Genomic DNA, 67,036 nt, shown 5'->3' with positions numbered 1-67,036 from the left:
TCTGTTTTAAGGCTGTCTCTCCAGTTTTCATAAACTGTCTGGGCCCGTGACGATTGTCTCCTGTGTTGCTGTCACTCAAAGACTGGCCGAGGGTCCTAATTTCTCTTTAACCTCACCAACAATGGCAATTGCTCATTACCATTCTGAGAGCGGTGAGGTGTATCTCTCTGATGATTAATGAAGGAGCTGTGGTGACATTGTGGTTACCTGTTGGACGGCTAACTGCAAAGTCACCAGTTCAAAACTACCAGCTGCTCCATGAGGGAAAGATGAGACTTTCCAAGAGTCACAGTCGCAGAAGCCGACAGAAGTCGTTACACTCTGTCCTATGTATCCATTGACTCGATGGCAGTGAGCTTAGAGTCTGGGGGCTAATGATGCTAAGCATCGTTTCTTGAACTTGTTGGCCATTTGAATAGTCTCTTTGGTGAGGTGTCTTTTAAGTCCGTTGACACTTTTTGATTGGGTTGTTTGTCTTTTTAATGCTAAGTTGTCCAAATATTTTCTATATTTTGAATATTAGAGCCTCATTAGATATACCACTCTGAATATTTTTGCCAATCTGTAGGTTGTCTTTTCATTTTTAAAAATAAAAATAATAATTTATAAATTTTCAAGGGGGAGGGGGGTGGGGGGAGTGGGAAAGGAGGGGGGAAATGAGGAGCTGATACCAAGAGCTCAAGTAGAAAGCAGGTGTTTTGAGAATGATGATGGCAACATATGTACACATGTGATGGACACAAATGATGTATGTATGGATTGTGAAAAGAGTTATATGAGCCCCTAATAAGATGATTTTAAAAATAAAATAAAGTCCTTTGGTGGAGGGAAAAGAGTATTGATATTTTTCCCCCTCTGAGGTCCCAATGATCTGTTTTGTCTTCAGCAGCTTGTGCTTTTGTTCTGTCTGCTAATCCATTATTCAAAGCTAGGTCCCAGGGGTCCACCCAATGATTTTCTGCTAAGAGTGTTATGGTTCTAGCTCTCACGTACATTTAGCATTTGTAACTGCGCCTCGTGCCATTCCAATGTGTGAGTAGAAGTGGGAAGGGTTTGGCTAGAAGGACTCTTGAGTGGTGCCAAGGTCGGGTGTTCTTTGACTGATGTTGGTGGTTGGCATCTGCCTCTTCCAGAGTTCCCGCAGAAGGAAGGTCTGGGGCGCTTTGGAAACCACACGGAGCAAAGCTCCACTCTGACAGCTCTGGGGTCACCAGGAGTGAGTAGACTGCAGGGCAACTGTACACCCTTAAGGTCTCTGTAGACTCTTCCTGTTTCCCAGCGTCCCCTCCCAACTTAGAACAATATCTGGGGCGAGGCCTCGGGATGTGGGGCCTGGCGTCTGGGCTGGTATCTGAGCCAATCCCCCATTTGAATAAAAGGCAAAAGTGAGAAAGGAACCTTTGTCACGGTGGAAGGGAAGGGAGGGGTTTCCAAAGAAATTCTTTGGCTTGTGGGCTGCGGGGAGTAAGGGTGTAAGTGTCATGTGCTAATTCAGTGGTTCTCAGCCTTCCTCATGCTGCGACCCTTTCATACAGTTCCTCATGTGGTGGTGACCCCCCAACCATAACATTATCTTCGTTGCTACTTCATCACTGTCCTTTTACTACTGTTATGAATCGGGCGAGCCCTGTGAAAGGTGTCCGCAGGAGGCAATGCAAGTACAGTTGCTCCCAGGCTCCTGCCCCCTGCTCCAGCCAGAGCAAGGCTGAGACAGAGGCGCCAAGAGGTGCAGCACGCATGCTGGCCTCTGCTGTCCCCTGGTGGACACCCGGATCTGTGCAGTACAGGCTCAGGGAGGCTGCGATTTTGGAAGTACATTTCTGGGACTTTTCCTCTGTGGCTGCTCTGGGTGGGCTCAACCCTCCAGCCTCTTGGCTAGCAGCTGCCACCACCAGCTTGCACCATCCCCGTCCTCCTGTGGTTCCAGTGTTAGGTTTTCACACGGAAGCCTGCTTTTGTGATCCAAGTGGGTTTTTTTAAAAAAACATTTTATTAGGGGCTCATACAACTCTTACCACAATCCATACATACATCAATTGTGTAAAGCACATTTGCATATTCATTGCGCTCATCATTTTCTTTTTTTCCCCTCAATCATTTTATTGCGGGCTCATACAACTCTTATCACAATCTATATATACATCCATGTATTGAGCACATTTGTACATTTGTTGCCCTCATCATTCTCAAAACATTTGCTTTCTACTTGAGCCCTTGATATCAGCTCCTCATTAAAAAATCATTTTATTAGGGGCTCATACAACTATCACAATTCATACATACATCAATTGTGTAAAGCACATTTGTACATTCACTGCCCTCATCATTTTCAAAGCATTTGTTCTCCACTTAGGCCCTTTGCATCAGGTCCTCTTTTATCCCCCTCCCTCCCTGCTCCCCCCCTTCCTTCATGAGCCCTTGATAGTTCATAAATTATTATTTTGTCATATCTTTCCCTGTCTGACGTCTCCCTTCAACCCCTTTTCTTTTGTCCGTCCCCCAGGGAGGAGGTCACATGTAGATCCTTGTAATCGGTTCCCTCTTTCCAACCCACTCTTCCTCTACCCTCCCAGTATCGCCACTCACAACCCTGGTCCTGAAGGTATCATCTGCCCTGGGTTCCCTGTGCCTCCAGCTCCTATCTGCACCAGTGTACATCCTCTGCTCTATTCAGACTTGCAAGGTAGAATTCTGATCATGATGCGGGGGGCGGGGGGGAAGCATTTAAGAACTAGAAGAAAGCTGTATTCTTCATTGGTGCTACATCACACCCTGACTGACTTATCTCCTCCCCTAGACCCCTCTGCAAGGGGATCTCCAGTGGCCGACAAATGGGCTTTGGGTCTCCACTCTGCACGTCCCCCTTCATTCACTATGGTAAGATTTTTTGGTTCTGATGATGCCTTATACCTGATCCCTTCGACACCTCGTGATCGCACAGGCTAGTGTGCTTCTTCCATGTGGGCTTTGTTGCTTCTGAGCTAGATGGCTGCTTGTCTACCTTCAAACCTTTAAGACCCTAGACGCTATACCTTTTGATAGCTGGGCACCATCAGCTTTCTTCGCCACATTTGCTTATGCACCCGTTTGTCCTCAGCGATCGTATCATGGAGGTGTGCACCCAATGATATGATTTTTTGTTCTTTGATGCCTGATAACTGATCCCTTCAGAACCACGTGATCACACAGGCTGGTGTCTTCTGCCATGTGGGCTTTGTTGCTTCTGAGCTAGAAAAGACGCTATATCTTTTGATAGCCAGGCACTATCAGCTTTCTTCACCACACTTGCTTATTCACCCACTTTGTCTTCAGCGGTTGTGTCGGGAGAATGAGCATCATAGAATGCCAATTTAATAGAAGAAAGTATTCTTGCATTGAGAGAGTACTTGAGTGGAGGCCTAATGTCCTTCCGCCACCTTAATACTAAACCTATAAATATAGGCACATAGATCTATTTCCCCATCCTCATATATATATTGGTATATGTACATGTCTTTGTCTAGACCTCTATAAATGCCCTTTGCCTCTCAACTCTTTTCTCTATTTCTCTTGACCGTCCTCCTGTCCCACTATCATGCTCCATCCCCACTTGGGTTTCAGTAATACCTCTTCATTACATTACCCTTGATCATGCCCTACCAGGCCTGCCACACCCACCTCACCACCAAATTGGATCACTTGTTGTTCCCTAGTCCCTGGGTTTGTTAACACCACTTCCATACCCCCCACCTCCCCCTATCCCATTTGCCCCCAGAACTGTCGGTCCCGTTGTTTTTCCTCCAGCTTGTTCATCCAGTCTGTCTTATTTAGACAGACCTGTGGAGATAATAACATGCACAAAAACAAGACAGAGCAAAACCAAGCAACAATATACAACAAAACAACAACAAACCACTGACAAAGAACAAAACAAACAACAAGAAAGAAAAGCTTGTAGTTAGTTCAAGGATCATTTGTTGGCCCTTAGGAGTGTTTTCCGGTCCAGTCTGTTGGGGCACCATGCCCTGACCCCAAAGTCCACTTTCAGCATTCCCTGGGGACCTTGCCACTCCATTCCCTTGCTGTTCTGCTGCACTCCCCCAGTGTTTTGCCTCGGTGTGGTGGGGTCAGGTAGGGCACAATTCCCACACTGTGTCTCCGGTGCTGTCCCCCGCAGGGCCATGGGTCAGTGAGGGACGTCATTTCTCATAGTGGGGCTGGCCATGTGGTCCTCTCTGTGGACTGGCTGCTCTAATTGGGGTCATCGTCCTCAGGGCCTGGTGGGCCAGGATGTGCTCCACTCTCTCCTACTCCCTCTTCATCTGCTCCCATGTGCTCTGATCAGATATGTCCCTCTTCTGGAACTGCAGATTCAATGCTATCCTTTGAAATAAATTCTTCTGGGGGAAGGGGCAGGCATCCACTTACACTTGGTACTGGGGCCAGACCCCCAGACCTCTCCACTGGTTCCCTGCTCCACGCAGGAATGTTGCATTCACACCTTGCGGCACTGGGTTGAAGTCTGGTCCCTCTTTCCCTGTGAAGATAGAAACAATACCCTCCCCTTGGGTGGGTTAGCACCCCATGTTCCCCCACCCACCCCACCCCCCGCTCCACTTTTCTTCCTTATATTCATCCTTTTTTTTTTCTTTCCCCACCTCTACCATGTGCATCCCTGGATTTGATCTGGTCCCTGCCATACTAAACAGTCCTCACCCCAAAAATGTTTGTATACAGTTGCTTTTTATCTATGCCCCTACATTTCAGGTTTTACCATCTCAAAAGAGTACACACTATTTCAGGGAAGCGTGCCAAAGCCCACTGGGGCTCGCCACTGAAGAAGAGCGATCTGGTGGGACTGAGCACCCACACGTAGTGACCTGAGGTCAGAGAGACCTCAGCATTGCCCGGCAGGCCCAGGAGCAGGGTCCAAAAGGAGAAGGCAGAAGAGCTGACCATCCAACCGTTAAGGTATTTAAAACTCTGCCTGGGGAGGCATATAGGTATTTGGTTGACCTCATTGGTTGAATTAAGCCCACCTGGGCCTAGTTGGGTCCTCCCAGGTGTACTTCCCACCTGGCTTGGGGGCATGAATTAGAGCATGACCAGTTAAAGTCTTAATGGCTGACTAAGGCTACCCTGATTTTTCTTCCCAACCTCTTCTGGGGGGCCTTGTGCAGACATGGGGGGAGACAACTCCCTCTATCCCTATTCTGCTACGCAAGTACGCCCAAGCAACATCAGACACCCCCACACATAGCACAACCCAAGATACAGCTTCAAGACCAAACACAGGGACTTCATCTCTGATTCACCCCCTGCTCCTCCTCCAAGTCACTGAGATCTGGCTCCCCCTCTCCCCCACTCAGTTTAGAAACGAGGCGCCCCTGGGGCCTCCTTATCAATGCCAGAGCATTTGTTCACAGCTGTCACTTACCGCAGTGCCTCTCCTTGCCTCACTGTTCCTGCCTGCTTCTGATACGATGCCCGATGCTGGGCAGCACACACTTGCGGCTGCTGTTCACACAATGCTCAGTAACTCAGTGGACTCGCTCCTGCCTGTGGTCCCACTGCCCCCATACTGAGTTACAGTGGCCCACTTGTGCAAGCCCATGAGGCCACACTGATCTGAGAATGGGGTGACCATAACAAGCTCACCCCAAACAACCCTTCTCTCTGCCCCCCTGGCTCTCTCCTTTGTTCAGAAAACCGAGTCCCACCCTTGGCAGCATCCTCCCTGACCCAAACCCAAATCAGCTCCCACCCAATCCTTTCTAATTCCCTCGCTTGGCGACCCCAGGCGCATCAGAGTGAAACGGCTTTATCTAATTTTCAAGGCTGCTTGCGACCTTTCGGCAGCAGGCCCTCAAGCATGTCTTCTGGGATGCCCTGGGTGGGTTTGAACAGTCAAGCTTCTGGCTAGTACCCTGTTTCCCTGAAAATAAGACAGTGTCTTATATTAATTTTTGCTCCCAAAGATGCGCTAGGTCTTATTTTCAGAGGATGTCATTTTTCTATGCAGAAGAATACGGCACATACTTATTGTTTTATTAAAAGAGACCTCACACTTCCTGTCTGCTCCGGCTGTGCTGGGGCCAGCAGTGAGCTGCGCAGCAGTGCCTGCTGCTATGGTCCAGAGTCCAGAGTTACGGTAGCTTCGGGGGACTTATTTTCAGGGAGGTCTTATTTTCAGGGGATGTCTTACTTTCGGGGAAACAGGGTAGTTCAGGGTTTAACTGGGTTTACTGAGCCTAAATATCAAACAGCTATATCCTCTTGTCTCCTTCCTTGATTCACTTCCTTCCTCTTCCACCCCACTGCCTCCTCCCTCAGTCCAGTAGGCCAGAGCCGAGGCCTGAGTTCTAGTTCCACCACAATTTCTCACCCCCCCCCAAATGGTAACCAAGCAGCTTTGAAAGCCCAGACACCTCAGAATTTATTCCCAGGGGAGGTGAGGTAAATTCTTTCATCAACTGGGCTTCTGTTTCTAAAACAGATCCCTTGCCAGGGAGATTGTAGGATTAGATGAGAACAAAGCTCAAATGGTGTCATCACTGAGTGCTCTTTCCCCTGACCTTGACCTTGCTCACTGCAGTCACTCCACACAAGAATCTCCTGAAAATACCAGTTCCATCCCCTCACTTCCTCTACTCAACAACTTAAATGACCCCTAGGTCATTCACAAATGATACAGGAAACAGCAGGAAATGAGGTCCCAGAAGAATGTCAACACTTCAAATCTAGAGGTCAAACAGGGACTAGAATTCAAGGAAAATGTTATCAGAAAACACAGTGGGCATAAGTATGTCAGAAATTTAGGGAGGGGGGGGCCTTTCCTCAACCCCTGCAGTTGTGGGGGCAGGTTAGATGCTTACAGACATCCTCCCTGGCTGTTTGTCGCCAGACAACAAGGTCAGCCCCATTCAAGGGCAATGGACAGGCCCACAGTCATCCTGTAGGTGAAGTTCACACCCCACTGATAATGGTCTCTATCAGTTGAGCCAGGAAACTGGAACAGGTCAAATCGGCTCTGTGGCACCCAAAGTTAGACTGCCATCCTGTATCTAGGATCTGCTCATCTTGACACATGTGTACCCCCAATCCCTTCTCTTCCTATTGCGTGTATGTCCCTAGATCACCCCCTCATTACTGTATTACCTATAGCACAGCCCCTTCCTGTGACGTGGGTCCTCACCTGTAATTAGGGGGCTTGCATGCCCCCAGAGAATATAGAAGCCTTGGTTAGCATTAAATATCTCCATGTGGACCACCAAGCGGGGCTGAGGTGAGCATGCTACCATGAATGTGTCTGACTCCATTATTTCAATCTCTCTCTCTTCTATCTCTCATGCTCTCTATGACTTTACTATAATCGTTACTTATTATTGCTGTACAATTTGCACCTACCAGACCCGTGATGATGTGTTAGGGGCTGGCTTCCCCTGGCATGCAGTGATGGGTCTTTGGCAGTCCAGGGGCAGGCGCCGGGAACGTAGCTTCAGCCATTGAACTCTCAGCGCAAACCAAACTCCCTGCCACCCTGGCATCGGGCTGAGGCTGACTCAGCGACTCAGCAGGACAGGGCAGCAGGGCTGCTGCAGTTTCTAAGACTGTACCTCGTTCTGAGCGTAGGAAGTCTCATCTTTCTCCCTTAGTCATTGAAGACACTGCAAAATCACCATTTAACTATGGGGGTTGGGGTGGGGAGAGAGTCCCAACATTGATATGGTAATGATTGCACCATTCTCCTTGATATGATCGAACTATTGAAGTGTATGCTATGCAAATGACGTGCCAATAAAACTGTTTAAAAAAGAGAACGAAAGAAACTGCAAAATCAACAGCCTCAAAGGTGATCAGGTGGTGAGATCAAGAGGAACGGCTTAAAGTGACCCATTTGGTTATGTGTATTTGGCACCACATGACGTTTTTTAAAAAGGAGGCTTGTGGTTGGTTGTTGCTGGGTGGCGGTAAGTGGCTCCGACGCATAGCAGCACTGCCCATGTACAGCATAAGGGAGCACTGCCTGCTCCCGGGTCACCTTCACAACTGCTGCTTCTCTGGAACCCATGCGTGCACTCGCCGTGCCAGTCCACCTTGTTGAGCGTCTTCCCCTCGCTTGCGCACGCTCAAGGATGGTGGCTTTTTCCAGGGTTAGTCTCTCCTGATAATATACCCAAAGCACGGGAGACAGTCTCGCCGTCCCGGCTTCTAGAGAGCATTCTGGCTGTACTCTCTCTAAGACGGATTTGTTCCTCCTTTTGGCAGTCCATGGAGCTCCGCATATTCTTCTTCAACACCGTAAGAGAAAGATCATTACATTTAACTAGGAAAGCTAAGCAAACTTCTGGACCTAGAAATAACCCTCATCAGTCTAGATGTCTCTGTGTGCAGGAGGGTGGGTGGGTGGACTTTAGCTGAGGTAAATGAGCATTTTATAAAAAGCCGTTTTGAGAAAAGGCAAATCCCACTGGCAGCGAGTCTCTCTCTGTCTCTCCCCCCACCCCCCTTTCTGGAAACCTGCAGAACTTTGCCTATGTTCCCTAGGATGTTAGGGATGCAGGGGAAAGTCCTTGGCTCAACACTTGAAGAAATCTAGTGGCAGAGCAAGGAAACAGCCACCGTGGGCAGGTGTTGATCCGATCAAAGGGGACCACGCTTGAGATGACCAGAGAGCAGCAGGCAGGCTGATGAAATCTTGCCTTAGGGAGCGGCTCTCTGAGGAAGGGACGCTCTCTGAGGTGCTACAAATGTTCACCACACCACCATGAAAGACTGTTGCCACCTGGATATCTGCCACACCTGTAGGCACCGACACAGCCACACTACAACCACACGAGTTAAACAAGACCCTTTGTCCTTTCCCTCTCCTCCCTCCGCCCCATCCCTGGTGGAGCTAGAGGTGGCAAATGAGAAAAGGAAACGTAAGATGGGGAAATCAGGAAGATGACCGACTACGCTTCGTGGCTCAGATTTTGAAGGCTTGCTATTGCACTGGCTCTAAACCCTACAAAACGAGACCACAGAACTTGTTGGTAACTGTTCTTTTAAATAAGTTGCATCGAGCTGTACTCAGCACACTCATTCAGTCGGTTTAAGAAGGGTGATGCGATCATCACCCCAATCAACTTCGGGATGGCTTCTTCCTTCCTGCACCTGCTGGGGTTGCGTTGGTAACTGTGGTTGCCTGGGAAAACCATGACCCTTACCGAAGGCCCACGAAGGGCAAGAAGGGAAATTTGTCATAGGACGGAAAAGACTGATACGCAAGACAAAGCTCTTTTTCTTTCCTAGTGCTTAAAAAATAAATCATTGCATTTTGGGCGAAAGTCTACAGAGCAAAACATATGTCCAGTCCACAGTTTCTTCATGTCAGGTGACATTGCTTACATTCTTCGCATCGTGTCATGGAACACGCTCCCTCCTTCTGTGCTAGTTGCTCCATTACCACGGACTTAGTCTCCCTACCCGTCCCCTCACCTTTCCATGCCTTAGAGCAGTGGTTCTCCACCTTCCTCAGGCCGCGACCTCTCATACAGTTCACACATCATATCTTTCATACAGCCATGCTGTGGGGACCCCCAACCCTACAACTATTTTCGTTGCTACTTCATAACTGTAATTTTGCTACTGTTATGAATCGTAATGTACATATCTGATCAGCAGGATGTATTTCCTTGTTACCAATTGAACATAATTAAAACATAGTGATTAATCACAAAAACAATATGTAATTATCTATTGTGAAATACTTCTTTTTGTTGTTGTTAATGAATCATTTTATTGGGGGCTCTTATAGCAATTGTTTCAAGCACACTTGTACATATGTTGCTATTATCATTTCCAAAACATTTTCTTTCTACTTGAGCCCTTGATATACTTATTTCTAGTGACAAATAAATGAAGTTTTGTCTTGAAACATGGTGTAGCATGGGTAACAGTCTTCACACAGGTACTCGTAGGTGGGGGTATCTGCAGGTGGGTGGACCCGCCTGGAGACGGATAGAGGAGCAGTGTCTCGGTTTCTAAGGCCATTGAAAATAATGTGATTTCTGATGGTTTTAGGCGACCCCTGTGGAAGGGTCGTTTGATCCCCAAAGGGGTCGCGACCCACAGGTTGAGAACTGCTGTCTTAGCGTAACTGTGGTCCACTGGGCTTCAATCATGTTTCAAAAGAGCACACTATGCCAGGTGACAGTCTTTGCTTTTTGAGCTAATCTTCCATTTACATAAAAGGTGACTTAGGGGAGAGTTTCAGTTCAAGGTTTAAACGACATCTCAAGACAGCAGACTTGGGGATTCTTCCTGTCTCAAAGGGCCACATTCTTTGAGAATTTCAAGTTATGCTCCACATTTTTCTTCCCATTCTTTCAAGAACTATCTGCTGCATTCTTTCTCAGGACATTCAGTATTGGTGGTAGGGAACTATGTTGCTTTTCTGGTCTTAAGATAGAAATCCTGGCCACAATCAGTGCTGTAGTCCGGTTCCTTCTTTCTCTTTTGTTCCAGACGAATAGAGAGGCTGGTAGTTGTATCTCAGATGGCTGCTTGCAAGGTTTTAAGACCCCAGACCTACTCACTAAATTTGGGTGTAGAATATAAAGTTAAGTTAAAAAGACAATGACTGCTTTAGCTGGGAATTTACACAGCGAAGCACACCAATTGCACAGTTCCTGCACGAACAGTTCAGTGACACTGAGGGCATTCTTCAAGTTGACAACTTGTCTCATCGTCCTTCTCGGACTTGTTCCTCCCCATTCACACCAACTCCCTGTCCCCTAAGCCTCTTCGCTGCTCTTTTGAGTTGTTGCCCATTTGATCCTATATAGATAATTCTTAAAAGATCATAGTGTTTAGTGCAGACTTCCCCCCCCTACTAGTTAAGCTGAACAGTGAAATTGTTTGGTTTCTAGAAAGTTCCATGGGTATTTTTGACTTAAGGTTTGAAGATGATCTCAGGGCGATAATTCATCCTGGCCCCATAGCTGTAGAAACGCAATAGTCCACGGTAATTTGAAACGCTGTTCTGCATTCCCCCCTTTGGATCAGAATTCTTCCATAGAATCATTGATCAAAATGATCAGTAATGGTATCTGGACACCCCCTGTCCTGTTCTCCTGGCAAAGGAGGCAGGTGTTCATGGAAGCAAGCAGCCACATCATGCATTTTCCCCTCCCGTTCTCGACTCGACTTTTCCTGTTGCTCAATCTGACAGAGACCCATGGTTGTGCCTTGAATGGTCATTTGTAAGCTGTTAAGACCCCAGGAACTACACAACAAAGTAGGAGGTAGAATAGAAGCACTAAACACTTCAGTAAACCTCCAAACTAGGGGGCCTCAAACTTTTTAAACAGAGGCCAGTTCACTGTCCCTCAGACCCATTGGAGGGCCGGACTATAGTTTTTAAAAAAACTATGAATAAATTCCTATGCACACTGCACATATATTATTTTGAAGTGAAAAACAAATTGGGCAAAACCACCCGGCGGGCCGGATATATGTCCTCAGTGGGCCGCATGTGACCCGTGGGCCGTAGTTTGAGGACGCCTGCTCCAAACTAAGGAACCAAATTCCAGGAGATGTTTGGTTATACATAAGCAGCCTCAGTAGCAACTTTCTTCTTCTTTTTTTTTGGTAAATGTGTCTATCACACCATGGTAAGAGTGGTGTGGTGTGAGTGTCAGACCTCTTCTGCCAGACTCCACATTAGCCTAAGGGGGATTCCTGTGCAGTCAGACATGCCCAACCTCACCAATACTGGCACTAATTATCCTTCCCACGGAACTCTATTTCTGAAGTGGATTCAGTAATCCATTGCAATAACTACACAGGACTAAGAGAATAGCTTCTAATTATACAGTTTACTAGCGAAGTTAACGGATTACAACTCGGCTTCAGAAATGCTCAAGACACAGTTCTTCGGTCAGGACAGCCTCTTCTCAGCCATGCCCGTAGGGCAATGTTACAAAGCTCTTTTAGAGCTGCCAATAAATACCTTATTTCCCCCAAATTCAGGGCCTGGAGGCCCCCCACTGCACGAGCTCCCCACCTTCCTGAAGGCATTCAGCTTTACTGTTCTGTGGGCAGAGAAAGGCAATGCTCTGTCTCACTCGTGGGCTCTCGGGTCTGCTGCTCCCGCTGCTCCTCGTCTTCCTCTTTTCTGATGTCACAGCTTTTTTTTCATGCATCGAGGAGGTTCAATGCACAGGGATCTTGGGGCCCGAAAGATGTGCTCGACTTCTGACTCTTTTCTTAATGGTAATGAGATTTCTCCCTTCCTGCTACTGAGATAGTTCATTTTATACCCAGCTGAATGACAACACTGATCAATTCCCATGTGAAAAGTCCAAGTTTTACAATCACAATTAACAGAGTAACAATCACTCAATCTTATGGAATCATATAATCCCCTGGGGAGCCTCCCCACCTTCTCTTACCCAGGTGTGCCAAGGAAAGAGGACATACACTCAATCTGCGTGGTCCCATTCAACGGGAGTTACAAAGACTAAGGCCACAGGAGCCATATCCAATAATTCGCTGCACCCCAGTAATTTTTTACAGGTGTATCACTCACTGAAAGCCCTTACAATAATCAGTTGTACAACTCTACCCTTACAGCAATTTTTCTACTGCTGGAAACTGAAACTCTGTATTTCATAAGCAATAACTTTTCCATTCTCCTTCCTTCCTCCTTTTGTGAGCCACTAATAAACGTTAGTAGAATATAAATGTTATGTACTATTTGAGGAAGCTTCAAAAAGTCCATGAAAAAATGGAATTTAAAACAATGGAATTTCCCCCCATGAACTTCTTGACATTCCTGGTATTATGTCAATTGCCTACATTGTACCGCAAGACTACAATCCTAAATCTTCAAACCAAGAAAATGAAGCCCACGAGGGTTGAGAAGTACCAGCATCGGCAGTACCTATTTGTTTTACTTTACAAAGATCAGACTTTAGCAGGATCTCATTTTACTTAGCTCCATAATCAACGCTCATGGAAACCACAAACAAACCAAACCACGGGTCACATCGGGCACATCTGTGGCCAAAGACCTCTGTATAGAGTTCAAGAGCAAAGATGTCACCAAGGTGCGCCTGACCCAGCCAGGGTACCCAGCCACCTGGTACGCACGTGCAAGCTGGGCAGAGAATAAGGGAGACTGCGGGAGGACGGATGCATATGAGTAACGGTATTGGCAACGGGCATTGCAAGTATCATGGCCTGCCAGGAGAATAAACAAATCTATCTTGGAGGAAGTGGAGCCAGGATATTCCTTAGATTTGAAGATGGCAAGACTTCATCCAACGTAGTTTGGACATATTTCAAGAGAGACCAGTCCCTGGAAAATGGCATCACGCACAGTGAAGCAGAGGGGCAGCGAAGAGGATTTGCGATGATTGTGAACGGACACAGTGGCTGCAAGATGGGCGCAAACATAACAATGGTGAGGCTGGCAAGGGGCAGGGGGTTGTTTTCTTCTGTGGTACACAGACAGGGCGACTGTGAGTGAGACTCAGCTCGGTGGCACCTCACATGTCGTTGTGGCCAATGGCTTCTCCCCAGAGAAGACACCCTTGCACCACGTTCCCTTCCTCAGGTCCCCGACCCCAACCCCAAGTGACCACCAATGGCTCTGGGTCTCTGCATAGCCTGTCATTCATAGAAAGGAGATCATAGACGATTTCTCTTGGAGGAGCAAGCTGAGGCCATCCGCTCCGGTAGAGATGTACAGTGTTGGAAACCCTACACAGGCTCGCCATGAGTTGAAATAGACGCAGTGGCAGCAGTGGGCATGTGGCAAGCTGCTCTAGGAACGGATGTTCCTTTAGACCGCCATAGCCTTCCCTGGTGTCCATGGCCGCACGTGCGTATCTCTTCTTCTGCTGATGGGCACCTGGGCAGAGCCCATCCCTCTGGCTTGGTGGGTAAAGAGTACGAGCAGAGGCGCGCATGACTGTTCGTGTTTCTTCTGTTAGCTCCCGAGGGTCTACACAGGCGTACCTGGCTCTATGACGTTGCTTAGCAAATGGAAGGTTTGTGACAACCCAGCCTCAAGCAAGTCCACCGGTGCTCTTTTCCCAATAGTGTGGCCTCACTTGATGTCTCTGTCACATACTGGTCATTCTCACAATAAGTCAAATATTTCATAAAGCTATTGCACACTTAATACATGATGGTATAGTGTAATTTTTATATGCATTGATAGGCAAAAAATGGTGACTTCTATTGGGATATTTGCTTTGTTGTGGTTACTCGAACGAAACCTTCATGTAGGATTGTTTGATCATCCGACTCGCATATTATTTTCTATTTTCCATCCCCACCAGTCGTAAGAAGAGTCTCCGTCTTGCCTCCCGTCCCCATTTGTGCTCTGTTGGGGTTGCTTTTTGATCGGACCTGTCCTAGGGCTTGAGCCTGGCTCATGCTGGCAGAGCCCGTTCACTGTGCCATTGGGTGGCAGCGATGGTTCAGGTTTAGAATTCTTTCGTGAGACAACTTCAAGGTTGGCCTGTTTTACAGAACAGATCAATATTGCATTGCTTTTTTTATGACCAAATACCACACGTTCTCCACCAGCTGATGGGATCTTTGGGTTGCTCTTATGAATATTCACACACAAATTCCTGTGCAGACTGGCTTTCCTTTCTCCTGGGCTTATCCACGCGGGCTCAGAACTGCTAACCCCAGTGACACAGCCACGAGAAAGCTGTGCCTTCACCAAGGAAGCCAGAAAGAAGGCATGTGTTTGGACTGTGGTGGTGATGAAACTGTGGAAAACGCCAGGGGCGAAGAATTCACCGTCTGGGATTTCAGTGTTTTACAATGTACGGAAACGGCTCTATGGCCCCGCGTGGAGCCTGTCACAATGAGCACGCCCTGTACACCGGGGGAAATGAGCATCCTGAGGCTGCCGTACCACAGCCCTCTGAACGTCCGCTCGGCTCAGGGGGCTGATAAGGCTCAGATCTTGTCCAGATTTCTGTCTTGCTGTTATAGCAATGGTTGACAGAGAAGGCTGTTAAAATCTCGTTTTTGTTGTTGCTAGGTGCCATCAAGTTGGTTCCAACCCACAGTGACCTGATGCACAACCGGAGGAAACACTGTGCGGTCACCACTGTTCTTCTGCCCTCACCCATTGTTGAGCCACTTTGTCAATCCACTTCCTGTGTTTGCCTAGCTTTCTACTTGACTCAGCATGATGTCCTTCTGGGACTGGTCTCTCCTGACGACAACATGCCCAAAGTACGTAACGTGAAGTCTTGCTATCCCTGCCTCTAAGGAGCCCTCTGGCTGTACTTCCTCCAAGACAGATTTATCTTTTTAGCAGTCCATGGTCCTTTCAATTCTGTTCACCAGCTCCACCAAGCCAATACATCGATGCCCCCTTGGCCTTTCTTATTCAACATCCACCTTTCACATGCATAGGAGGCAATGGACAATACTAAGCTTGGGTCAGCCACATATTAGTCCTCAAAGTAACATCCTTGCTTTTCAGTACTCTTGGGCAGCAGACTTACCTAATGTAATGTGCATTTTGTTCTGTTTACTGTTGCTCCCATGAGCATTGATTGTGGATCCAAGCAAGATGAAATTCTTGACAACTTCAACCTTTGTTCCATTTATCACGTTACCTATTTATATTTGTAAGGGCTTTGTTCTTGACAATGAGTCTTAATCCATGCTGAAGGCTGCCATCCTTGATCTTCATCAAGTGCTTTAAGTCCTCCTTACTTTTCAGCAAGCAACATTATGCCATCTCCCTATCTCAGGTCGTTAAGAAGCCTGCCTCCAACCCTGATGCCATTCTTCATTAGGCCAGGCTTTCTGAGGTTTTCCTCAGCATGCAGATTGAACAAGTATGGCGAGAGGATACAACCCCGATGCGCACCTCATTTTAAATCATGCATTCCCTTGTTCCATTTGGACAACTACCTCTTGGTCCAAGTACAAGTCCCCCGTGGGCACAACAGAGTTCTGGGATTCCGTCTTCTTAAGGTTACCGTTTATTATGGCCCACAATCGAATTCCTTTGCATAGTCAAAAGACACACAAACATCTTTCTGGTATTCTCAGCTTTGAGCCAAGACACTTTTGAAATCAGCAGTTATCCTTTGTTCCACATCCGCTCCTAAATCTGGCCTAAACCTCTGGTGGCTTCCGTCAGTGTACTGCTCTGAGCTCCATCTGAGCAGCTCCGTTTGTACTGCTGAGCTCCGTCTGTACTGCTCTGAGCTCCCTCTGAGCAGCTCCGTCTGTACTGCTGCAGTGGTTGTTGGATTTTGAGTCACTTGTCTGACAAATTCTAGGAAGGTAAACTTCTTTTTCCCTTGTACTCTGTATACTTTCAATTCCTATAGTTAAGGTCCTTACCACCTCAAGGAATTGTCCCTTGTATCAGAAAAATGTGTATCTTTATCAGCTCGTCTTGAAGCTGTGATACCTAAGCCAACCTCGTTTGCAGGGATTTTGATTGGACTTTTAACTCCTCTCTAAAGTGTTTATTTTTTAATCCTTTTATTAAGAGCTTATACTTTTATCACAATCCATACAGACATCAATTCTATAAAGCACATCTGTACATTCATTGCTTTCATCATTCTCAAAACATTTGCTCTCCACTTAAGCCCCTGGCATCATTTTTCCCCCTCCCTCATGAACCCTTGATAATTTATAAATTGTCATATTTTGCCCTGTCCGTCTCCCTTCACCCACTTTCCTGTTGTCCGTCCCCCAGAGAGGTCACAGAGATCCCTGTAATCGGTTCCCTCTCTAAAGAGTTTCTTGTAGGCAACAAATGGGTAGACGAAGCTTTAACAGAGCTGACAGGCTCCACCACTTATGGGTAAATCCATTGATGGCCACAAGATACTCGTACTGAATTCCAAGTTCAAGTATCTTGCATATAATCAGATGCCTTCATTTTTAGGGCTGCTTTGTACCCCAACTTTCAGACTATAGGCTCCCAAACTTATTTGGCCAACCATCTTTTTTTGGGGGTGGGGAGTGATTACTCAGTAACAACCGGCAGGCAATTAAAAACATTTGCACTGTAGCCCATAAGGTGGTGTTTGCTTCTGCAGCCCCCGGATCACTCTGGCACCCCTAGAGCAGTACTACCCCCCGTGGGAAACTGACAGACACTTTCTCCTATGGGATATGGTGATCGAATGCCCGTTCCCTGTTGAGCTGCTAACCCCAAGGTCAGCACTGGTTTGAAAGCACCATGCGCTCCCTGGAACAAAGACGAGGCTTTCTCCTCTCGCACAGAACCAGCCCCGCAGGGGCAGTTTCACCACCCTGTCCGGGCGGCAGCAATGGGCTCGATGGCAGTGACTGGCCTCCTTCTCAAGGCCCACATATTCTGACAGGGGAAGAGCCGGGCACAGACGAAAACAAAAACCAACAACTCAGGATTCAAGCATTTTATTCAGCCAGATAAAGGAATATCCACATCGCAGCGCATACCAGCTCATGTACATGTTTAAGGGCATCATTGCTTGTTTATGAAGACAGATGAGCTGGCAAGTTTAATATGTCATCTTCGGCCAGCTAAATAAAAGTTTTACAACATTCAACGAACAAACAACGAACAATCATTGTCACACAAGTGCTAGAACGGTGAATCATGAACAGACCATTCTTTACCCTCAAAATGCACATCCTGCCTTTAGCAGGAACGTTAGCAGGTTGCCGCTAGTCAGACACTTCGTGCAGGTACATTAAGCATCTAGTCCCTCACTGGCTTGCGTGATTAGCAGTAACTCAAGCCTATCGGAAAGGGGGCGGAGCTTGGGGAAACCCACTGTTGTACAAGAGATGCGTTATTTTTTCCCTACGCTTGAAGTCACTGGGCTTCCACAGTATGTGCGTGATATTCCCAGAAACCCAGGGGCCCAGTTTGTACCTCATCACCTAGCTACGCTGCACTTGCAGATGAAACAGACTATGTGAGGAGTGACGGGATTCAGCCACACGCTGGAATCATCTAGGATCTATTTTAGCCCTATAGACTTTTCCTCGGGTGGCAGCTCTGACCTGCTCTGTAGTAAACAGCTGCTTATCCACCACGACGGAAAGCTAGACAATGAAGTCTTGACTCATGTTGCCTCAAACATGTCTTAATCCCTTCCATTAACTTTCAACCATGCCCTAATGGACAAAGAGACATGATCAAAGACCCTGTTGTCAATCTGGCCACCCCTCGGTCTTCTTGCTTTAGGCCAACTCTGGTCTCAGACTTGGCTGTCTGAACTAAGTTTAGAGGAGGCACATGCAAAACATTATAAACATATGCTGCTACGATCCCTGCCACAGACTATAAAACAAAACACCCACATTGGGCTTAAAGCAAGGAAGGACGTGTACTCTGCAGTGGCTCGTGCTACCAGGACCACAAAGGAGTCCCACAACTAAGAGACAGAGAATTCCAGGGAGCTGGGAATACATGTTAGATACTAACGATCTTCAAGCTTGGGAGATGTCATTGCATGAAGAAAATTATGGGAACCACTGTTCCCGATAATTACATACACCCTTAGTGTAACATATGGAGATCACTGTCTCCGATATCGACACTGTGGTAGGCAAAAACTACCTTGTTCTTGATACATTATGGAAGACACTGCTTCCGATAATGGGCCTTAGGATTGTGACAAGAGGTACTGGAAATTTTGCAAAATTGGAAGTTACACCTCAGACAAACGGAGCATCGTATTCTGCACGTGAAGCGCACTCCCACAGCCTTGACGTCTCGGCGACCGCTTGTCAGCGAGGTAGCGGTCTCCCTTGACTAGCAGCCTGGTTTCACTCCCCCCAGTTGCTAGCTCACAATCTGACCCGGCCTGCGGCCACTTTCTAACCCCCGAGCATTAGCCGTCAGTGCAAAACTTCCAGTATCTGTTGGGGATTATTAGCAGATGCTGCTTTTAAGTCTTTAAAAAAAACAAACGACAGTATAACTGTCATAATTATGGAAGGCACTGCTTCCGATAATTATCTTCTATAAAAAAAACACCATTTATAGTGAACTCTGTCACTGATAAATAAACAATAAATATCTCAGTGCTGAAATGATAAAATAGCTTTTCCACAAGATTAACACTTTGGCCAACACTTGGCAGTGTGTTCTTTGAAGTTTGACAAACTGAGTCTGAATCAACCACCACTGGTTTCTCTTTCAAAATACTCTGGGGGGGATGACAACAGTAACCAAAATCTAAAGTCAAAGCTTATGGGACTAGGGACACATGAGAAGGAAATAGCCTACGTTTTTGGCTTCTGGACTCTTGATAGCTTTGAAATGAACGCACACAGGCCTCCCTTCTGTGATAAACAGTTGAACCCCATTTGACTCAGCAGAAGAGCCTCTTTTTTTCTAGCCTGTTGGCAAAAAAAAAAAAGAAACGAAAAGGAAGCCCAATTCTTCTGACAGCTAACGGTTTCATTCAGGGTGTGGAAACCAGATAAACCCTGTCAGGGAAGCACCTAGCTCACTTGCTGTCAGCCTGTTGTCTCCTCTGGTATCAAATGAAGGTGGAAGAGGATCGTCGTAAGCTCCCGTGGGAACCTGCAGCAGTGATCGATCCTCTGCACCGCCAAAGATACCAGACCCTGACCTGAAGGTATGACGCTTCTCTAACTGTAAGGAAGGAGACAGTTACCAATACAAATTAAATTCTAGACAGAACAAGAGGAAATATTCTACCATGAACATTTTACAAGTGTTTACTCACTTTCACTTGAAGTGCATTAAAAGGGGCTGACTGGAGCTATGTATGTACCAGAGTGATGGGGTAGAATTTGGACAATAGTTTTGTAGCCCTACTGAACATTCTGTGTAACCAGCACAAGTCGAGGAGCCAGACTGCCTTGCGCTTCTCCTCTAAGTCACAGATGATCTATTCTAAAACACATTGTCAATCTCCCAGATGTCTCTGGCGAGAACATTTGCAGCACCCTGGATGGTCCAAGTAGCAAGAGCTAACTGGTTTCTCAGCAGCGTTTCATTAAAAGCATTTCTGTTCTTCTGACGCAACTTCAAGGTATCCAGTAAGGCCTGCAGAGTGTGGGAGCCAGAGCCCCAGAAGATATGTCGGAAGGGAGACTCCTTTGCAGACACATAGGGCGAGAGGAAGTGGTACTCCACCTAGGAAACCAAACATACAAGGCGGCTCATGCAGGGTTGGGCTTCTGTTGGCGGAAGGGCCTGATTACATTAAGGCAACTCACTGTCTGTCATGCCCTCACATCAAACATTACCTTTCCCCACCCTTAAGAATGCTAAGAAACACACTCCCGGTTTTCTAAGCTTATAATTTAAAACAAAGCTCCAGTTCCTTTGAAACAGCCAGCTTTAATTATCACGGATTTTTGGGGAGTGTGTGTGTATTTCTAAATTTTCTCTGTAATAGTCTTCTGCTTTTTCCAAGCAAACAAACTAGGATCAAGTAGTTAAGGCCTCCAGGAACAAATAGACAGAAAACATGGTGAAATGATAGCTCATAAAATGAATGGTCTCTTGAGGTTAAAAAACATTAATACAGGTTCAATGTTTTTCTGGCTTAGATCTGTTGGTTACAGAGCGCATTAAGACTTAAAATCTTGTTGAATTCTAAAGTAGTCCAGGTTCCTGGAGTTACCCTACCTTTTAGAAACAAGAGCCTCACCATTGGAAAAGTAGCATCGAAAGCTTACTTACTTTCATGACGCGATCATTCATTTCCCGCATGATAAACTTGTTCGCTTTCTCAACGTTCTTGAGGTCCGTTGTGAGTCTGGATGTAGAACGGAAGAAGTCTCCACGCGCAGAATACAGCCACTGGAGACTCAGGCCCATCTCCTGCAGCAGAGACACAGGTACCTGTTTCTAACCTAGGGGAGGCAGCTAAGGAGGGGACTCCCCACCGCCCCAAGACTCAGGGAGACGCATCTTCTACAAGTGATTTCAAGCTCAGTGGACTTGAGATCACAGATTCGAGTTTGAGTCCTGTGGACAGGACGAGGACTTACTCTTGCCCTCCCCAGAGAACCATGAACATCATGGAAGTTAGTGAAAGAATGCAATCCTTCATTAGTACATTTTCCTAGTTCCAAGTCCCCCTGGGGACAAACATGTTCATTTAAGAAAGTTGATGCTTCTTCTCTGCGGAGTTCAGGGTTTGGGGCAATTACAATTCATTTGAAGTTGTGAGAAAGGCACCCTCATGAAGATGTGACATTTATTCATCTCAATAGACCGGTGGGAGGAAAACGAACAGAATGCACATTCAGGCAATAAAAACCAAAAACTGACCAAGCTCCCTGGTCTAAAAGAGCCTGGTGAAACTCCTCACCCTATGGCCCAGTCACCCTTCCGAGCCTGGAAAGGAACCAGAGAGGCTTCTGGTCAACGATGACGTCAGGGGCTCCCTTGGAACCAGCACCCACAGGGGCGTGCAAAGAAAGACAAGCCCAGGGAAGACATGGGAAGGACGGCAAGCAATGGCTTGAAGCGAAATGTTGAATGGAAAACCAGTTTGTGCTGCAAACTTTTCCCCAAATTACAAACGGAAGGCGGGCTTCTAATCCCGTCGCTCTTCAGAAGCATAAACATCACGCCTCGAAGTGCCCGTCGGCAATAGGAAGCCAGTTTTAATTCGCGCTCACCTTTATGTCTGTTCTGTACTGGTTGATATCCTTCAAAAAGGAAAGCAGTTTGTCGTTATACCGCTCATAGTCCAGGTTCAACTCCAGGTCCAGTGTAAGCCGAATCACAAGCTGACCAGCGACTTCTGCGGCTACACGCGCCATTTTGTCCAACTGAGGAATTCTCTCAGTCAGCTCTTTATAGGTGTCCCTTGAAGTACCCAAAAGAGGATAACCGTGGTCCTGGAAGACAAAGCGGGGCTACTGCGCTCACGGTGGTTTTTATCAAGGTCCGCAGTCCACCATCAAGGTCCGCAGCAACACAACCCTCCTCTTCTAGTAATATTCCCAGCCCGACTCCACCCTCTGCATTAAGAAAACAGCACTCTTGCTACTCGCCCTACATCTAACTCTTACTGATAGATCGGCTGCTTTCCTCTAGATCTGCGGGTCTCTGTTCTGACCAACAACAGGCTCAGCAGACACCTCTCATGGAATTCCTTTGAGACGGCATTCCTTTTTTTCTCCTCTCCGGGAAACACGGTCCATATAACGAGAAGTGTAAGAAATACACCTTCAAAAGTGTTTTCTTCAGAATTAAATTTACCTGCATCATGCAACCCAGTCCATCCATGCATGGTTTTCTAACAAGGATGCTCGATGCACACAAGAACGTTCTTCAACTGTATTTCCTACCACAGTCCCGGGCAATTCTTAATGTTTAAACTACACATTTCTATTATCTGTAACTGAACATGCATTGCCATACCTTCAACATTTTGGGGAAGTTGTTTTAAAGAGTCCCCTGTTGAAGGTCCACAGAAATGTTCAGATTACTTGTTCTACCATATGACCCGGCACCTATGCTCTTCCCTCTATGTACCAAACAGACACCAACTCTTCCAGCAGCCAGGCTAATCTGACTCCAGGGCTGTCATGACTCCCTCACTCGAGATGTTCCCATGCCCAGTGCTAGACTAAGAAACGGAGGGAGGGTTTAAAGGCCTATAAAGACCTGGTCTCCAATGATTCAACCCATAAACTTAACACATTCCACCCCCAACGCCAACCCCTCTGTGAGCTCTAAGTTCTCTTTGCCCCTCTGAGATCCCACCACAAGGCTAGAACCTTAGAACTTCCGCACAGAACCTTCATTCATTATTCTATTTACTCTGCCTTCTAATTAGCTCTGATATCAAACCAGTCATGTGTTGCGAAACCTTTGACAGTTGAGAGTTCTGTATCATGACAGCCCTACATCTGTTTGCCTTTTTCCTTGTTGTGCCCATAATCCCTGCTTCTAGACTCATGTCTACAACCATAATTCAACAGCATCCAGAACGTCACTTCGTTGTGACTGACACCTGTGCTGCCTACAACCGCTATCATTCCAGAAGGAAGCCTTGATATGGAAAAACATCACATTTAATTTAAGAGGTTTCAGCAAGAAATCGATATGGTAATTAAGCTAATTGAGATGCAATTCTATGTTATGATTAAAGGGCGACTCAAGACCTGCATGTGCATAACCTCTTACAACAGTCTAAGTCTTCTTATGAAACTGGGTTTCAGCAATGATCAGACTAACAGATAAGCATCCATACTTACCTCACAAAAACAGAAGGAAACTGCTGGGATTCCAGAATACGCCAAGAAAGGATAAGCAGCATTATCCAAGGAAAGTGGTTCACTGCAAGGAAATCGAGAATGGACCTTTTGGAATTTTTCTAAAGGACAGATGGGTGTCACCATGCAGCATTCTCCGTCTCCAAATCAACTGTTACATTAAACCTCTCCATACAGAGGTGGGAAGAGCCCTGGGGCATAGCGGGTTATTCCTAGGGCTGCTAGCTGCAAGGTCTCTGGATCGAAACCACCAGCTGCGCCTCAAGAGAAAAGTGAGACCATCTGTCCCCATAAAGCCTGCCTGCCAGTCTTGGATCCCTATAAAGGGGTCACTACGAATGAGAATGGTCAGATGGGGGAGCTCACTGCTCGGTCAGCTACTTACACTTTGTTGGCCCAGTTGCTGTCGCGATAAAGAAGGCGCCCTGTAAGTGGGTGTTTCACCTGGAAAGTAAGAAATTAATGCACCATTAAAAACTAGCGTCACGATCACGGCTCTCTGTATAAAGACATTTAGAGAAAATAGGACATTTCTTACTATAGTCATCTCGAAAAAGAACTAAGACAGAACAACATCACTTTTTCTGTGCTATTCCTACTAGGCTCAAATCTAGTGGAGGAAAAGTAATGGATACTTTCCTGCTTGTCTGACATTTTAATATTGGCTTAACCACCCTTCAAACACTTCTCTTCAGCCTTCACGGTATGTCTGTTTCTGATTTCTTCCTGCTAATCTGCCAACACAGTTCTGTCTGAAGTCCACTTGTCTTCCAGAACATTCTGTATCTACAGACCACTGCCTGCAGGCACTATAAGGCAACGCAGAGCTATCGCAGGGATGTTCTCTAGTTCCGAAAGACTACAGACTACTCCTCATTACACATGGTTTAGTAAGCTGGGGTCCCTGTCAGTCATTAGCCGCACTTAACACGGTTGAAAAACATTCACTTAAACTCTGTCATTGGTTGCTGAGAATGGTGCTAACAACAGCATTTTCTATCTTGTGTCGTATGTGTGACGTGTAGGCAAAAATTGAGTCATTCAGTTGTGTAATTAGGTCGATACTCACATCTTGCATCGTTTTCTCAATAAGGGAGTACAGCAGCGGGCTGGCCGAAACCTTGAAGTTGCTGGTACCTACAAAGAAATCATGTCCAGCGGTGCAACCTTGACCGGCTACTTCTACCAGGGACCTTCAGTTTGTGGGGAAATGCCATCATCCTGACTTCCACTTCCCCAGAAACTCTCGCTGGGAGAAAACGTGGCTTTCTACTCCTGTAGTCAGTCTTGGAGACGCCCAGCTCTATGCTAGGCTGTGGGTCTCCCCCTCGCTCCCTGAGAGTGGGAACTGGCTCAGTGGCGGGGAGGAGTTTGATGCTACTGATACCACCTGCCGAACAGGAAGACGGTAACTCGGGCGAATGATCAATACCATAAAGCTTACCAATAAGACAAAAGTGACCCAAGAGCCATGTTCTTTAGCCACCAGGTTCATCCTAACTTTGACTCGGCTGAAATCCTATCTTGAATCTGTCTACTTCAACGCTAATGTGTTGTTTCGGGGTACTTTCCTGGTTCACCCAGGCGAGGGCCGGCATCTGCTGGTTACAGCCAGCACCTGCTGCACAGAGCTATCAGCCTCTCTGTCAAGAATTTGGCTGAACGCCCTCCCCTTTCTTTCCAACACAGACATTCCCCTACTTGTTCTCGGTTCGCCTCACTGGCTACATCTGCACTCCTGGCAACAGTCAAACTCTGCTAGAAGTTTGATCATTTGTTTTTTTCCAGTGATGCCTCACTCTGGCAGGCTGTGAATCAGTCTCTGGAAACCTGGACCAGAGTCCTCAAATTTCTGTGCATCAGAATTCCCTGAGAGTACTCGTTAACAGTTTGCTAGACCCAAGTCCAGAAAGTCTGATCCCAAAGGTCTGGGGTGGGGGGGAAGGGGGACTGAAGGAAGGGACAGTTACCAACAACGGCTTTGTCCAGATTGATGTACGTGACAGCCTTCAAATGCAAGTTCGTCAAGTATCCCTAGAGAAGCAGGAAAAGAACCAACACACAGGTAAGAATGGTGTCATCCAATCTGAAAGGGCATGGTTTCTGGAGGACAGCTTTCAGGTGCCCGCTCTGGGTATGGATGACGTAGAAACAATACCTCTAGCCATTCAGTGGCACCGACAGCTCCAAATTCCCCAGCACTCCAGCTGGCAAAGACGATGCTTCTGCTGGGCTTGAACCCATCTGGAAGGACAGAGGGCGAGTTTTTACTTGGGAAGGTTTACAGGCAGGGAGGCAACCGACTCAAGATAAACCTGAGGCTTCTTGTTCAAAATGGCAGATTAAGTCATTTTAAACCTTACACCAAAAATGCCCCGAAGCGATCTTAAACCACGTAAGGGCTTGGTTTCACTAGTAGGGAAAGGTCTGAGCTCGGAGGTGTTCATATGGGATCAAACTGACCACGATGACCGGAAAGAAAGGATAAAAGTGGAAACACTACTTGAACGCAGGCAATGTCACGGAATTGTTCATGCAGATAAGAACTGGCTTTGTATTTTAGGTAAGGGTCTAGCTCTAAAGTTAACTGGCAAAAGTGAGCAAAGGATGAGAGAACACCCAGAACTGTGCAGAAAGATACTCAAGCCATCAAGACGGAGACTCTACCTTTTACGACCATCTCTGACATTATCCGTGCAAGTTCCAACAGAAGAGCCGATCCTACACTGGATTTCGCAGCGCCAGGACCCCAGGCATCTCTCTGGGCCCCGATGACCACATAGCGGTCTTTGAAGAAGAAAGAAAGATAAGTAACGAAAGCCCATTGCATCGCGTCTCTATTATTGAAGTCTGGAACCACAGTCTACGGCTGCTGTCACTGCAATACGGGAGACCGCCCAGTTAAAAAGCTCGCTTACTGCTGATGGATTCAACCAGCTTAAAAACAGATAGTCAGTTATAATGATCAACATTCAGTAATCTATTTGCTATGGTCCTGTCTCTTAGGCGCTCTGACGGTGTAGCGAGCTGCACACTGGGGTGCTACCCCCAGGTCAGCAGGTGAAGCCAATAGCTGCTCCGTGGGGAAAGACGAGGCCGGCTGTCCCTGCAGGGAATTCCAGCCTCTGAGGTCCTGGGAGCAGTTCCACTCTATCTAGTACGGTTGCTGTAAGTCAGCATTGACTCAACGGCTCAAATTAACTGGCACTGACTCAAAGGAGATGACTGCCCCGCCCCCCACCTAACCAGTCCAATCCAATATAGCGGACAGGCTGTCATGAGACCAAGCCTTCATGCACTCCCCACGCCCCTCCTCCTCGGGCCACAGCAAGGAAAACAAAACAGAAACAAAACAAAACACAGGGTTTTTACCTGGCTCTTCAACGCCTTTGATTACCCCAAAGATGTTCAAGATTTTTGTTTCTTTCAGCACGTTGTTCACTGTGAGCTTCACATTTCTGTCCGGCCGGGACTTTCTCTTACACACAGAATCTGCTTTCCACTCAGAAGGGCAGGCTTGTTCCATATTTTCAGAACTAGAAAACGGAATCAAGAGTTACTCTCCCAGTTAATAGACCTGTCCTAAGCCTGCCTGGTAAGTCTGCTGCTGGGTAAGAGAGTGTATACGTAAGTCGATGTCCCAGCAGGCCACCACTTGAACCTTATGCTGCTGTAGTCATTTGAAAACCCCGAGTGGCTTCCCAGATTAACCAGTGGTTTTGAAAACCAATTCTTTACCCATCTCCTATGTACCAGAGGCATAGCTATGTCCCCCCAACATGGGATTGCTCTTTATTTTTATTCAGTTTGTGTTTAATGCAAACCAATTCCCTAATGAGAGGTTATAATGAATCAAAGCATAGATACACTAAGGCAGTATACCCCCCCCCAAAGAGATATACAACATTCAGGTATGAAGCAAAAGGGAGTGTTCATTCACAACCACAACAGGGATAGCTTAGCTCAATCATGTGAAACGGTTTTTATTTAGAGTCTATCAGCATTACATTAATACAGAAAAGGCCGAGGACCTCACAGCTCATTGACTGAGAGCATGCGAGGGGGCTAACCAGATGATGAACGCCAATGTTCTGTGCTGGAGTTTCCTGGAAAAGCCTAGCATTGACCTAAATAGATTTGGGCGGGGGTGGGGGAGTTCATTTTAATTTTTAGCTATCCCAGATTAACAGTAAATTCTGCCTAAAGTTCTGAATCGAGGGAAATGGTTTTCACTGCATTTTATCAACTGAAGCAGCTTATTATTCTACTCTGATCACAGAACTTCACCTGTAAGTCAACATTTAAATCAGCACTTACTTAAACAGCCGTTCTGCAGCGAATCTGGAAATTGTTTGCACAGGTATGCCGGGTAATCCTGATGACTGAGATGGCGGGAACTGAGTGTGGTTGAAGGAAGGGAAGCCAGGTGTGTACGGGTCTCCTGTTCCCAGATGAGCCTATTAAAAACAAGAGGGTAATTAGCTCCGGTAGGTACTTAACTCAAGAACCTCCCCATACAGTCAACTCAGGGTGAAGCTTCAGAAAGCCCAAGTAAAAAGGGGATGAAGAAGGAATTTCTCCACAAATTCTAAAGGCCCCTCACATGTCCGTCTGATACATTAATACTTAACATATAAATATATGTACATAGATCTATTTCCTGATTATATACAGTCACATATGTACATGCCTGTACATGTATTTAGACCTCTATAAATGTCCTTTGCTTTCTAGTTCTTTTCTCTATTTCCTTTTACTTTCCTCTTGTCCCACTAACATGCTCAGCCTTCATTTGAGTTTCAGTAATTCTTCTTGGCTACACTGGGCTCGATCAAGCCCCACCAGGCCTCCCACACCCTCTTCGCCATCGATTTTCAACCACTGGTTCCCTTGTCCCTGGGTTTGTGGCCACTGGCCTTCTCTCCCCATCTCAGCTCTGTTGCTTTCTCCTTTGGACAGTTTGTCCAGATTCTACTGCTTCTGAAGTCTTTTAAACAACAGTAAGTATTTCACAGGCATTGAATCCATCTTACCTGCTTCCTGTTAAAACTCTTAGGGGCAGAGGTATTTTAGAAAGGAAATTGGAATTTCCTTTCTAAAATTTGGAAAAAACCTAAAAACTCATTTAATCAAGAAGAACTCACGTGTCCAAAGATTGGTAGTTTTGCCTCAGCAATGTCCAAGTCAGCGAAGTCCAAGTAAATCAAGACTCCAATCGCGTTAAAGCGTTCAGCATTTGCAACCTGAAGAAAAAGAGCGAGCTCGGAAAACGAAGAATGGACGGTGAAAACGCGCAAAGCACGCAAACTGGACTTCCTGCCACGGAGCCAATGATCACACTTGCCACGGTCAAGGCCCAGACAGACACTTTCAAATCGCATGTTATATTGAGGTTTAAAAAAAGCAAACAAAAAAAGCCCCTTGGTGTGAGGGACGATGCTGGGAGAGTGGGTTGGAAAGGGGGAACTGATTACAAGGATCCACATGTGACCTCTTCCCTGGGAGAGGGACAGCAGAGAAGGGGGGAAGGGAGACTCCGGATAGGGCAAGATATGACAAAATAACACACATGAGGGAGGAGGGAATGGGGAGGGAGGGGGAAAAAAAAGAGGACCTGATGCAAGGGGCTTAAGTGGAGAGCAAATGCCTTGAGAATGATTGGGGCAGGGAATGTATGGATGTGCTTTATACAATTGATGTATGTATATGTATGGATGGTGATAAGAGTTGTATGAGTCCCTAATAAAATGTAAAAGAAGAGAAAAAAAAAAAAAAGCCCCTTGAAGCCAGCTCCTGGCTGACTGCAAGAAGGACGATGCACCGGTCTGCCTCGGCGGTCGTTCTACCATGTTCTGCAGGGCAGCCAGAAGTCAGAAGCCACTCTGGGTACTTCCGTCACACGAGATTCAAGTTACAGCAACCCGATTTAAGCCGCCCTCTTTCGCGGGAAGACAATGGCTGCACAATGTGGACAAGCCACCGTTTGGATGGCTTCGCTTTAGACAATTAGAACGTGCTTGAATCGCGCTACCAAAGCAGAGTTCAGAACCACTGTTATGCAACACACAGGACAAATAATAAACGACATTTAACTAGTGCTATGAAGCCAACACATGTAATAACCACACTCACCTTTTCGGCAAAGGGGATCTTCCCCGCCCTCACAATCACCAAGGAGCCATTCTCAAGAGTGCTTAGGGCCTCGAAGTCTTCTTTCATGCCAAAATTAGCATGGACAAGTTTACCCTGGAACAAAGACACTTGATTTAATAAACATAACAGTAAATTATCCATCACCGAATCCCAGACAAAAGGGGGTCTTTACAAATTAAACCTGAGTGAGAAAACAAACAAACAAACAAACACCGGAGCCAAAGCCCAGTCAGGAACATACGGTTCTAAAGTCAAATCGGGTCAGGGTTACTACTGCACATGAAATCAAGGTTTCTGGGCTCTTAATTCCTTTTTTCCCATTATTCCATGCTCTTTAAACTAAAAGGAACTGTACAGATCTTGTTTTCGGGTGGGGGCGGGGAGGAAAGAAAAGGTACGGGATGCATCAAGCACGCACCGATATGTAATAGTCTGGATTAACCATGACAACCACAATCACATCTGAGTCCCACAACGACAGTCACAGAGACTGCCCCTCAGACGTGAGAGACAGACAACCCGTCCCCCCCCGAGGGCCAGCCCCCTGATTTCTGGCTTCGAGTTTCCTAATTATTATGACAAAACAATTTCGGGTTGTTAGAGCTACCCATCTGTGCTATTTCTGCTACGGCACCGCTAGGTGACGAAGACACACAGTGAAATCAAGGGTCGAGTAGTTGTCGACAGGAAGGAAAAGAGAGAACCACCTGCCCGGCACTGCCGTACTCACCGTAACGGTCGCAGCCTTGCTATACGCCACGTAACCCTCGGGACTCTCCACCACGGAGAGCGTGGTCCCCGTCCCGTTGACAATGCTCACCAAGTTTGGGGCAATGCTTTAAAAAAAAGAGGGGGTGGGCATTAAAATGGAGCTATGATCCTCTTAGAAAAAATTAAATGGCTATGATACATTTAGCATTTCACTCGCATGACTTGGCATCAGGAGACTGTAGCTCACAATTTGGGCCATGCTTTTTACTTTGATGTCTTCATGCTAAGTTTACCGTCTTCCAATATACCTGTTTTTAACTTGAATCTTAACATAATGTTCATCCCGCCACACTTTGCTGAACTGGAAGTCCTGGAATTTCCTTTCCATGTAAAGCGCGAGGCTCTCGTCTTTCAGAGATCCCGCCTCGCGAGGGGAGTAGGAGTTCAGTTGTCTGGGAGGAAATGAAGGCCACCGTGAATCAAATGAACCAAGGATCCATCTCAAATGTGCATTCAACTTGAAGATCAAGCAATTTTCAAAAAAACCTTAACTCAGTTTTAGGTTTCTCTCTCATATTTCAGATTAATTAGCTGTGGCCCAACTTCTGGACGGACCAGAGAGAAAACTCGCAAGATCTGATTTTCATGTAGTTCAAAACTTGTTTTAAAATCTCTTTATCCACTTGCGAGCATTCGAGAACGTGCATTTCTGCACGCACTAAGATGCACCGCAGTAGATGTAATTAGGGCATATTGTATCACTATCTGTTTAGAGTAATTTTAGGGAAAGTGAGTGTTTTCCAGCGAATGGGTTTTTTTTTTTTTGGGGGGGGGGGTGGGGAGTAGGTGAAAAACCAGGCAGTAATTAGTTTTGGTAAACTCAAGATAGAAAGCTTCAACTTCCACCTTTAAAGCACTGGGAAACTTTTGGAAGCAGAAATGCGCCTTGCTCTGAGCTCCCTGGCTCTGTGTAAATACACTCCACATATGAATTTGCAGGTTAGGCTCACTCTAAATCCATAATGCCTGGTCTACTGGATGAGTCAAAACGGCCCAAGTTTTTGCAGAAAGCCAGCCAAAGGAAAGAAATGAATGTGCTCTCTGCACAGATGTGTGTCTTAAGGAGATGAAAATACACACCTAAGGACAGCAGCCTTACGGTCGGTCACCTTTTAGGTGAGGGCTACTAGACACATAACAAGTCGGGCAGTCCAGTCCACGAGCTGGAGGAGGACGTGGGGGCTACTTCAAGGAATTAGGAGGGGCAATCAGAGGAACAGTCTGACAAGAACCAGGCAGCCAAAAGAGCAAGCACCTGTGAACTTGTGACAAGCAATCTTTCCCCCAGCCAGCCAGCCAGCCGTTTCAATTCGCTGCTGACCACTAGCCCTCTGGCTGAGCAGGGACCACCCATGGCCTCCTTACTCTAAAGGTCTCTCCCAGACTGTCACCCTCATTCTGTCTCACCGCATCTTTATCAGTGTTTGAGGATGGCACTCAAGCTTACTCGATAGTGCTGGTGAACTCCGTACTGTCCAGTTTCTGGGACAAAAGTTTTTTGAGATCTCCCCAAAACAAGTGAGAAGGTAGGGCAGGTAGCTCAAATGTATCCGAGGCCTGTGACTCATCCGCGTCCGTGGTCACTTCTGCTGGTTGTCCTTTGCAGCTAGCTACTGGCTCTCCACGTTTACAATAGCCCAAGTAGCCAATCATAAATCCTAAAGACAAAAAAGTTCCAGAGCTGAAGGCATAGAAAAGGAATTGGCATTTTCAGTCAAGGTCTCAATCCAAGCTCAACAGTTGGGACTTTAACCCAGGCATCTCAGCATTTTGTATATTTTAAACAATGCCATCCAACACATTCTCTGGCAACATCTTAGAAGGTTACCTTCCAAAGCAGAGGGGCCTTTTCTCCCCAGAAGCCTTCCATGAACCTCCAGGCTGAGCTTCTGTGCTAAACACTTTGTGTATTTTGCAGTGTAACAAATGTCCACTATAATTAAAATAATACGCATCTCTCTATCCACCCAAACCAAACCCACTGCCACTGAGTCAATTCCGACTCATAAGGGAGAAGTGCCCCTGTGGCTTTCCGAGACTGTAAATCTTTATGGGGGATAGAAAGCCTCATCTTTCTCCACGGAGCAGCCGATGGGTTTGATCTGCTGACCTTGTGACCCACTGCGTGCGCCATGCAGGCTGCTCATGAGACGATGCTAAATGGCAGGTATAGAACGTTTGCTCCTCTATTCCTAGTGCTTCCCGCAATGGCACTTACACAAGAGCAAACATAAATGAACGTTGAGTGGGGCCATCAAACATCCGGAGACTGTTACAAGGGACACCTACAGGCTTTAGAAGGCCATTCTTACCGACCAAGAAGAAGAGGATTACAGCAATACCACCATAGCAGATATTACTCCTAAACCTTTTTGGTTTTGTGACTCGGGGAGGGTGGTTCCTGGTGCTGTCAGCACTCTCGTCTTCCTCTGCGGCGAGCTTCATCTCCACGAGGCTGTTATCTCCATCCATCTGCCGGGCCAAGCTAAAGCGGGTATACGACGATGGCTCGCCACCGAACTGAGGGGGGGGGGGACACACACGAAGAGTTGTCAACTACTGTGGAAAAAGAAGCCCCCCCACCCCGCCCTCCCTTCAAATCAACACCGCTGTGCGCCCAGGTTGGTGAGCAGCACGACCCCACGCCACCTCCCTCAACTCAGCTGTCAGCCGCTCCCATGAAGGTCTACGATACGTTCTGATCGGTGCTTTCTTTAGTTCGCTGTATCTACTTAGCTATTCCTCTTCCACCAGGTTCAAACGTACTTAAAAGTACTTGGAAGATATCCTGTACTAAACCCCGCTATAACTGAGTACTGGAGCTCTGTCAATGTCAGGGGAAGAGCTGGGCTGTAACTGCAAGGTCGGCAGGTCACACCCCTGAGCTGCTCCAAAGGACAAGAAGGAAGCAGTCTGCTCCCATGCAGATTGACAGTCCTATCTCGGAGGATAGCCCCGGCAGGCAGTCCTACCTGGGGTCACTACGAGCCAGAATCAACTCAGGCTGTGGGTAAACGCTTCCTTTGTAGGATCAGTTATGGCTCAGACCACCAGTTCAAATATAAATAACTCTCTGTTGACAGTATTAGTTCATGTTTACTGGGCCAGAGTCCCGCGATACAGGGGTTACCACTGCCCAGTGGCTGCCAGGCAAAAGGTCTGACTTGGAACCCAACAGCTTCCAGGGCTTCCGTAGAGATTGCTCATCTTGGAAACTCAATGGGGACAGTTCTACTCGGGCCTGTAAGGTTACTATGGTCAGAACCAACTTGATGGCAAGTGGGTTTGGGCTTCCATCGGGGCCAAAGACAAGGTCATCCGCTTCGTACTCTTACAGACTGACAGTAAAGAAATACCATTTAATATATCATACCAAGTTGGAGATCGCTGATCTGGCTTGATCCATCATTCTGAGCTGCCACACAGAGGGACCTAGCATGAGAACACAAAGTTCATCTAAGGAGATGCATTGCGACAGATTAACGAGGGCTTTTCATTCCTCGGTCATGCCCGCTATATTCTATAGTTTACCCAACAACTGCTTTTTTGGTGTGATCTCTGACTGGATCCTGAATTGGGGGTGAGGAAGGACAAGAGTAGCTATGAAAGGCATATTGGGACAAATAAAAAAAATCTGTGTATGAATTACATAAGACAAGAAAGTATTGGTGGGGGGGGGAGTATGCAATACAATTAAATCAAGATGGTTTATACTTCAAAGCATCTAACAGAGGACAGATATTCAATCCTTCTGATGATTGGCGGGACGAGCTCTCTGATGTACAAAGAATCGACAAAAGGAAGAGATTATAATTAATCCATGCCGAGGCCAATTATCAGAAAGGTCAAGTGATTTGTACAAGGCCCCAAAGAAAAAACCTGAAAACGAAACCCAATAGGCTCCTGGGTTTTAGAAATACGGTTCTCATTTCTGTACGTTTAAGAACAGATGCAAGTTTTGCAATGCAAGATGCGCTTGTCAGCAAGAGGGCCCTACCATGTTAGATTAAAACACACGTGTTAATGGAAATAATCTAGTTTTCCAATTTATTTGGTTTCGAGTGTATCTAGATACTGGAAAGTGAAAACACGTGACTTAGTTATTTAACACCACCATTTCATTAAGGCTACAACCAATTCAAGCATAGCCCATTAAGCACGCACACCTGGGCAAAAGCAAGCAGTGAGATCCATGCCGACGGAACAATCTAAGACTCGATATAAACCGGCATTAGGAAAAGTTCCCTGCCTAAAACCTATAGGCAAACCAAACCTCCAGTGTGTAAAAGACCAGAGCCAGTAAGTAACAGGTCATGTTCTCAGGAGCACAATCTCCTGTCCCTTCTGGTACAAAAACCTTATCACAGCCATTGCACCAGAACTGTGCGGACCCAATCGCCAGGGCCAGAACCGGGAAGCCCCACCCTGAACCAGTTCCACTCCCCTTTCTAAGAAATGCAGCCCACCCGTCTCACACACACATCTGAAACATTCTTTCCTCCAGGTTTGCAGTCTTAAACGGACTTTAAGACACAGGTGACAATACATGATTTAAACAAACAAGAAGACTGAGTAATTGGTGCCATTAATACCCACGTACATTTTCCTCCTGAGAAACCAGATACAATATTTCTGTTTTACCTCCGAGGCACCAAGTTACAACTAGAACATAAAAGAAATCAAGTGGAAGGAAAAAACCTGGGACCTCGGCTGTTCCCAGAGCACGTCATGGAGCTGCCTGGCTGTCAAGACCATACTAGTCCATGATCGTCGCCAGTGATTCCCGAACAAATCTGAGTGGTTAAGGGGAATTTTCCATTTTCAAAAAACCCGCCAATGCCCCTCACACAAACAAAGACTACCCGAGTAAGCAGGTAGCTCTGTGAAAAAAACACAGCTAAATACCAAACACTACCTACTTGGCTGATATCAAAATGTCACCACCAGCGCTGCTAATCTACTACAAGAATCACACACACCAAACATGGCATTGAGGTTTGTGTATTACGGCCTTCTCTATTTTAGATGCCTGTGACAGTTGCTTAAAAAATCCAATCTCTCACATTAATAAGAACCAGTTCCACATTCTGAATCATAAAATGGAGTGATCTGGACAGACCCAAACTTCTTTAAAATTCAACGACCCATGTCTAATTTCATAAAAGTTTGCTCATTTCTATTAAAACAAACAAACTTCTTACAATCTCAAGCTACTTGAATTGGGTAGCCTGATGCAAGAGCTTTGTATACAGCCCGGAGCAGCTAGGCGGGAATCCAGCACTGAGAGCTAGCAGACAGACTGGGACGTTCACTTATGCAGAACACAGCTCAACAGCCATTCCATATTTCCCTGGAGGAAGACTAAGCCGCTTGCTGGACATTATTGACAAGACTGTATCAATTCAGAAAAGTAGGCTGATGGTCTCAAGCCTTTGGGAGGCACATAAAATAAAGTTCCTCTCTGCTCTAAGGCCCTTTACTACCTAAGCACTTTCCTGCCCTCTTTTCCATGAGCTAGACTTGACCTTTACCCACAAATATCCCTCTCTGTTCTCTGTCAGTCTACCGTGGCTGACAGCTCTCTTGATTTCCCTGTTGTATAAAAATATCTGATCTTGGCAACAATTAGTTTGCTGCTGTTGGGAGCAGGCAAGTGGGTCCCGACTCCCAAGAGACTCCATGGACAAGACAAGGGACACGGCCCAGTCCTGTGCCACTCTCTGACAACTGTTACTTGAACCCATTGTTGCAGCTGTGTCCATTCAACTCGCTGCAGCGCTTCCTCTTTTACGCTGCCCCTCTATTTTACCAAGCATGATGTCCTCTTGAGACTGACTGGTCTCTCCTGATATAGATCCAAAGTATGTGAAGGAATAAAAATATTTTGTATCCTAATAGTATCGGGACATGCTTAATGCACATGAGGTGGCAGCTGATAGGAAACAGACAGACAAAAAACAGTGAAAAATCCTAGAATGAATCTTTCCCCCTTCAGCCATTATTCAGGTTTATCCTGAAACCAACGGAACAAAGCTTGGGGAGTAGGACGATTTCAAAAGATGGAAACAGTTCCTATTTTACCAGCCGGGGCTCAGATCTCAAGCAACTGTTTGCAGACAGCCTTAATGCCAACGATTTCTCAAAAGGTCTGAGGATTTGAAACCCACCCTGTAAACCCACTGCGCCACTAGGGCTCCCACACACTTTTCTGAGAAGACACTGTAGGTCAGGCCCACGACCGTCCTTACAGCCTGTCTGTGGAGTGCTCACGAGGGAGCAGAGCAGACAAAAGGCACAGAGACAGAAGCGTTCCAAGCAGCCTCCAGTCATTTTAAACTAGCTCCCACTGCTGTCTGCCTCCGGTTTAGCTTGGAACCTTGCTCCATGATAAATCAATTATCAGCACCAAACAACTGCCTCGCCACAGGGTGGAGTTTGCCAAGTGCCTCTCTACCTAACAATCTTCAGCCCTGGCTAGGCTCACAGGCACCATTACTTGACAAGAACGTTCCATCAAAGACAAGTCAATGGCTGCGCTATATATAATTTCACATCCATTAACAACAACTTTGAGAACTATGTATTTTTTTTGTGGGTCGGGGGAAGCAACAGCCGGGCCACCCGGTACTTTGTGGTGCAAACGGTTAATTTTTGACTCAGTAGAGCCAAAGGGTTTGCAGTTTGAGCCCACCTAGGAAGCCCTCCTACTCTGGAAAATCCCATGGAGCCCTTGTGCTGTGCACACACGGGATCGCCAGGAGTCCGCACCGGCAACGAACTACGAGGATTTCAACTTGCCCAGCAGAAAACAACTTCTGGGGAGCCATCTGCTGGGACGTCTTTGTCAGCGAGGTCAAACGTGCCAGCTGAGAGAAAACGGAATCAGCGTCCAGTATTCCGAACTCTAAACTTAGAAGGAAGGTATCAGGTATCCAGAGACTTCTATAACTAGACAACTATTTCCCCTTTCAATCCTCTTACCCATGCACCCCCACAGGGGGACTGGGTATTGAGTTTCCCAGTTGAGTGACATCCCCAAGGTCACTACAAGCAGTAGGCAAGAGTCAAGGGCCATTTTCTTGGAATGAAATTTCTGGAGACAATGCCAGCGAGGGCCTCTAATGCACTCCCCAGTAGAGCACTGCCCGCCGGCCAGATCACAAATTTCCTGAACGCGGATTTATACCAACAGCTCTATTCCCAACAGTCTAGCGAGCGGGGGTGCCCACGCGGGAAGCCCAGGTCGTGCAGTCGCCCATTTCAGGCGGTCTAGCGATCCAAAGACTTAACGTGAGCACCTGCTTTGTTCGGCCGCTGCCGGGAGAAGACTGAGCCCCGCGCACAGAGCCTGGCCAGCGAGATCGGGCTCTCACCCGCAAGCTCCCCATTCGAAATGCCCACGACACCCTCGAGACCAGACTGGAGCCCGCTTTGTCCCTCCGAGGGGCCAGACCGGGGCCCGCGTGGGCTCCGGGAAGCCGAGCGCAAGGTCACTCCTGAACCCCGATCGTGCCCGGCGGCGACTTCCTGGAGCGGCCACGTGCTCGCTGCAGAACACATCGTGAGGGCGGCGGCGGCCGCCGCGAGGGCACCCCGGCTCTCGAACCCGCGCCCCGGAGCGGGCGGCTCGCCTCCGGGCCTGCGTCTCTTTGGGGCTCAGCTCGGAAGGGAAAGTGATCCGCAGGAGGGGGCGAGGCAGGGCGGGGAGGGGGCGACAGGGCGCCCTGCGGACGCGGTCGTTGCGCCTCCAGCGAGGAAGGCACGGCAAGGAGCAGGCAGGGCACCTGCGCTCGCACAGCGGCTGCCGGCCGGGCTCCGGGCCGCCTCCCCCGCGCACCTGGGCCCAGCTCCACGCCGGGATCCCGCCCTCTAACGCTGCAGCCGCCCTGCTCCCGCGGGCGCCGCGCGGCCAGCCCTGCGGGCCCGGAGGGGAGGGTCGGCCGGGCGCCCCTCACTCACGCGGGTTCCGCCGCTGCGCTCTCGCGGTGCCCTCTCGCTCGCCCACAGCCGCAGGAGCAACCGCGCGCCGACCCTGGCCGTCTCTGCCGGCGCCCGCGCCCCCGACAGGCCGTTTATAGCCTGGCCCCGCCCACTCCGACCTCCCGGCCCCGCGTCACTTCCGGCCTCACGTACACCTAAGAGGTGCCCCCGAAAGGGGCCGCTCCGCGGAGGGTGCGCGCGCACCCAGCCCGGGGACTCGGCCGCGCGCGCGGAGCGGCGTGTGATTGGCGGGAATTGGCGCCAAGGCGGCAGGTGCCCGAAGAAGCCGTGTGATTGGTGCCTTAGCTTCCGCCTCCGCGCCGGTTCCCGCGGATGCTGCCGGTGCTGCGCTGCTCCAGGGAGCCCTGGGCATAACCTTGACTAACCTCCAGTCCCTGAAATGCAAGGTCAAATGGTGAAAACATTGACCCTTAAATCCTGCATACTTAACACTGAAATATTTCTGTAGGTTCAAATATGTGTCCTTGATGAATAGTGTGCAACCATTAAAGCCTTATGAATATTTATTTTACAGCTAGGAAATAGGAGAAGCAAACAGGGGGTAAGTTACCAGCAAAGTGCAAATTTGTGTTTACTGTGTGTGCAAAAGTCACACAGCCAAGAGTGATGCGATGCATGATGTGTAACACGTGAGGGAATGGCAGGGGACATGGAAGCAAGCGATATGTTAGGGTGTTAAGATTATCCGTGAAAGAGCACCTAACTGCCATCATGATACACCCACGGCCCCTTTCTGACCACCAGACTGCGGTAGTAACATGCAAGGGGACAGGAGGGGGCAGTAGCCATGAGCTTTATCTTTGGTAATCGGGAAGAGCGGGCTATTTAGGGGAAACTATTATAATCTTGCGATGATTCCCCCCAAGGCACCCATTAGCGTCTATATCCAGTGTCATGATTGTGACAGGATCGTGCAATATGTAACAGGTCAAGTTGTGTTCTTGTCATGTTTTAAACTCTTTCCTGAGAGCCGCCCCCTCTCCCCCCTGGTCAGTAAACTTTCACTGCCAGATGAGTCGATTCTGACTCACAGCGACCCTATAGGACAGTGAGGGCTGTCCCTGTGGGTTTCCAACACTGTAACTTTTTATACTCGAGTGAAAAGCGTCATCTTTCTCTTAAAGAGCTGCTGATGGTTTCAAACTGCTGAGCTTATGGTTAGTAACCCAGGCATAACCGCTACTCCATTAGCACTTGGTGCCCAGTAATCTAGTGAGGTCAATAAAACAAGTACACGAATGGCTACCATGTGAGAGCCCATCAAGGTCATACAAGGGTTTAAGAACGTACTTTCAGGTCTGAGCACTGAGGCACAACAGGCAGATCACCGAACAAACAAGGGAAGCATGGGTTTACCTGTGAGTAGTTCTAATCTGAACTATTTCTCACGGGTTTCACCTCTTCAAAAAGATAGTCCACGAACTGGGGGCAAACATCTTTAGCAATGACACAACAGACAAAGGACTAATTACTACATCTTATATAATTCTGCAACACTTCAATAAAAACTAAAAATAATTCAATTAAAAAGTGGACAAAAGACATGAGCAGACAGTTCACCAAAAAAGATGCTCCAATGTCTAGCAAACACATGAAAAAATGCTCATGATCCAGAAGATATAAATCAAAACAATGATGAGATATCACCTCATACCTACAAAAGCCCAATTAAAAAAAATAAACAACATGCTGAGAGGGTGCAGAGAGATTGAAAGTCTTACACCCTCACTGAGGCAAAACACTAAGAGCATGCAACAGAACAGCAAGTGGAACAGAGCAACAAAGTCCCCAGGGAATATCAAAAATAGACTTTGGGGCCAGGTCTTGGCACCCCATCAGACTCGACCGGAAAACACTCCTAAAGGCCAATATACAGTCCTTGAACTAACTACAATCTTATCTTTTTTGTTGTTGTTGTGTTGTGTTTTTTTGTCTTGTTTGTCATTGGCTTTTTATTGTTGATTTGTTTTCTTTTGTAGCTTGGTTTTGCTCTGTCTTGTTTTTGTACATGCTATTATCTCCACAGGTCTGTCTAAATAAAATGGTCTGGATGAACAATCTTGAGGAAAAACAATGGGACCAACAGTTCGGGGGGCGGGGGGCACATGGAAAAGAAGAGTAAGTGGTGTTAACAAACCCAGGGACAAGGGAACAACAAGTGATCCAAATCAGTGGTGAGGAGGGTGTAGGAGGCCTAGTAGGGCGTGATCAAGGGTAGGTAATGTAACCGAGAGGAATTACTGTAACCCAAATGAAGGCTAAGAATGATAGTGGGACAAGAGGAAAGTAAAAGGAAATAGAGGAAAAAGCTAGGAGCCAAAGGGCATTTATAGAGGTCTAAATAAAAGCATGTACATATGTAAATATAGTTATATATGAGGATGGGGAAATAGATTTATTTGCATATATTTGTAGGTTTGGCAGCACAGTTCACCATGGCAAGAAGCTGGAAATAGCCCAAATGCCCATCGGTAGAAGAATGGATGAAGAAATTCTGGTACATAACCATAATGGAATATTATGCACCCCTGAAAACCAGTGATGAAAATACTAAACACCTCATGATGTGGAGAGACTTGGAAACCATTACACCGAGTGAAATGATCAATCATAAAAGGGCAAATATTGTAGAAGCCCACTGGTATAAGAATAAGCAGCAAGTCCAGGGCATGGAATCTTCTAATCTAGTCTCCCGATCAATGAGGTGGTCAGCCTGTCTACAGAAGAGACCTCCTTTCAACTGGGGTCCGTTTCTCAGGATGTAGAGAGAGGGAGAAGACCAGTCATGTCCTGCCATACAGTATCGCTCCACAGTTGCCTCAAACCAACAGACATTCCTCCAAGGGTGTCTAGTGAACCTGAATGGAAATTCAAATCCAGAGGTCGACGGTTGGGGGTGAGGAAGAGGCAGGCATATCTGTACCAGAAAAGGTAATTTCATTTCTGTTGGATAAACCAGGGGAAAAAATGCTTAACATTACTTATATAGACCCCAGTGGGAGAATACACCGGTATTATGTTCCTAGTTAGGCAATTTAAGTAGTTTCTATCCAGCCCTTGGGGCCGCAGGCAGGGTGATATAGACATTTGGCACTTTAGGCTCTGTCTTTTTGAGGAGCACAACATCTTTCATAGGCCACGCCAGAAGGATACAATTTGGAAACCTCACTAGGTGGACTGGACTGTACCTTAAACTCACCTGTAGCACATTAAAGGGACTGAAAGAGCAGTTATTAACCTGTGGGTCATGACCCCTTTGGGGGGTGGAATGACCCTTTCACAGGGGCCCCTGATTTATAAGAGTAGCAAAATGACAGTTATGAAGTAGCAACGAAAATGATTTTATGGTTGGGGGGGGGGTCACCACAACATGAGGAACTGTATGAAAGGGTCGCAGCATTAGGAAGGTCGACAACCACTGAACTGAACACTCCCTTGGACTTAAGGCCGAAACACTCTAGTGTGAGAAGAAGCAGATGACTACTATCCCAAGGTAATGGATTTGGGAGTTACGATATTCGACTTTGATCAATTCTCTTGCTTTTAGTGTGTCCAATAAATGGCCACTCAAAACTGCCACTTACTTTCATGCTCTCTTTGCTTTTTTATGATAGATCAGTTCAGCAGGCATAGCCCGCCTTTGTGAATGATCTATGGAAAGTTTTGCTCCATCTCCTCCTTCATTGTTTCTGTAAATGGTGTCTAATCACTTAAGTTTTTAATCTGTACAAGTCAGCAATCCATGTATTTTAGTTGTAAAAGCTGTCCTGTACATGCATGCTTTCCTTTTCTAAACAAAATTTAAAATTATACACCACTGGTTACATTAATGTGCCCCATGGAGATGATTTATAATATTCTCCAGGAAAATGATAATGCTCTCTCGAAAGTGGACCAGTGAGTGACAAACAAAACATAGTTATATGAATGGATGTTGGGCTCCCACTTAATCATAGCTGAGTCTAAGAACAATTAGTTCATATGACATGGCCTCACTCGATACCGACCCTCATGAAGAGGTCACGGAAGATATTGGTGTGAAGACATGAGATGGTGTCCAAGGATCAGAAAGAACAGCGTGTGGGGTCTTAAATCTAACCGAAGTAACACCTTAAGTCCCTATGGAAGAAGCACACCAGTCTGTACAATCCATGGCTTGAAAATAACAAAATCCAAGACTGGAGGAGGGATTGGTATGACAGCTTACATTCAGAGCATTGAATGCTTTCTGATCTTTAACCAAGGATATAGATTTTCTTGTTCGCAGGCAGTATGCCTTGAAGTGTGGATTGCCTCCACCCTTCTCTGATGAACCCAGGGAGGGGCAGCCTGTCTCTTAGGAGCTTGCCTAGGTGTGTCCTTGATGAAGGTCACCATACAGGCAGAGATCACAGTCATTAGTCCTGCGAAACTTAGCCCTGACTGCCTTGGTTGAAAGGCCCTGGACCAATGTTGTAAGCCCTTCTATCTAACAATGTACGTGTCCCAATCATGGTCCCTCCCTGCTTCTGCAGTCCCACCTGTAACTACGATGTATTGACCTGCCACCAATCATGCTTGTTTATCTCGTCTTAATTGTGAACTCTCGGACATCATTTCAACCTTGGGTTGGTGGTCTCCATCATCCAGATGATGTATCCGTGTCTGTGTCTTTGTCTCTTTGAAGACTTAATAAATAGTCTCTTAATTTTTGAGATGGGGTCTTGTTTCGAAAGCAGACTGGCCACTGAGACTCCATTTTGTTGACTGCTGAATGGCCTGTGTCCTTCCCTTCTAGGAAACCCCCACTAGTGATTGATATTAGAATGTACTCTTATGTACCCAGGATCAGGACATTGTAATTAATTTTGTTATTCTTTTGTGTTAGTGTGGGTTGGCTAGAGAAACAAATTCATGGACACACATGTGTATAAGAAAGAGATTTATATACAAGAGCAATTGAACATTGAGAAAACATGCCAGCCCAGTTCAGATCAAGTTCATAAGTCAAATATTAGCCAATATGTCCGATACCAATCTATAAAGTCCTTTTCAGACTCACAAAACACATGGAATGAAACCAAATGTACAAGATCACAGGCCGGTGGGTAGAAAGTCTTTGGATCCAGTGGCATTGGAAACATCTCAGCGCTGGCAAGGGTCTCTGCATCAGGGTCGGTTCATGTATCTTGTCAGCTGCTATGTCTCCCAGGGTGTGAGCACAGAGTCTCCCACTTCCAAGGAGGAAGTACCGGATTTCCCAGAATTCTCAGGAGAAGGCCATGCCCATACAGAGGCCTCATTGGCTATGATCTGATTGACAACCTAGACTCCACCCCTACACTCTTAATCTTCAAATTGACAAACGATTATATATCTATCACATCTTTAATATTATTCCTTTTTGATATTGTAACCAGGAGGCCATAATCAATCCTGTACCCTGTAATGCTCACTAATTCTAAAAAATGTTAATATTAATTTTGCTTTCTGCATTAGCCATATGCTTGCTTAAAGTACCTGATAAGTAATAAATGAGTTTTTGCTTTTATAAACTCACTGAAATGTTCACTCAGGACGGCAATCTCAAGAATCGCTTTTATATTTTCTCAGTCTGTTTATAACTGAGTAAAAGACTCTTCTAAATTTCAAGACCTTATAGTGGCTGTCATTTATTTGAACCCACAACAGTTTGTACCCCAAACACTAGTATAACCAAGTACGTAGCATTCAATTGGTGACCTTTCACCAATTTTCATGTATATCTTTTGCTGAAACAAGACTCCTGCTATTTTCCCAAGGGTACACAGAAATAAAATCATATGTATTAGAATTTGGCACGAAGAAGACCTAAGGCTGCTGAAGAATAACAATTGAACACACATACACACAGAAAGTCCCTGAGGTATGGTGAAAGAGCAGCAAGCTTGGAGAGCCCAAGAACTGGAGTTCTCCATTTTCTTGATCCTGGGTTATAAAACCAAACCAGACCCACTGGCAGCGAGTAGAAACTGGGTGGTAGCGCCTATCAAGCAAAGAGAAAAGTACTTGCTTCCCAGGACTTCTGTGGTTGAAATGCGCCAAGGCAGATCCAGATTCCGAAAACACTGCTTGCACAAGACCTCTTCAGAGCCCTGAAGAGTAAGGATGTTATTTAGAGGACTAAGGTGTGCCTGAACCCAGCCATGGTACTCTCCATTGCTTCAGGTGTGTGTGAAAGGTGGACACTGAGTAAGGAAGACCGTAGAAGAGTCAATGCATTTGAATGGTGGTGCTGGAGAAGAATACTAGAAGTACCATGGACTGCTACAAGGACACAGCAATCCGTTTTGGAAGAAGTAAGGCCAGAGGGCTCCTTCAAGGTAAGGATGGCAAGACTTTGTCTTACATACTTTGGACATGTCGTCAGGAGAGATCCGTCGCTGGAGAAGGATATTATGTTTGGTAAAGTGGAGGGGCACTTGATGGGATGGATTGATACAGTGGCTGCATCAATGGGCTCAGGCACAGGGACAATTGTGAGGATGGCACAGGACTGTCCAGTGTTTTGTTCTGTTGTGCACAGGGTCACAATGGGTCGGAGCTGACTCGATGGCTCCTAACAACAACAAAAATGTGGCTGGCCAATCGTAGACTCCTGGCCAGCAATGGCTATGTCAGAATCTGACATGGGTGAAGTACAGTGAAATAGTGAAGTGCCATTGAATTGGTGACGTGCCTGTTGTAAAAACCAAACTACTACCAACTCTGAATGAGAAGAACACATTTTAGATGGTGTTTCGGATTCCGTCAGACATAGCCTTGGTGGTGTCAGTCCATTTCCCATCTCTTTTTTCCTCTTTGATGCATATGCCAAATTGAACTTTGTCCCCTGCCCTCCCCAACAAGAAAAAAAAAAAAGAATGCTCGTTAGGCCACTGATTCATAGACCACTGCCATCAAGTAGATCTGACTTGTAGCCAACCTATGCAGGGTTTCTGTGGCTGTACATCTTTGCAGGAGCAGACAGCCTCATTTTTCTCCCACAGAGTGGCTAGTGGGTTTGAACCTCCAGCCTTCGTTCTGGTTAGCAGTCCAGCACGTACCAACAGCACCACCAGACCTCACGCCTTCCACTCTCCAGTCATACAGATGTAGGGCGCTGTTAGTGGAGAACCCAGTCTGAGTGAGCCAGGGAGGGTCATGCGAGGGGAGGCTGGAAATGGAAAAGTTCGAAGCAACTAGCAACGAAGGAAGTAATTACTCAAGGGAACGAAAATCAAGTTCTTTTTCAAGAGCTTCTGAAGGCCCTGGTTCTAGAAAAAGTGACTTAGTCACCCATAATGGCTGACAACCAGGAGCAAAATTACTTAACAACCATAAAGAAGGAAAGGTAATTGCCATCATTACTCACAGGATTGAGTGGGATTGTGGGTTGGGCAAAGATGAAAAGAGATAAGCAAATCGGTCCTGATTTTGAGTGGGGGGGGGGGGGGGGAACTGTTTCTGTGAAAACAGAATTTTCCTTTTCCAAAGGATATGCCAGTTTTGATTTGAGTTCATCTTTACGTTGACCTGTTGTCTGAATAAAACAGAATCATTTGCCTTGTAGCAGTACAATGGAATGTAAACCTTCTCAGCTCAGACTCAGTCACGGTGCAAGAGGGATCCACCCAGGAGGCCAAACTCAAACCCAATGGCCCTTACCGTAGTTACAAACCAGGACTCTGGGGTGGGGGTGGGGGGTGAGGGAGGAGGGTAAGAAAAGATTTTGTTGAACTAAACCTATAAGCTAGATGGTGGCAAGAGGAGTACAAGGTGCATTTAGTAATTTGTCCCTTCATTTGTCAAATCGATAATGGGAGATCTCAAACCATCTGCTCCCTTTCTGGGCTCCTACCTGTGGTCCAAATGGCAGATGAGGCTTCCTTAGGCTACTATTTCTCAAGCTCCGTTTTTCACCACTTTCCATGGCAAAATGATCCATTTTCCTTTGCACCTCGCTACATACACTTGTCCGTAAGAAGGCATGCTCACAGAAAACAGGGGTAGGGGGAAGAAATAAAGTCTGATGAAAGAGCACCCTTGACTTATGGCAGGCACTCTGGAATTTTCTATTCTATTTATTATTATTATTAATGCTGCTTTCAACTCAATGTATTGGATTCCCTGTGACCTGCTTGAAAACTGCAGTCCTGGGCCATCGCCTTTCTCAGAGCACAAATCTTTTTTTCTTTCTAATCATTTTATTGGGGGCTCGTACAACTCTTACCACAATCCATACATACGTCAATTGTGGAAAGCACATTTGTACATTCGTTACCCTCATCATTCTCAAAACATTTGCTCTCCACATAAGCCCCTGGCATCAGCTCCTCATTTTTTCCCCCTCCTGGCACAAATCTTCTTGCTCAACAGCAGAAATGCCTTGCTTGCTCCAAGTTAAATTTCAACTCCCAAGGTTTCTCCTTGTTCCTTTGCCCACCGCTTTAACTTTCTGCCATGCTACATCTCAGCAAGTGTGGCTTGAGGTTTCATGGGTGGGGAGGCAGAGGTAGAAAGCCTAGATCAATACAGCCTTTTCCAATGCTTCCCAGCAATGGGGGCGGTTTGAGTCAGCGATGGTCGAGCTCTCTGCGCCTCACTCAGAGAGAGCTCTGCGGAAACCACACGGACCCATGTTCAGCTGTTACCAGAGCTCCTGCTTTAAATCCCATTTCATCTCCTTGGAATCCCACGCCTAGGCTAATGGCTTTCGGACCAGAATGTGGAGCTCTGCGCTATTGGAACAGGATCTCCTCCCGACAGTGCTTTATGGGCTGGCAGCTCATATATTTGAGGTTGGTGTCATTTTCCATTTAACTCTGCTTTTTTTATTTTTACCCCCTCCTTAAAAAATGTACTTGGAAATGCTATGTTTCCTGTCCCTGGACTGCTGACTAAATTATATTTTTTTGTTTCCCCAGTACTAAAAGGAAGCTCAGAAATGAACAGGGAACAGGAGTAGTAAATATCCTGTTAGTAAGAAAGAGTTTGCCTCCACTTTATAGCAAATTACAAGGAGGCTACCTGGTGTGACGGGGTGGATGTGCCTTGCCTGTGGTAAGACATGAAATGGAGGGAGCCAAAGAGTGGAATGCTATGGGTCACATTGTGTCGAGGGAAAGTAGAGATGGGGAAGAGAGAAGCCAAGCCACAGGAAGATCACTCAGGAGCAGAAGCTCCCAACAAGCAAAGCCCTTCCCCCAGAGCTGACCAGAGCGAAAGCCTTCTTTCAGAGTCAGCACCCGCAACTTGGATTTCTAAACTAAGGAACCCTGGTGGCATAATGGGCTACTGAGTGAGCTGCTAACTCACAAAAGTGAGCAGTTCGAAATCACCAACCGCGCTGGAGGAGAAAATGGAGGCTGCGCTCATAAACATTCGAGGGCTCCGGAACCCACAGAGGTAAATCTACTCTGGGCCGTGGGGAACTGAGATCAACTGGCGGCCATGAGTGGTCTCCTGCACTGTGAGGAAATACACTTCTGTTTGTGAAAACCACCAAGTTGTCCTATTTCTGGTCTAGCAGCAGTAATAATGAAGATGCTTGGGATAAGGAGCATAATTACTTTTTAAACTAATTACAAGGCTACTTCTACCAACTGACAAAGTGGTCTAAGTTGGAGGACATGAGGCCAGCCCCAGCTGGGCAAAGCAGAACAAGCTTTGTAATCGAATCTCAAGTTTGGTCAGCAGTTTGAAACCACTGGCAACTCCGAGGACGAAAGAGTGGGCTTTCTACTGTAAACAGTTACAGTCTTAGAAACACACAGGAGGTTGCTATGAGTCAGCATTGACTCAATAACAGCAAGAGAGAAAGTAGCATTTTTAATATTCTTCACCAGCACCATGATTCAAATGTATCCATTCTTCTTCCCGCTTCCCCACCCAACATCCAACTGTCACGTGCGTATGAGGCGATTGGAAATGCCATGGCCTGGGTCAGGTGCATCATAGTCCTCAAAGTAACATCCTTGTTCTTCACTCTTCTAAAGAGGTCTTTGCAGTAGATTTACCTAACACAACTTGTCTTTTGCTCTCTTGACTGCTGCTTCCATGGGCATTGATTGTGGAGCCAAGCAAGACAAAATCCTTGGCAACTTCAACCTTTTCTTCGTTTATCATGAAGTTACCTACTGGTCTAATTGTGAGGATTTTGGTCTTCTTGCGTTACTAGGCCATGCAAACCATGTGATAATCCTTAAAAATAAGGGCTAATACAATCCCTACTTTCCCAGGGTGAACAATGACATTGTACAGAGATGAAGTGACTTGTCTCAGGTCACAAGGCTCATAAGTGGTCACAACAGAGCCTGAGAATTAGTACCTGGGAGACCTAGCTTCAGAGCAGGTCTCCAAGCAATCCCCTTCGATCGCCTCTTTCCGCGTCTCTGTGAAGCCTGGCCTGACATGCACAGCCGGACACATTTACTCTCAAGGCAGAATTTCTTTTAAAGAAGGTCAATTTGAGAAGATTGCTGATTTTCAGGATTCATCCCCTCCCCTCCCCCCCTTCATACGTGATTTTGTTGTTGTTGAGAAAATACACAATAGTTTCTACACGTTCCATTTAGTTACGTTGATGACATTCCTCATGTTATACACCCTTTCTCGTCATCATATTTGGATTTTGTTATCATCGTCTTTGCATCACATGGGCTGGTGTGCTTTTTCCGTGTGGACTTAGTTGATTCCTCATTTAGATGACTGCTTCCATGATTACAAGCCTTTAAGACTCCAGACACTATTCCAATTGATAGCCAGGCACCATCTGCTTTCTCCATCACACTTTGCTGTAGCATCTTTATCTTCAGTGATCTTGTCTTGACGGTGAGTATAGAGCAGGGCCATGTTATCAGAACGAGCTGTTCTTGGATTGAGGCTCCGGTTAAGTAGGAGCCCAGAATGTCCCTGACATACAATACATACTTAGGTGGTCATGTTATGACAAAATCAAAACCCATCAGACCAACAGTAACAAACCAGGACACAAACAAACAAACAAAGGAAAGAAAAGAGTATGACATTGTCAATCATCCCCCTGGGGTCTAAGGTGATTGCATGGATAACATCACCAGTTTTTCCAAGGACACAGCACTCTGGACACTGTTCTTGTCTTTTTATGTACGTGAAGTCATATAATATTTGTCCTTTTATGATTAACTGTTTTGCTCAGCCCAATGTCTTCATGCTTCATCCATGCGGTTGCAGGTGTCGGGGCTCTTTCTCCCCGGAGTGACTGGTGGTTTTGAACCACTGACCTTGTGAGTGGAAGCTCAGTGTGTAACCCACTCTGCCACCAGAGCTGCTCTCATTAGCTCTCAGAGAGTTGCAAATTAAAACCAATACTATTTCACTCCCATGAGGATGGCTAAGACGAAAACAAAACAGAAAGCAACAGATATTGTTAAAAGATGAAGGGAAATTAAAACCTTTATCCACTGCTCCTGGGAACGTAAAATGGTATAGCCATTGTGGGTAACAGTGATATGGTTCCTCAGAAACTAATGGAGAACTGCCGTAAAAAACCAAGCACACCACTGTTCTTTCGGATTTCTCAGGCTATAATCTTTGTGGCAGCCGATTGCCACATGTTTCTCCCATGAAGTGGTGGTTCAAACCCACCGGCCTCCAACGAGCAGCCAAGCACTCAACCATGTCCTCCCTAGGGCTCGGGAGGACTGCCATTTGACTTGGCAATTCCAGTTCTATGTGTATACCCCAAAGACTTCAAGGTAGAGACTCCAAAGGAGACTTGTACACCTGTGTTCATTACATCAGTATGCACACAGAGTAAAAGGTAGAGGCAGCCCCGAGCCCCATCAACAGATGAACAGATGAATAAAATGTGGTACATCATATAAAATACTGGGAGAGATGACGTGTTGGTACATGCTACTGTAGGGATGGAGAAAAATGAGGCTGTCTACGCCTGTGAACATTCAAAGTCTTTGTAACCCTCAGGGGCAGGTCTACTCTGTCCTACCGGATTGCTACCGGGTCACTAAGCATCAGGATCAGCTTCATGGCTGTGAAATCGAATGACACGTTCTATCCTATTTGGCGGCCATTTGCATGTCCTTTTGGGTAACATGTCTGTTCAAGTTCCATGGCAGTTTCATGATTGGTTGATTTACATTTTGGTTGTAAAGTTAGGGATTATATATATATATATATATATATATATATATATATATATATATATATAAAGTACTACATTGTGATTCAGGTGAATTCATAAAACTTTAATTTCAACTTTAATTTTAAATGAACTCATATGAATTGGATTCATTTTTAGGTTAGAAGAGATGCTCAATTCATCTTAAAAATAAAATGTTGGGTTATAACTAATGCTCCAAATCTCTAGGCACCTATCTGACAAGATTGTAGTACTTTTAGATTGTCCCCCAAAAATGCTCACCTACTTTTGAAGGGAAAGGCTACTGAATTCAAAAGGATCATCTTAGCCTTCCTTTTCTCCACACGTGTATGTGACAAAACCTCTGCCATTTCAACACTCTTCAGTGGGTTGTTGTCCAGTGGTAGAATGTGCACCTCCATGACCTGGGTTCTAATCCTAGGCACTGAGTCTCACGCCCAAAGGGTCGCAGTGCAACTTTCAGATGAGGAAGAAAGACCTGGTAACTTACTTCCCAATGCCAGCCAATGGAAAACTCCATGGATTACAATAACTCTCCCTACAGCCGATCACACAGATGGCACAGGACTGGGCAGCTCTTTGTTCCTGTGGGCATGGGGCCACCAGGAACAGGGGGCTGACTTGATGGCAGTAAACAACAACAGTGTCATTCTAAGTAAAATACATTTCTAAAAATCTTCTATGTAACTCTTCAATGCACAGTTCAGTGGCACTAATTAGTTATCATGTTGTTTAACCGCCATCCTCATCTGTTCCTAATTTCTACCATCATCCTTAACAGAAGCTCAGTGTCCCCGTTAGCCCTCCCTTCCATCTGCCCCTGGTAGCTACTGACGTCTGGTCTGTAGCCACTCGCAACCCAGTGTCACTAAAGTGGGATCATACAGCATGTGTCCTTTTGCGACTGGCTTGGTTCACTCATTGTAAGATTTTCTAGGTTCATCCGTGTTGTAGTATGGATGTAGGGATGAGTGAATGCTCCACAAATGGTTGCTGGAGCTAAGCAGCTGCGTCCGGTGTCTTTCTGCCCACTTGAATGAAACCCAGATAGCCAGTGCATCCAGCACATCGACCATTTCAGCTCCTTTGGGTCCACCGTCAGTGCTCATGGAAGCAGCGGTCAAGGAATCAAGCGACGCATGCCACTGGGTAAATTTCCTGCACCAGACCCCTTCCAAATGTGGAAAAGCAAGGAGCTTACTTTTAGGACTAAGGTATGCCTGACCCAAGCCGTGGTATTTTCAATTGCCCCACATGCATGCGATAGTGGAACATTGAATAAGGAAGACTGAAGAAGAATCGAAACATTGAGCTATCGTGGTGGCAAAGAGTACTGAAAATACCACAGTCTGCCAAAGAACCAGAAAATCTGCCCCGGAAGAAATAGAGCCAGACTGCTGCTCAGAGGCCAGAATGTCAAGACTTTGTCTCATGTACTTTGGACATGTTGTCAGGAAAGAGCAGTCCCTGGAGAAGGACATCGTGTTTGGTCGAGGGGAGGGGCAGGGAGACAGAGGAAGGCCTTCGACAAGGTGGGCTGATGCAGTGGCTGCTACCATGGGCTCAAACACACCGACAATTGTGAGGACGGCACTGGACCGGGGGTCGTTTTATTCTGTGCTTCATGGTCGCTATGGGTCAGAACCAGCTCAACAGGGAAGAGTTACAGCCTGAGAACGCAGAGGGGCAGTTCTGCCCTGGTTGACAGGGTCACTCCGAGGGGAAATCCAATCAAGCCAGTGGGGCACTTCTCATTTCGTTTTCTCCTCTAGAGAAACGCACTGCCCCCACATCGGTGCTGACTCGCTGCAGCTCTGCAGAACCGGCCCCGGGGGTTTCAGAGACTGTGACTCTCCACAGGTCCAGAAAGCCCCATCGCATTAGTGGCTCCAGGGTTTCGGTGGAAAAGGGAGGCCCAGCATTTGCCAGCCCACGAGGAAACTGCCCAGTCCAGCCTGGCTGCCCATTGGAAGCAGTACCGTTGGTCTCATAAATCCCCTAAGATAATAAAGTCATGTCTCTCCGATCGACTCCGGGGCAGTGCTCCGTCTCTTGACCTCTCCCTCTTCAGAGCTGGCGCCTACACAATGGCCGGAAGTCCATCTCCCGGTTGGATGTGGGAGTAGCCCAAGTTGGTACCTTTATTTTCTTATTTTCATCTTCCTCCTTCCAACAGCGGCAGCTCGCAACCCTTTCACTTCAGCCCGAGGTTCCTTCCCTCCGAGGTTTGTAGTCGCCATCTTCAAAAGCCAACCAGGGCCTGCAGGCCACGTGGCTGCCGACCCAGAGGACGTGAGGGCAAGGGGGGCTGGAAGAGCATCATCCGGCATGGGGTGGCTGCCGGGGGAAATCGGCAAAATGGGCAAATGTGTTGTGGGAAAAAAAGCAGTAAGCTGGGGGTTTAACCTAAATCTCAAGACAGCAGATCCAGTGTTCCAGAAAAATATCACCTCAGCAGAAACCTTTTTTTTTAGCCTGATGTACACAGTAGACACATTTTCCGCTGGTTTGGGGAGTGTTCTTGCCCAAAGTTTTCTTTCTTGTCCACGGAAATGTGGTCACGGAGGCAGCTGGGAGGGGGCGGCTACATCTGTGAGGCTGGCCTGGCCTCCTCTGTCATCCGGTGGGCCACGTGGCAGGGGAGGATTCCAGGCCTGGGGTCTTGCCTGAGTACCTATTCTGTGCGCACCCTAGGCTGCGTCCTTGGATTTGTGGTACCTTATTTTGGTCTCCCAGCAATTCTACGAAGTAGGCGTCATGCACATTTTCTAGATGAAGTGGGCGTATGAATAAAAAAGTTAAATTAAAAAAAGAAAAGACGTCATCTAGGTGAACCGAAGACTTCTATAAAGCCCAGCTTCTCAACGGCAGAGCCTAGCTTCACATTTTTGAGATCGTCTATCTCAAAACCATTTTTCTTTTCTTGTTTTCAATTTAACGTTTTTATGAATACATCATTCTACTGGGGGCTCTTACAGCCCTATGACAATCCATACATCATTATACAAACACGTTTGTACGTAGGTTGCCATCATCATTTTCAGAACATTTTCTTTCTGATTGAGTCCTTGCTATCAGCTCCTCTTTTTTTCCCTCCCTCCTACCCCCATGGACCTGATAAGTTATAAATTACTATTATTTTCATATCTTACACTGTTTGCTGTCCCACTTCACCCGCATTTCTGTTGTTCGTCCCTGGTGTGTGTGTGTGGGGGGGGGGTTAAGTCTATCTTTGTAGCTGATTCCCCATTTCTCCCCTTCTCCCCCCACCCCCGCACTCCCTTCCCCAACCCCCGGCTCCCTTCATGTTTTGCTCCAGTATGGGTGAGTCAGACCATGCACAATTCCCACACTGTGTCTCCAGTACTATCTCCCATAGTGCGGTGGGTCAGTGAGGGGGTGTTTTATCTCATGGAGGGGCCAGCCCCACAGTCCTCTCTGGGCACTGGCTGCTCTGAGCAGGAATGTTGTCTTCAAGGCTTGGTGGGCCAGAATGCAGTTCTCTCTCTCTCTCTCTCTCTCTCTCTCTCTCTCTCTCTCTCTCTCTCTCTCTCCCTCTTAGTTTGCTTATTACAGAAATCGGTATGGCAACACCTAAACCAAATGGGAATCAAGCTACCATATGACCCAGCAACTCCCCTAACTGGGCACATATCCAGAAGAAGTAAGAAACAGACCCATGACCACACATCTGTGCTCCAATGTTCATCACAGCACAGCTCACAATGGCAAAGAACTGGAAACAGCCTAAATTTCCATCAACCAACAAATGGATTAAAGAACTCTGGTGTATACATATAATGGAGTACTATGCATCCCTAAAAAGCAGCGATGAATGCATGAAGCATGGGAAGAGTTGGAGGAAATTATGCTAAGCGAAGTAAGCCAAGCACAAAAGGACAAGTACAACATGAGTAAGCTTAAAAAGCACAGGGGGCATAGAAAAAAGCCACCAAGTGCATACATTCCTGGGGTGAGGCTCAGGCACTCTGACGGGGGTTGGACCCTGGGGATGCATGCAGCAGCCAACTAAAAAGGAGGGAGAAAGGGGGGGGGAAGGAGGACGTGAATAGTGGGGAACAGGGCACTAACTCGCACATGGGGATGGTATTGTCCATGTCTCCACAGGGACGTGAGAAAGGGACCGGACCTCAACCTGGGGCACCAAGCCTGGAGGGCAGCATACCGACAAGAAGCAGAGAACCCAGCTATGCCGACGGCCTCCCCAGAAGAATGCACTACAGTGGACAGCCCTGAAGATGCAGGCTGGGGAGAGGGGTGGGTCTGCCCCCACCCCATGGGAGCAAATCAAAAACCATTTTGCGTTCCATCTTAGACACGAAAACATAGAGAAATAGGAGGGAACATCAGAAAGTTCATGGCAATTATTTCACTATCTCTTCATTGAATGTTTCCACCGACTTGTTAAAGCTCCCTCACGCTGGTACAGCAGGCAGATGGTTAGCATTTTGTAGCCAGGGACAAGTAAGTTACTGCCATGGAACTCTCACCTGGTCCTCATAGCGACGCTCTCCATCTTTCTTGGGTAAAAGCTAAGGTCTTAAACATTTCTCAGCAGCCGTCTGAAGTGTAACTTTTGGTCTCTCCCCAGCAAAGAAGGGTGAAGACAATCAAAGGCTCATGAAACAATAATAATAAAAATAATAAAATAAAATAATAAAACAATAATAATAATAATAAATAATCAAAGACTCATGAAACAAACAAAGGACTAATGCACCGGGGACACCTCCGCCTTCACCATCGCCAAACCAGAAAAACTAGATGGTACTTGGATCCAAGCAAGACAAAATCCCTGACAGCGTCCTTCTTTTCTCCGTGGGTCATGATGCTGCGTCTTGGTGTCGTTGAGAGGACTCTGCTCTTCCCTACATTTAGCTGTAATCCATGCTGACGGCTGCAATGGTTGCTCTTCTTCAGCAAGTGCCTCATCCTCACTCTCTAGCAAGCGAGGTGGTGTCATCTGCATATCTCAGCTGTTAAGAAGCCCTCCTCCAATCCTGATGTCACACACTTCTTCATAGGAGGCATAGAATGCAGATCTCTGAGATGTGCTCAGCAAGCAGATTGAACAAGTATGGGGGGGGGGGCAAGGACACAACTCTTACACACACCTTTCCTGGTTTTACATCAGGCAGTCTTCCCTTGTTCTGTTCGCACAACTGCTACATAGAATGGGAGAAAAATGTGGAACAAAACTCAGTAATGGAATATATATATATGTGTGTGTGTGTGTGTATAAATGTGTGTGTGTGTGTGTATATATATATATATATATATATTCAGTAATCCTGGTGGATTTCCCAGGACAATGGCCCTTAATCAAACTTGGAACTTGACTCAGCGGAGGAATTCCACTTTCAGTTAAACGCTAGGCTTGCCAGGCAGGAGGTGGCACTCCTTAGAACAATCAACTGTCAGAGATCAAGGGGCAGTACTGGCCCAGTGATACAGCTCAGATGTTACGGATGGAAAGAAAAACAAGTGGAATAGGTATACACAGGGAGAAAGCGGGGAGAATGTTGTCATTGCGGGGCTTACCATCAATGTCACAAAATAACATATGTGTGAATGTTCAGTGGAAAACCAACTTGCTCTGACAAACTCTCACCCAAATCACAATCAGAGGCTGAAAGCAAAGAAGAAATCCTTCCGAGAAGACAGCTGCTTCTGAAACTGGGCGCAGACAGGAAGGGAGAGCACGCAAAGAGACCCAGCCTCTGGCTTCTGCAATAAGGGACTCAAAGCTCAACAATGGCACGGGAGAGCCGCGCAGGGAACTGGAATCCTGGGAAGAGGCGCCAGGAGGCTGAGCTCCAGGTCAGTGTGGTGCGGCTCCCATCTGTAGTGGGATGGTGCTCAGGGAACAGGCAGGTTTCCCTGCAGGGACTGGGATGAGTCCAGCTGAAGTGGGTTTGGGAGACTACACGGAGCCTAGTGCTTCACAAAGTGTTGGTGTGCAGGGGAGGCGCTGAGTCTTGCTCAGATGCAGATTCGGATTCAGACGCCTGCATCTCGAACAAGCTCGCAGGGCTGCTCATGCTGCCGGCCTTCGGAGCATGCTGGAGTCTCTTAGAGAGAAGAGAGAGGTCTGTCTGCGGACGTTGTCCAGCCCTCCCCATCAGAGAGGCCATCCTGGCCCAGCTGGCAGAACAAAGGCTTCTATTAGGTAGCTATTTTTATGTAGCTGCAGTGACCTAATATGCTATAGCTTTTCAGTGGGCAAGGGCAATGCCCTGGTGTTCACAGCTTTAGTCAAACACCCCTAAAGCCATTCAGCCCCTTTCCTGGGCTTCCACAACCCTGCCACAGCCCACTCGAACCAACTCATGACAGCGTTTTCCCTCTTAGCAGACACCAGAGCCTGATAAGAAGATTTGACCTACATAGCAGTTTCCTTCCTCCACATAAATTAATAAGCAGACCTCATGAATCAGTGTCTTGTGCCCTGAGGGAGCAGATTACCTGAGGACCCTGCTTGAACTGAGAAAAACTGAGTTTCTGGAACTGCAAAACAGGGGAATGGCCTAGACCTGTAGGGACGAAAACTCAGTGTCTGGGAAGAGCCAGGCTGCTCTGCAGATGCCGCCCTAGAGGGGCTGCGGTTGGGGTAAGGGTAGACTTTTATTTTTTCCAATCAATTATTGATTACTTTTTTTTACAGTTTTATTGGCACATATCGTACAACTCAACAGTTCAATTATATCAAGAATTGTTTAATCATTACCACAATCCATTTCAGAACATGTTCATGGTTAAATCTCTTTTTAAATGAGTTGTGTAATCACATTTCGTTCTAGTGTTCCCTCTCCCACATTCATTGTTTACTCCTGAAATCCCCTCACCCTCCCTACATCCCACCCCACCCTTCCATCCCCTATAGACCCTGGCATCAGATACTATCTCTATATGAATCCAATCCTTCTGTGCTTCATAAACTGGAAAACCCAACAGAAAGAGTTTTTAAAATGGTAGCAATAAAATAATAATAATATAAAGATAAAAATACAAATAATGGGCAAGAAAGAAAAACGCACCATCAATATTTTAAAAGCCAGGGAAGAAATTTTTGTCATGGAACAAACAAGAGATCCTTGCACCTAGAAGAAATTCAGGTTTGGTCAAGAGGGAGATCAACTGACTTAGTATCAAGTTTGATCCTGCCTAATCAAGATCCCAATGATCTCCATCTGATAGTACAGCTGTTTGAGACCCTTGTAGGTAGCTAGGGGGGATCTGCCAGAGGCTCAGTCTGACTAGACACTCTGCAGGTGGGTTTTGGGCTCCCACTGTCCTCCATATCCTTCCACAAAATGAGTGTTCATACTTTCATCTCTGATACTTTTCCCTTCATCATATTTGAGTTTTGCTATTATCATCTTTGAATTACACAGGCTGGTGTGCTTCTTCCATGTGAACTTAGTTGACTCCTCACTTAGATGGCTGCCTGTTTGAATACAAATCTTTAAGACTCCAGACACTATTCCAATTGATAGCCGGGCACCATCTGCTACCTTCACCACACTTTGCTGTAGCACCTTTACCTTCAGTGATCTTTTCATGAAGAGGAGTACAGAGCAGGGTCATGTTATTAGAACTTGCTGTTCTTGAATTGGGGGTAGAGTGAAGTAGGAGCCCAGAATCCATCTTTTGTCGTTGGTAAATGCATGAGTCAGGTCTACTTTGGCAGTCGTATTATGACAAAATCAAAACCCCGTAAGACCAACCACACTGACAGCAGCAACAAACCAGCAAAAAACCAAACAAACTAGAGGTACAAAACCAAAAAACCATACAAACAAAAAAAGTACAGTGTTGTCAATCACCCCTCTGAGGTATAAGTCGATTACGTAGATAACATCATAGATTTTTCCCGTGACACTGTACAGGGAGTCTATGCGAGCACAGCTCCACCCAGAGCCGAAACCCAGGAGTTGTTGCCCTACACAAGGCAATCTTCCATTCAGTTGAGCTCTGCTTACCCTAAGTCTGAGGATTAGTGCCAGAGGAAACTTCCTGGATCAATTCTTCCAAGTGCAGATCCCTAAACCTGTCATGTCTCTGCGAGGGGGCATCGAGGTACTATATATAGGGTGATTCTGGGTCCCTTTCCATTGGACACCCACTGAGCTAGGCAGTTCCCCTCAAGGCCCAATGACCTGGGGTGATCATTCTGCCTCCTCTCCCTTCTGAGCGCCCCAGTCCTCAGACCAAGGGTGCAGGCTACTTCGAGGCAGGGCTCAGCTAATTCAGTCTGCCCTCTATGTTAAGTCCTTCTGGGGTAGCCCCTGTGTTATGCCATGCTGCCTGCAAGGTCAGTGCCCAAAGTCATCATGGTGCTTAGTCCGTGCCGTGGCTCACCGAGGGTTGGGTAGAAACATATTCATGGTGTCTACCCAGGAACAAAATCTGGACCGTTGTTCCCCTCGGTTCCCTACAATCATTGTTTAGCAAGACTTTCTCAAAAGCAAAGACCACCAAAAGAGAAGAGAAGAAACAAAAACCAACCTTCTGAGAAACTAAAGATAAATAAATATGAAATAGCGATGCCCTCCCCTAGCCCAGTCACACACTGAGGAACAAAAGCAGACTTGGAACATAATTTCATAGAGATGCCACCACTTGTCTGTTGGTTTGTTGTACTGTGGTGGCTTGTGTGTTGCTGTGATGCTGGTAGTGATGTCACCGGTGTTTGAAAATGCCACCAGGGTCGCCCAAAGTGCACATGTTTCAACAGCGCTTCCAGACTAAGAACAGATTACAAAGAGGGAACAGGTTGCCTACTTCAGAGGACTGGCCATGGAAGACCATATGGTTGGCATCCAAACAGTGTCAGTGATGGAAAACCTTGTGCAGATCAGCAGAAGATTGTCAGAGAGGGCCAGAAGATGAGCCCTTAGGTGGAAAGGCACTTCAAATATGACTCAGAAAGAACTGCCTTCTGTCGACCATAGTGACATGGGTGGAGTAGGGCCTTTGGGACCTTGATTTGCTGATGGGGCATGACTCAACATGAGAAGAAACAGCTGAAAATATTAAATTAATATTTGGAAATTGGAATGTAAAAAGTATGAATCTAGGAAGACTAGAAATCATAAAATATGAAATGGAACACATAAAGAGTGAGATCCTAGGCATTAGTGAGCGGCAATGGGCTGGTATTGGCCATTTTGAATCAGAAAATCCTAAGGCATACTATGTATGCTAAGAATGACAGATGCAAGAGGAACGGCATCACATTTATCATCAAAAAGGAAATTTCAAGATCTATATTAAAGTGCAATGCTGTCTAAAAGAGGAAAATATCTATCTACCTACAAAGAAATCCAGTCAATACAACTATTATTTAAATGTATGCACCAACCACTAGAGCTATTAATGTAGAAATTGAAGAATTCTACTAACATCTTCAATCTGAAACTGATCAAATTTACAATGAAGATGCCAAAGTTGGAAACAAAGAGAAAGGAACAGTAGTTGAAACATATGATTTTTGGAATGTGGAAATGAAACTGGAGATCACATGGTAGAAAGGAAATACCAATGCCTTCATGTCAAATCCCTGTTCAACAACACAGAGGTCACTCTAGCTGTAGACTTCTCCAGAAATCAAATGGACTACATCTGTGGGAAGACATCATTGAAAATCTCAATATCAGCAGCTATAAAGAGGTCAACTGTGAAACAGACCGTCAATTGCTCATATGCAATTTCAGGTTGAAGTTTAGGAAAATTCAAATAGGTCCACACGAGCCAAACCATGATGCTGAGTATATCTCGCTTGAATTTCAAGAGCATTTCAAGAACAGATTTGATGCATTGAACACTAATGATAGAATGCTTAATGAGCTGTGGGATAACATCAAGAATATCTTACAAAAAATAAATTTAAAAGTAAAAACTAAAAGAAATAAAGAATATCATACACGAAGAAAGTGAAAGGTCGCTAAAAAGACGGAAAAGAAAGAAAAGATCAAAGTGGATGCCCAAAGAGACTCTGAAACTTGCTTTTATCTAAGTCTGTCTGCCCCTCTAAAGATTCACAGTCTCAGAAGCCCTGCGTCGTCGGGTGGCTGGGAGTTGGAACCAGGTCTGAGGCAGTGTGTCAGGATGGGGCACACCTTGCTGGTGGCCTACCTCTCCAAGTTGGGTGAGGGAGCTGTGAGAAGGGGTGATAGAGTGTCGGCGACACTGCTGGTCAGTACTTGGAAATGGGCTCACAAGACTGTCCTTTCTGCCTTAGACATCCCTATTGGATCTCTGACCCATGCAGGTTTTCCCTACCCAAACTTCTTAAACTGTGGGTCACAAACCCTTGTGGGGTCCCATAACTGAATGTGGGGTTCACGAAACTATCTGGCAACAATGAAATGTTCCTGAACATGCAATGACCAAAAATTAGTTCAAAATCAAATGAGTCATGAGTGGGGACAGTTTAAGAAGCCCTGATGTCGGAGCCTCTGGGAAGCATGGTGTGCACCTGCCCAGTCCAGAGCTGTCTCTCCTGAGGCCCAAGTACAGACCCTCTGCACTGGACCTGTAGGCCCACTCCAACCTGTCTGGATAGCTCTGCGAGGTCAGGTTCTAGAGGGGCAACCTTAGCCCATGTCTATTTCTCTCTGGCCCCTTAAATGAAGCAGAGCCTGGGTGATGAATAGCCCTAAACCAGCCCCCAGGCTTGAGTGGCTGAATGACCTCTGGTAGCAGAGCACGTCTGCCTAGTGCTTACCTGTATCCTATATTCCCTCTGCCACAGAGATTGCCTCCCTTCCCATTCACTCACCATCATTCATTTCCAACTCACAACAATCCTGTAGCATGGAGTAGAACTGGGCTTGTGGGTTTCCAACCCTGTAACTCTTTATAGGAGTAGAAAGACTCATCTTTCTCCCACTGAGTGGCTGGTGGTTTTGAACGACTGACCTTGTGATTAGTATCCCAAATGATAACCCATGACACCACCAAAGCTACACTGGTTCACCTCAGCCTGTTTCTAATCCTGAGTTTGCTTTTAGGGTCATCTGTTAAGTCTTACTCCTTATCTAGGAGATTCCTCTACTTCTTAACACAGAGTCCAGGAGTCTGTCAAAAATTCACTACGGACTCTCACTCCCACCCTTCTCACCTCAATAATGGATGTAGTCAACACATTGACCAAGCACTGTGTTGAGCCCAGGGGCCCTGGTTACACATTGGGCTGCGAACCACAAGGTCAGCAGTTTAAAACCACCAGATGCTCCTCATGAAAAAGATGAGGCTTTCTACTCCTGTAAAGAGTTACTGTCTCAGAAACCCACAGGGGAAGTTCTACCCTGTCCTTATGGTCACCATGAGTCATAATGAACTCGATGGCAGTGAGGTTTCTTTTGCTTCTTATTAATTAATTAATTTTGCTTTGTTTGTCATTTGAGTGTTGAACCTAGGTGCTCTGGCAGCATAGTGGGCTACTATTGAGTTGCTAACCACAAGGTCAGCAGTTTGAACCAGAAAGCTTCTCCTTGGTAGGAAGATGAGGCTGTCTACTCCTGCATAGATTTAGAGTCTCAGAAAGCCAACAGGTCAGTTCTAGATTGTTCTGCAGCGTCGCCATGCCTCGGAAAGGCCGCCATGGCAGGAAGTGTGGCTTTGGAGTTTGGTGTTGCATCCTGGACAGAAAGAGTTGCCTCCAGAGGCTTCCCTCAGGTTCTTTCTGGAAATTCACCTCCCAGGCGGCTCGCAGAGGAAGGCTCTTCCAGAAGTCTGCCGTTCCACCTCCACGGTATCGCATGCCTTTTCATATTTAGGTAACACTGACCCCAACTAAGTGACCAGCACAGAGGGTCCTAGAAGTGCTTCCACCGCCAGCTATTTGCAAGAACGTATTGTGCAAACAAGCTAGATCACAGATGCGCAAATGCCATGAATCATGGTGACGAGTTAAAGATCAGGCACCCACAACTCCCATCTGGACCTCTGCAATGTCAATGGAATTCTTCCACACTTCTTCTCCTGCGCTTTCTGTACGACTACCAATTTGTGTTCTCTCTCCAAATGCAGATCTTTATCTCGAGTACCTGTAGAACCCCTCCACTTGAAGGACCCACTCAGGTTCCACCTGCCAACATCCTTTTCCCCAAAGCTGGTGTTCCTGCCTCCTGGGTTCCCAGGATACCATGCTTCACAGCTTTCTAGGGGCAGACCTGACAGCATGAGGAGACCCTCCTAGCTGCCTGGTAGGTGCTCAGTGAATGGAGTTCCTTTGGCATCAGTTTATGCCCAGGCTCAGCTAAAGCCAGTTTATCTAATGGGAAATAACTTCTACCCAGCTGCTCTGTCGGAGGAAGACTTGATGGTTTGCTTCTGTAAAGATTGCTTTACGGAGCAGTCCCACCCTGTCACATGGTGGTGGTGTGGCGTGGTGTGTGTGTGTGTGTGTGTGTGTGTGTGTGTGTGTCTGAGTCAGAATGGACTCAACAGTATCCAACAACTTCTCCAAATCAACTTCTCTAAAGAGATCATCACAACACTAATCCAGAGTCTCTGTGTTTTGTTTTGTTTTTAAAGAGATTTAAAAAAAAAAGGAGAGATTTTTATCAGAGCTCTTTACTGGAGAGTATACGTTTCTACAAAGAATGAAAGGAGAACTTGACCCCTCCTGATTTGGTACCTTAGCGTTTCATCCCAAACCACTCCTTGTGGAGGAAAGCAGTTAACTTTGGCTTCAAGCCATGGCTCTGAGTTGGCTGGCCTGGGTTGAGTGATGGGTTCTCTGTGCAGCGACCAGGCTCAGTTCTAAAGGGAGATGAGGCGTACCAAAGAGCCCTGGGTTTCCAAAGGGCCATTGAGAAGTATGTAAGTGCATTGAAAAGTACTAACATGTTAATAACGGGGGAACGTGGGGGAGTGGGGTATATAGGAACTCTCTGTATTTGTTTTCCAAATTCTTTGTAAATCTAACATGGCTCTAAACAATAAAATCTATGTAAAAAAGACTGCCAATCTTTCTAATTTTCTTACATCCGTACTGCATATGTGCCACATTAAAATTCTTAATGGGTGCTTACAGTTATTTCTTCTCCTTTTGAGTCATGACCCATCAGCAAAGGGCCCCGAAAGCTTTGGTTCAGCTGTGCCATTATGGTCAACACTGCTTCGAGGCGGCAACTCTTCTCCAGTCATATTTTGAGAGCTTTTCAAGCTGAAGCGTGAATCTACTGGCACTATATCAAACAGTGTTCTACTGTTCATAAGGTTCTCACTGACTCATTTTTCCTTCTTAGTCTGTAGTCTGCAAGTTCTGCTGAAACCTGTTCCCCTTGGAAGACCTTGCTAATCTTTGAACTTAAAGCTGGCACAGCTTTCGGCATCTCAGCAACGCACAAGCATGACAGTTCTGGTTCTGCAGGAGCACAATTACAGGTTTGAAATCCCCATTCTTTTCGAATGTTGTCCATAGTTTGTCAGCATCCATACAATCAGATGACGTTTCATAATTAGTAAACATCTTTTTGGTATTCTCTACTCTCAGTCAAGATACATCTGGTGTCAGCAACAATATCCCTTGTGCCACATTCTCTTCCAAATCCAGGTTGAACTCCTGGCAGCTGCTTATCATTGTACTGCTACAAATGTTGTTGAATGATCTTCAGCAAAAATTTACTGGCATGTGATATAAATGATATGGTTCGATCGCTTCCACATTCTTTTGTTGTGCCACCTCTCTTTGATATGGGCAATACACAAAAATAGGGATGTCTTCCAGTTGGTTAGGAGGTAGCTGTCTTCCAAATTTCCTGACCCACATTAGTAAGTGGTTCCAGCAAACTGCATTAGTTGGTTGTCATATTTCTGTGGTATCCTGTCACTTCCTGGAGCCTTGTAAAGGGCTAATGACTTCAGTGCATCTTAGACTTCTTCCTTCAATACTGTCATTGTTGAACTTTGTGTCAGGTTGGGGTCTGCAGAAAAGCAAAGCCAGGGAGACACAGGGAATCCAGGACAGATGATCCTTTCAGGACCAGTGGTGAGAGTGGCGATACCGAGAGCATGAAGGGAAGGTGGGGTGGAAAGGAGGAACCGATTACAGATCTACATATAACCTCTTCCCTCGGGATGGACAACAGAAAAATGTGTGACGGGAGATGCTGGACAGTGTAAGATATGACAAAATAATAATAATTTATAAATCATCAAGGGTTCATGAGGGAGGAGGGAGCGGGGAGGGAGGAAGGGGAAAAATGAGGAGCTGATACCAAGGGCTCAAGCAAAAAGCAAATGTTTTGAGAAGGATGATGGCAACAAATGTAAAAATGTGCCTGACACAACGGATATATGTATGGATTGTGATAAGAGTGGTACGAATTCCCAATAAAATGATTTTTTAAAGCAAAATCTGCAATGCTTGATTTTGTCTGTAGATAGAGATTTAAATCAAGACATGACTTACATAGTTGCTGAAGTAGGTAAGTCCAGTCTGGTTCAAGTCTGTAGGTCAAATTCAGTTGAAGGATTCTCCTGACTTCTGTAGCTGCAGAAGTTGATGGTCAGGAAGCAATATGATGGATCAGGAGGACTACAGGCTGGTGGATGCAGAGGTAAATGAATCCATGGTCAGCCAAATGAATCCAAGGTCAGCAGTCCACTGATGGCTCCTAGCTTCTAAAGGCAACACAGAAAGAACTCGATGAACCAAATTCAGGATCCAGATCTAGCAGAAGGCAAAGAGACATATGATTGTTGGAATCAATTCAGTTCATTAATGCGGAGGATATCACTCTTTCTGCCTCCCATTTCATTTTTGATGACTTCCAATTTTCCTAGATTCATAGTTTGTGTAGTCTATGTTTCAATTATTAACCGAAGCCTGCAGCTTTTTCTTCTCATTCTGAGTAGAAATCTTGTCTCCCAGAGGTCCTCATCTCTTGACATTTTAAGCTGCTAAGTCTTGATGATCTCATCTCTGTAAAATGGAATAGCACTAACCTCTCGCATTTAAACGATAACCCACCACTGCAATCAAATCAATTCTGACTCATGGAAGCCCTATGCGTTATGGAGCAACACAAGGTTGCTTTGGTTGTCATCTGTTTCTGTTCACTAGAGAGTGGTAGTAAGTAAGCACAAAATAGGTTGGTGCTTACCTTGTTTATAGTTACACTGTCCCTGTCAGGGATAATAAATTTGGCAAGAGGCTGTGATTTTGTAGAAAGGTTTTGAGAGTTTAAGAAAGAGACAGATGACAGCCATACCCAGAAGTAGAATCTTTGATGTGGTGGGGAAATATGAAACATTCCACTATACGTTAGTAAGCAAGCAAGCACAAATAAGCACCTGTTTACCTTGTTTGCCGGATGATCCAACACTGGCTGAAATCTTTTCAAACCAGGTCACCAGGCTTTTCTCTTGCAGTGCCAATGGGTGGGTTCTATCAGCAACCTTTCGGTCAATAGTTAACTGCAAACTATTTACATCACCCAGGGAACCTCTTGCTGTTAAGTGCCATTGAGCTAGTACCAACTCACAGCCACCTCAGGGACAGGAGAAAGCAAGCACTGCTGGTTCTGTGCCATGCTCACAATTGCTGTCCCGTTTGAGCCCATTGCCACAGCCACTGTTTCAGGCCATCTCATCGAGGGGCTCCCTCTCCTTCCCTATGCTTTACCAAGCACACTCCCGGCCTTTTCCAGGACTGGTCCCTCTGGATAGCATGGCCAAGAAGCCTCACTCTCCTCTCTTGTAAGGAGCATTTTGACTATGCTTCTTCCAGACAGTTTTGTTTGTTCTGTTGGCAGTCCATGGTACTTCCAACATTCTTTGCCAGCACCAAAATTCCAAATGCATACATTTCTTCCTTATTCTATGTCCTACTTTCATATGCAGAGGAGGTGATTGAAAACAGGGTGGCTTGGATCTGGCACACGTTAGTCCTCAAAAGGACAGCCTTGCTCTTCAACACTCTAAAGAGACCTCGGGCAGCAGATTTGTCCACCACAATGTGGACGTTAACACAAGTCAAATGTTTAGTACCTGGCAAGTACTCAGCACATGTTCACAGTGGCTGTTATTGCTCTTGTTATCACTGGGTCCGACCTTCAGGTCAGAGTGACTCCTGAGCTAGCTTCTTTCCCCCTCAGCTCCCACCCAGGGTTCACCTCAGCTGCTCTTTGGCCCTGACTTTCCCGTGGTAATTACCCAGGCTCTTCTCTCCCCCAGGTGAGTTCTTATTCTCTCTTCCCCATCCCTACTTCCAGCTTCCTCAGTCTCCTTCCCCACACGTGTGCAACACCTGTCAGGCTCCCTGGATCTCTTTAAAGCCAGAAATCCCAATGCTATTCATGTGTCCCTGTCTCAGTTGTTAGGGGCTCTGATAGCACTGTACCAGAAGCACTGATAAGGTCTGTAGTTCAAACCTATCAGTCACTCCTTGGGCACTAGGTGAGGCTGTCTGCTCCCATAAGACCTGGAGTCTTGAAACCCTATATGATTCAGGATAGATGGCAATAGGTTTATTTTATGTTTAAAATCACAGCTGTAAGGAGCCCTGTTGGCACAACCAAAAGATTGATTACTTGAACCACGGAGCATTCTGCCTGATGGTGATCACCTGCTCCAACTCGTGTTTGGTGAGCTCTCCTGCGCTCTGGGTGGGGTCAATGTCTGCTTTCCACAACACCACGTGAGCATGTCTTTGGCCCGCACCCTGACTGGCAGTGTTGG

General features: G+C 46.4%; 1 protein-coding gene across 1 annotated transcript; it reads right to left on the bottom strand.

Moving 5' to 3' along the window:
• Positions 1–17,393: 17,393 nt before the first annotated feature.
• Positions 17,394–38,253, bottom strand: TFRC (transferrin receptor). Its single transcript, XM_075556266.1, has 19 exons — positions 38,119–38,253; positions 33,533–33,591; positions 32,472–32,679; positions 31,607–31,817; positions 30,408–30,551; positions 30,119–30,224; positions 29,368–29,481; positions 28,380–28,478; positions 27,553–27,692; positions 26,608–26,771; positions 25,903–26,022; positions 25,394–25,479; positions 25,206–25,269; positions 24,305–24,372; positions 23,621–23,679; positions 23,218–23,299; positions 21,631–21,852; positions 20,684–20,824; positions 17,394–20,131 (listed from the first exon to the last, which is right to left on the bottom strand). Exons 2-19 carry the CDS (start codon positions 33,566–33,568, stop codon positions 19,889–19,891), a joined length of 2,307 nt encoding a protein of 768 aa, XP_075412381.1. The 5' UTR covers positions 33,569–33,591; positions 38,119–38,253; the 3' UTR covers positions 17,394–19,888.
• Positions 38,254–67,036: the final 28,783 nt, after the last annotated feature.

This window comes from Tenrec ecaudatus, chromosome 8 (assembly GCF_050624435.1).
Source record: "Tenrec ecaudatus isolate mTenEca1 chromosome 8, mTenEca1.hap1, whole genome shotgun sequence".
In the NCBI taxonomy this organism is placed as follows: Eukaryota; Metazoa; Chordata; class Mammalia; order Afrosoricida; family Tenrecidae; genus Tenrec; species Tenrec ecaudatus.
This window is presented reverse-complemented; position numbering and strand designations above follow the sequence as displayed.

Bases quoted from the DNA above. Each gene is read 5' to 3' on its own strand.
- TFRC (XM_075556266.1), bottom strand. From the start codon at position 33,568: ATGATGGATCAAGCCAGATCAGCGATCTCCAACTTG. The intron at 23,680-24,304 runs GTGAGTATCGAC...CTTACTTTCCAG, and splicing joins TTGAGAAAACGATGCAAGAT to GTGAAACACCCACTTACAGG. The intron at 23,300-23,620 runs GTAAGTAGCTGA...ATTTCCTTGCAG, and splicing joins AGCAACTGGGCCAACAAAGT to TGAACCACTTTCCTTGGATA.